Below are 72,089 nucleotides of genomic sequence, written 5' to 3' on the forward strand. Positions count from 1 at the left end.
TTGAGTCAATTTTTTACTTTTTAAAGACTCTTTTGAGAAAAAAAGTTAATAAATGGATCTAATAGAAAAAAACCAACATGGATTACTGAAGGGTTTAACCTAAACAATAAAGCACAGTACGAAACGCTAGGCACACACGACAGATCAAATCCTTTAACTTACCCCACGCGGTTTAAAAAACAAAATCAACTTACACAGTAATAAATAACTAATATTTAAAAGAAAATAATAATAAAAGATTAAAACTTCCAAATCCATTTTCATTCACTCAAGCTTCATCTCCCTCGTCGTCATCATCATCTTCTTCGTCTTTCATTCCCTGACAAAACGGTATCGTATCGATCGCGTTCGGTTGGTTTGGTTAATATCGCGCTCCAAATTCTCCGTAGCACGCTGCTCACCGAAAGAAACCAAATTTCCATCAATTGGCTTCTCTTTCGCTGGCCCCTCGCCGCCACGGTGGCTCTTCCGCATTCCGCCTCCACCGCCGCCGGGAAACTCTAAGAGGTGATGGATGATTCCGTATTCAAGCGAGACGGTCACTTTAACCGAACTTACTCCTACCAATCTTGCTCCTCACAAAGAGATGTCCGTTATAGGTTCGCTTTCTAACTCGTCGTCATCGCACTTTCCTTAAATTCGTTAATTCTCTTTTTAGGGTAAATTTTCTTTTTGGTGAATCGCAATCGAATTGTTCGGGAAATAGTTCTGCACCGTCGATCGTGATATGTATTTTATTTGTTATTATATTATTTTAATTTGTAAAATTTCATTGTTAATTTTTAGCCCATGTAGTGTTCATTAAAGTAACTTGATTTTAAGGAACATTTTCATTCTATTAATTTCAAGAGGAGAATTCAGATTGGTGATAGATGATTAAATTGGGTACTCTCAGTCACTTTCACGAGTAGGATTTACATGATCACTGTAGAGAGATTGAGAGTTACTCAGTCTTTTTCCTCTTCTCAAGAAAAAAGACATTTCTATTTGTTTTCTTCCATATTAAGCAAAGTTTTAAAAACGGTATGTGATTGCAAGGTTTTGAGGCTTCTGGGAACGCGATTTTGGCTACATTTGGTGCAATTGTCTATTATCTTTTATAATATTAAGGATTGCGACCATACTGAAACTATAATTTTAAATCTGAATTGTTAGATTTTCTGCATCTACTAAGAAATTCAGCTTGAATAGTAGTGTTCATGACATATTACTCTTGAAAGTGGTTGGAATTAGAGTTGTTTGCTTGTGTCTCTATTATCAAGTTTTGCTATCTTGTGGAGTGTTTTGATAATTGGATATGTTAAGCGTTTAAGATCGTATTTGATTGAAATGATGATCTGCTTTACGTGGGAAAGGAAAGGCTTGCTTACTCTCAATCTCATGAAATATTGATTAGCTTTTGTAAAGTTGTGAGTTATAAATTAACATTGAGCACTTTGAAAAGAAAAGGGTATATTTTGTATGCTTTTTTATATTATATGGATACTACTAACATGTATGTAGCATATGCTTGATTCCTCTTCAAACAAGTTCTTTTATATGGAAAAAATCCTTGTTCTGAGAGTTAAATTTATCATGCTGTGAATTTTTCTAGCTCAAAAAAGATTGGTTTCTGAGCATACAAAAATAATGAAGTTTGAATGATGAAAAATGATTGTAATGTGATTTTTTGTGGAATATATGTTTATAAAGAGTTATAAGAACTTGGATGTTTAAAACATGATTATATTTCCACGTTCGGCTTACTCAAGTTCTGGTAAACACTTAGATTGCCAATCACTGCAATGGAACACCTTAAATAGAAAAGGAGTTGGTTAGCTTCCATTTTGTAAGTTCTAAGTATTTTTAGTCGTTTGTTAAATTTCTTTACAATTTTTCCAAGGCTTGATTGATGGGTGTCTTTTGGATTGTTTAGATGGCATGTAAGAGCTGTAGTTTGAGCTTGCAAAAGTTCCAGTCCCGTTTCCTTTAGTTGTAAGCAAAAATGGTAGTCTTATTAGATGCAAATACGTATATTTTTAACATGATTAGTTGTGATGACAATCTTGTATTCTTCGAAATGTATTCTTAACTTGTTCATTATAATTGTTGAAGTCACATTAAAGACCAAGCTTAATATTGCCGATGATTTACCTGCTATTAATCTGGGTTGTTTATTTTTGTTGTTAAAATTACAATACCTTTTCGTTATATATTTTGCAGCTGTGGTACTTGTGGTTATGAATTGAATCTATCCTCCTCTAACCGAAACACCTCATCCATCGGATCAAAATATGGGAAGTCCATAAAGCGAGGTATTATATCATTCTTCAATATTGATCTTAGCAGATTTACCCAGGTTGATGAAATTCAGTGTGTGCCGCATTTTGATAAGCACTCATGGGGTTTGTTTCGCCGAAGAACCAAGCTTCTTTGTCGCAAGTGTGGCAACCATATTGGAAACGCATACAATGGCTACACTACATCCTTTCCTCTTGTGTCAGACGGAGCAGAATCATCTCCTAGCTCCAAAGTGGACAGTCATACAAAATATGACATTCGCATTCGAGCCTTGCAGCCCTCATCTTCTGAAGGAACTGGAACCCCTGTGTTTGCTTGAAATACCTGGTATAAAATAACAGTACTTCCTACTCAATCTAATCCGGTGGAAGGGAGGTTAGAATTTCATTAATTAATACATGCAGATGGTGTGGCAAAGTGTTTGTGCTTTCCCTGATGAAAATGGGACTAATAACCTTATGAAAGAGTGAGTTGTAAGAATTAAATTAAATTAAATTATTACATGTGTGAGATTTTATGAAGTTCAATAAACTGTCAAAACTTACAAGGTAAAAAATATTATATTTCTGGGGGGAAAAACAGAAAGTACGGGGAAAATTAAATAAAAAATATAATTTTACATCAATTGTTTGGTTAAGCGATGCTTCTTAACATCAGATTTGCCTTTTGTGATATTGATTTAATTGACAATAAATAATAGTTAGTTATGAATGTTGATAGTACATGCACTCTTTTAGACTGGGGAATACGAATAGAAGTTAAGTGTCGATATACATTACTTGTAACAAGAGTTACAGATAAACTAGTAGAGTCTTAAAATGTTAGTCTAGCACGGATAAGAACAATCTTATGCGCATGTTTTGTTCGAATCTTTAGCTTTAGTTTTTGCCTTTTGTTTTTGTTCTTTTTGGGAAAAAGAGGTGTCAAGTGGGGTTGTTTTGAAATCTCATACCCCAATATGTCAAGCAATGTTCAATTTTCGTTTGACCAAACGCTTATATTTGTACCTTCTAATACAATTTTAATTAAGAATTCAAATAATCTGACGTTGATATTTAAGAATCACTAATGTCACTATGGTCAGTCCTTTTTAGTGATTATAATGTTTTGTTCTTGATAACGTTTATCATTATCATTTGTGATTCTTAAGCAGCAATGATTTGGCTTTGATATTGTGAGATTAACTAAGGTCCTGGGTTTTCCCTTTTTCAACTTCATTTGTAAATTAGTCTCCTTTTTGTTTGTTCTTGATAATATGGACTCTTAATCAAATCATTATCTTAAGTATGATCTTACGTATATGTTTTAAATTATCATAAATAAAAAAATAGTAAACTAAAAAAGCCTAAAACATGCTACTACTTGCACTTGGTTGTCTTTCTCCTAATTATCCCTCACACTCGACCTTGAGCACTACCTAGAATTAACCAAACCTTAGCTAAATTAAATAGCAACCTTATTGTCTTGTGTTCATGAATGGTTTAAGAAAATGATGGTCCCATTAGTTTTCTCATAAAGAGTTTAGGTATACCGATGGAATTTGTTCTTCGTGTCAAGTTTGCTTAGCAAAAATGAATGTTTCCATGGATAAGTTAAAATTACCATGTGATCAGGATTATATCACACTTTGTTTGCGTGTATGAAAAAAAAAAGTAGGAGAGAAATGAAAATTCGACAAGTAAACTTTTTAAGGTTTGCTACTTTGAGAAAAACAACATAGAACTAGAAATTAGTTTAGTAGAAAGAATACGGAAACATTTTATCTTAATATAATAATAAATAATGTATACTTATGATGCATGTCATTGTTAGCCCTATACCTATGGGATGATCAACGACGGAAATAGGAAAATGATAGTTGGGTCAAAAATTCAATATATATCTATAAAAAAAATCCAAATTAATGAACATAGACATCGAAATTATTCAACATTTTTTAAGGATTAAAAATTATATACCGTAATCACCAACTTTACATGTCACTTGAAATTTTAATGATTCACAATAAAATGGTACATGTGTTAATTATTTAGCTTTAAAAATAAAATATTGTTATTATCTTCTAAAACTAAAAAGAATTAAATAAATTATGTTATTCTCTAAATTATCTTTTAGGAAAATAGTATTCAATATTAATCGAACAATAATTTGTTTCTATATCAATAAATGCTACCAATCATAATCATAAAAGAATGTAATATCTAAAATTTAGAATCTCACAAATAAATATAAAGCAACATTAATAAAATAATTTATTGCAAAATATTTTCATTTATATATTTGAGATATCAATAGTATATGGTAAAAGAAAAAATATTAGAAAATAAAATTGATTTTACCGGAATCTTGAGTGTGGATTTATAAATAGGTAGCGAAATCCTATAAGTGACTTAAATGTTTTTGAAAGTCGGAATGAAATTCCTTTTTTCACGAAGCGGAAAAAATGACATGCAAAGACTCTTCAAGAAGTTAATAAGAAAGTTTAAGATCTATGAATATGAGAATGAGATATTGCGTGAGTATGAAGTGAGTATTCCTTGGAGAATATTAATTGTTTTTATAGGATCAACATGACTTGTGGACCTATGTTTCTATTGGAATAATAGTTAACTCAAGTACATAATAACATAGTAGTAGTTAATACTAGCAAAATGATACCTCATCATGATTAATAACCATAATATCAAACTATTGAGATTAGTTATGATATGTGAATATTGCCCAATAGAAGTATGTTTGGGTTGTTCCAAAGTTGAAAGGCTTAATGGGCCTTGTTGGGTCGTGTTCTTTAGTATGTCTATTGGGTTAGATAGGAACATAAGTCCTCTAGTCTTGGGAGTTTGGTTTGGCATACATGATCATGTTTGATCTCTTGGTCAAGCATTGGCCGATTTGTATAGTTTATTGTTGGATTGACCATTCAACCAAGCTTGTTGTGCATTGGTCCTTTGGTCGAGCTTTGCAAGGGAATTGCCCTCTAGGCAAGCTTATTTTTGGATTGGCCTTTCGGTTGAGTTTGTATGTGAATTGGCCCTTTGGTAAAGCTTCATAAGTAGATTGGCCCTTTGGTTGAGCTTCTCAGGTGGATTAGTCCTTCGATCAAGCTTTATAAGTGGATTAGTCCCCAATCGATCTCGTTAGAAAGTCGTTGTGTAAGAATAGTCCTTCCGACTTGTGTTGCAAACTTTAGGAAAGCTTTATGCAAAGCAGTCATCTTGGGAAGCTTTGTTAAGTAGTGTCAACTTTAGGTAGCCTTTGCTTAATGCTGCCAACTTTAGGTATTCTCTACTTAGTGTTGTTGACTTTAGGCAAGCTTTGTTTTGATGTTGTCGGCTTTAGACGAGCTTCGCTTTGATGTTGTCGACTTCAGGCAGGCTCCACTTTGGCATTGCCGACTTTGGGTAGGTTTCACTTTGATGTTAGCGTCTTCGAGCTGGTTTCATTTTGATGTTGTCGTCTTTGGAAAGGCTTCACTTTGGCGCTACTGACTTTGGGCAAGTTTCACTTCGATGTTGCTATCTTTGGGAAGGTTTCGCTTTGATATTGTCGACTTCAAGTAGGCTTCGCTTTGGCACTGCTGACTTTGGGCAGGTTTCACTTTGATTTTTCCTTCTTTGACCTGGTTTCATTTTGATGCTCTCGTCTTTGGGAAAGCTTCATTTTGGAACTGCCTACTTTAGGTAGATTTCACTTCGATGCTGTCGTCTTCGGACAGACTTCGCTTTGATATTGCTGACTTCATTCTTCCTCCTCTTTGTCATCCCTTGAGTCTTCTTAGTGCTATTCTTCAACCATTTTTTGCACTATTCATTCTTCCTCCTCTTTGTCATCCCTTGAGTCTTCTTAGTGCTATTCTTCAACCATTTTTTGCACTATTCTTCGAGTTTTATCCTCGTGTTTCTTGTTTTCTCTTTTGAGGCTCTTCGAATGAAGGCGGTTAAGGTGAAAATGGCAATCTAGTCAACTTGTGTACTAAATTTGATCGAGATTTGTGTCTTCTCTTTTTAGGCTCTATGAATGAAGGAGGTGTAGATATTAACATGGTTGACTTATGTATTGAAGTCAATCGAGAGCTATCAAACAGAGACCTGGAATTGTTACAAAATTCCGATTGTGTTGTTCAAATTTGCTAGCCTTGAGGTTGATATTGCTTGTTTGGGTTGAAGAGAGTGTCAACTTCCTGACTAGCGGGCTGGCGGTGAATGGTGAGAGTTTGGAGAAAGAGGCAGGCCGCCTTCTTTAGTCCTAGTTTGGACTTAGAGCAACAAACAACTCCTCCACTTTGGTATTGGATTGTTCATTTGCTCTTACTTTTGCATTTGGGCAGTGTCATGCCAAGTTGTTATTTGTTCTTGTACTTTTATTGAGTTACCTATATACTAGAGGGTCAAGTTGCTCCTATACTTGGTCACTGGAAATCCTGAAATGCTTTTTGTGCTCGGGCATTGCGATGCTGAGTTGTTCCTATAATCGGGCGCTAAATGGCTTTTTTGTGCTCGAACACTGGGATTCCAAGTTATTCCTATACTAGGGCACTAGAATACAGAGCTTCTCTCGTACTCATGTATTGGGAGGCCAAGCTTATTTTCTACGCGGTATAATGCTTTTAGTTGTTTGGTTTTACTCGAATAGCTCGGTGTTTCTTCTATTTTATTTGAGTGACTTAATGCCTGGCCTTGTTTGGAGGGCCTTTATATTATTGGACTACAACCAACATCTAGCTTCATCCTATCTTGTTAACAAATTATCCTTTTCTTTATCAATAAGTCTTTCATAAACTTGGATAGGTAGGAATTTGATCCATAATTTTTGTGAATGGAATGTTGATCTGTAGCTTGTAATTTGTATATCACCAATTAACTTAAATAAAACATAAACTCTGATACCATCACATAGCAATGAAATTTAACAAAACCTTATTTTTTTTAGCATAAAGTAATGTTAAAACCAAACCAAAACCCAAAGTTAGAAATATTTTCACTTATTACAACTTAAAAACATTTTTCCAAAAGTTTTCCAAAATCTTCCAAAAGTTCCCCAACGTATCTCTTCACCGTCATGTGTCTCCAATAATATCTATATCAACATCTACTTCCATATAACAACAAGAGTTATACAATCATCACAATATACACAAACAAGTAAGAGTGAGCTAATTAGAAACAACCCATGATAATACACCAATCATATTAGTCACTTATAGAATTCAAACCAACAATTTCAATCCATAAACCATAACCACAGTCATGAGAATAACCAATTTACATTACCATAATGTAATAACCAATCAGTATGTCTTTTCCATGTAACTTACAGTCACCTTGCCTACTCACCAAAACCTTACAGTCATATTCGTTTCCCATACTTTCCAAAAGAATTACAAGTAAAAAAATTGTCTGCTAACCAAAGCCTTAACGTTAGAGCATTATACTTAGCTCAAGCCAAAGCCTTATGAGTGAAACAAAGCTTTTTCTTTCCCTTGCTTTTCAAAATTTATGAGTAAAAACTTTGTCTGCTCACTAAAGCCTTATGGTCAAAGCATTGTACTTAACTCAAGCCGAAGCCTTATGGGCAAACAAAGTTTCCCCATTTTTTCGTGCTCACCAAAGCCTTATGGGCGAAAATGAAACAACTTCAACTTACAGTTACAAGAGAAGACATACACACAACCACATCATCCAATACTCAACATTTAATACATTAAATAATACAACATCCAATATCTGCACCAAATACTATAAAAACCAGAAAATACTCTGATGCACAAAGCAACACAACAAACGAAAACTGAAAACTACACCAATAATATAGTAATCAAAAACAAGAAATTGCACCAATAATAAAATATCTAGCAAATAGAACTGCTACAACTCAAGCAAAGACAAAAATAGTTCGACCAATGATGAAAACAGGTCAGCCAACAACGAGAACAACTCAGCCAACAACAAAAATAGTTCAGCCAACAACGAAAACAACTCGACCAAAGACGAAAACAACTCCACCAACAAGCTAACCCAACTCGGTCAAAATTAACATAGCTCAGCAAAAGACTAACAACAAGAAAAAGACTAACATAGTTTGGTTCAAATTAGAACAACTTAATTTTGACTTAAAATAGCTCGATTTCAACTACAACTCGGTTCAACCTAAAAAAGATCATTTTAACTTAAAACAGCTCGGTCCAAAATCCTAAACAACTCAACCCAAATTATTTTTGTTTAAATAACAATTATCTTGTCCATATTTTAGAATTTTTCCATACCTATGTAAACCCATAAATCAATGACTAGGGATATCAAGAGTGGTGAAAATCAACTAGTCAAGGTGACAAGGGTTATTAGTTTAATAGGGATACCAGGAGTAGTGAGAATACTCAGTTGTAATCTTGTTGAAGATTATAGTGGAATCCTCTAAGGTGTTAGAGGAGTCTGGACGTAGCTCGATGGTGTGAACCAGTATAAAATTGACTGCGTGCTTATTGCTTTGTTCTCTTCAATGCTTCTCTTACAAAATGTGCAGTTGCACTTACTTTTAATATAAATACTTCCTCCATTAAAAAATTAGTTATTGAAAAGGAAGTTTTATTAAAAACGCTGCAATATAAATATTTTAACAACTGAGAAGCACTTGAAAAGATTTTACTGTTCCCAAAGTCGAGCAACTAACTATTTGCGTAAAGTCTTTCAATTCTCGACTAAAGTCCTATTACATTGTTTGTGAAAAGTTTTACATTAACACTATTCAACCCCCCCCCCCCCCCCCCCCCCCCCCCCCCCCCCCGTCCTCTAGTGTTTTCCAGGTAATTTATAATAAACAACTCTTGTATGATTATTGGAACCATATAACAAACATTTTTCCGGAGATCATTCAATGTACTTTAATATACGGATGGATGACTGCATTCCAATTGAGAAATATACTTTATATACGATCTTCACATGGGGAATTGAAAAATTGGCTCAGCGTACTTATTGCAAAGGAAATGTAAGGATGTAAGGATGAGTAACTGAAAGATGATTCAATTTTCTAAATAATCTTAAATATTGCTCAATATATGAAATAGCCTTCACCTGATTTAGTATGATTTTAATATTAGGATCCATAGGTGTATCAACAAATTTTGAATTCATAAACCCAGTTTTCTCCAAAATATTCAATGCATACTTTCTTTGAGATATAATAATACCGTTGTTGGATTATGTTACCTCAATAACCAAGAAATATTTGAGTTTGCCAATATCTTTGGTTTGAAAATGGTTAAAAAGATGTTTCATCTAGGAGATGTGATGGTGGTCATTGCCTTTAAGAACAATGTCATCAACATACTCTATCAAATAGATGTATCCAGCACTTGAGTGATAGTAAAAGACTGAATGATCTGCCTTACTTCAAGTCATTCCAAATTGTTGAACAATGTTTCTAAATTTTCTAAACTAGGTCCTAAGAGACTATTTTAGGCCATATAAAGATTTGGGAAGATGACATACTAATCCAGAAGACTCCGCTTGTGATGGAATATTGCCTGACAAACATTCCTCTATGTCCTCTTTTTGTAATTTTTTGTTTTATTGTATACGTTTCTTAGCTTGCAAGGATCATGGGTTACTATAAATACACAGCTCCACTATTGTAAGAGACACTTTTTAGATTAATGAGAATTGAGTTTTCTAAATGTGGCTGCTGAGGAGTGGTGCAGCGTGGAGGAGAGAGAAGCATAGAGGACATTAATGGAGAAAAATGAAAAATGAAGGAGGTGTGTTGGAAGGTGGCTAGAGGAGGTCCTTGGACTTTCTAGCCTTGACTCTCAAGCGAGAATTGTTTCTAGTTTCATAAATTCTCATTGATCTCAAAAGTGTCTCTTAGAAAAGTGGAGCTAGTTATTAATAGTAACTCATGCTCCTTGCAAGCTAAGAAACATATACAATAAAAGGTAAAAATAGAAAAAGAGAACACAGAAGAATGTTTGTTGGGCAGTATTCCATCACCTTGAGAAAAAAATCCAAAAGATTGCTCCAAATAAATCTCTTCCTACAAATCTTCAATGAAGAAAATATTTTTGACATCCAGTTGATAAAGAGGTTGAAGAACAGTTATGGCTATAAATAAATAAACCAAAGTCATTTGTACCACTGGAGAAAAACTATCACCATAATCCAACCCAATATTTATATGTATCTAATGAGAAACACCCTAGCCATGGTCAAGTGCATAGATGAGGATGAGCTTCATATGTGGAAGGTAGGCCTAAGCCCTATCTTTTGGGCCTATCTTTGTTCTTAGTAGAGTATGTTTATTTTGGGCCTTGTATTATGGGTCAAGTAGTCTAGGATTTTTTTGGGGCTTTGTATTTGGGTCTTGGGGTTGTAGTGTAGTGGCCTAAAGAAGACGGGCCTTAAGGAGACGCATGAGTTTAAGGATTTTACCCTAACTTGGTGCGTAAGGTTGCTCCCACAAGGAAAATCTTTCTAAAAGCTTGTGGGGCCCTTAGGAAGAGTGGTCTATAAGTTTCTCTTTCTTCTCTTTTTGTGAGATGCATGCTTTTGCCACTTGGCAAGACATCATTGGCAGATGTATAGCTTTTATGGGTGCAACCTTCTAATTTACAGCAAGTTAGGTAAATATGGTGAGAGCATCAATCTTACTCTCTAACTTTTTCATTTTTCTCTTATTCTTCTACATCATGAACTCCTCTAACAATTATGGCATCACTTCTCACACTGAGTTGTTGGGAGTTAGAAGCCATCTTCTCAATCAAATGTCCAGTCTCTACAGGAGTCATGTCACCTAGTGCACCAGCACTTGCAACATCAATCATGCTCCTCTCCATGTTGCGTAAGCCTTCATCAAAATATTAAAGGGGTAGTTATTTAGAAATCTGATGATGGGACAACTTGCACATAATTTGTTGAATCTCTCCTAGTATTCATAGAAACTCTCCCCAACTAATTGCTTAATTCCTGAGATATCATTTCTTATGGTAGTTTTCCTAGAGGCAAGAAAGAAGTTATCTAGAAACATCTTCTTCATATCATCCCAATTCGTTATGGACTTGGGGGCTAAGTCATACAACCAATCTTTGAAATTCAAAATGCTCATAATGCTCAAGGTTAGGACTATTAGGGAATGTAACAGAATACTCAGATTTTAAAGATGGAATTCTACCATGTCTAACTAATTTATGGAATGTCTTATCTATTTCATGATCAAATGGTTGTAAATTGCCTGGACTTCACCTAGTCATGCACCATATACAACAAAATGTTGTAATTCATGTAGTATCCAAATAAATTGGGATAAAACTACAAGTGCAGTTAAAGGAACTCCAAATGACCTTTAACATTTTGGGAAGCACCCTAAAATCATGAAAAACTACCAGACAAAATTTGAGCTCTAAATTCAAAGTCTAACTATATGAACTACCTATGTAAAGTTTGGAAAAAAAAAAGAAACAAAATAAAAATATAAAGAAAAAATAAAAAATAGCTTTTTTTTCTTCTTCAAAATATAAAAAACATAGCTAGAAGAGTGGGCTAGAAGAGTGGGCTAGAAGAGTGGGCTAGAAGAGTGGGCTGCTAGGGCATATAATTTTTTTTCTATCCCAAATGCATATATAATGTTTAATTTTGATGGTTGTTTGACATTTTACTGAAAATGAATTCCAATTTTTTTTTGTAACTTTCAATCAAAATCAAACTAAGTGCTTTAGGGAATTTTCACACAAAATATGGCATGAAAGAAGTGAGCACACAAAATTTGAAGTAAAAATAACAAGTCTAGCTATAAAAACCAAAAATTCAAATTAATTAGACAAAAATTAACAATATTTATGCAACTAGAACACTCTCACACTACAATACTATGAATTACACTTAAACAACAAACTAACTACACATAAACATACTAACACATTGAATAACCATAGAACAACAAAGAACAATAAACAATAAATAATAATAATAATAATAATAATAATAATAATAATAATAATAATAATGCCTTTGTCGAAAATCAATGGTCCCTGATAATGACACCAAATTGGATTGGTATAGTAGCCAAACAAAAAAACAATTTAAATGCATTACTAGGAAGTGATCCTAGGTTGTCTCTAAATGGCCATTCCTTTCTATTAAAGATTCCAACACATAAAGGTGGGGTTTGAAAAATTTTGAAAAAACGTGATTGGAACCATGATTAAAGAAATGTATCTCTCAATTTGAATGCAAATCACTTATCATAGGTTGTGAAATAATGTTTTACTTATTCTCATCCCACAAAAATTAACCAATTAAGTGAATATTAAAACGAGTTTTAACCATTTATCAATTTTCTGTCATGAGTGGTGCTTAGTGTCGAGAATAGTGCTCAGCACGAGCGTATGCATCTTATATGTCCTACACACATTAATTGTGGTTAGTATAAAATCTTGATGCAATGAATTCATGTGTGATAAATGTGGGGGGTTATAGAATTAATCATTGTTTTGGTCAAGAAATATAAAGTAACGCAAGTATGTTAAATTTAAGTGATTACTTTTAAATTTTAAATTTCATGTTATGACATGGAGTTTAAATTATCATGTTTTTATATTAATCCTTTCATAATGCTCATCATTAAAAAAATTCAACTCACCCTAACGAATCAAATGATTTTTTCAAGGTTATTAAAATTCATATTCTTTACTACTTTTCTTATTAAAATTCTTCCGTAATAATTTATGATAAAAAAAAAGTAACTTTTTTTAATATTGTTGTGTGAAAATAACTCTGTCGAATTTATGAATGATGATGACATTGACTAGTTTATAGATTTTTTTAGGAATTATAAGGTTAGAGATAGAGCTTTTCTCCCTACAGCTCACCTATATCATCCTGCACCTCCGACTTTTTTGAAATTTCCATCTTTGCCCCTGTCAAAAGCTCATCTTTGAACAGAAGACGATATTCGTTTGTCTTGTACGTGGTATCCATTAAGAAAACAATATTAAAGGAATCAACAAGTGCATTGAATCGAGATGTGTCCATAACAGGTCACTTACTGCGTTAGAATCGTCCAAACATCTACTCCATTGGATGTATTTAGCTTTATCTAACATCATCATCAACTGTTGCATTTCAGTTCTCGACCCTCTCGAGATCGTTTGTATGTGTACCTCGCATTATATATTTGCTTTATAGAGGTCACATAGCTTCATTATGTTCTTTGAGAATCAAAAGAATATTTAAGGGCTTTACTTGACTCTTAGTCATTCAACAAGAATTGACTTTTCAACAGCATTTAACCTCCCCACGAAAGGATGACCAACCAAAGTTTGTATTAATTCATGGTTGTGATAGTCGCACATAAACTTTAACACCCAACCTTGTCCTTTAGGTTTACCTCTCAACCTAAACGGACACTCACATTTTCTTGTGCCAGGTACACTAGGTTGAACATCTGGCTTATACTTCCTATACTTTTCACTCCTTTCACAGCCTAACAAAATGAATGTCTTTCTTCCCGCTTCACCAGTTGTTATGTTAGATCTTATAATCATGACAGCAAATCCAAGGTCGAATGCAATTTATGGAACCCATTCAATTAAATCGTCGCGTGAGGGAAAGATTTGATCAATGAAAAACTTATCTGTGTAATCACCTTCGGTCACTTCATTTACAAAAGAAGAAAATTCAAACACCAAACTCGAATTTACTTGAGAATCAACTCATTCAAATAGATAGTTATTTATCCTTCAATTTTAAATACAATCTACAATAAACATTAACAAATTAAAATTTAACTACTAAAATAACAACATAACATATTAAACTTTATATAATAAATCCAAAAACATATATTATAAACATTACGAAAAATTAAAAATTAAATAAAAAAAACAAAAATTAAGATCAATGATATTATAATTACAAAAATTCAACACATTATCAATTAAATTAAATTCTAAAAATATTATTACATATTACAAATTAAGTAATAATTAACAAATAATAAAATATTTCAAAATTTAAATAAAAATTACCAAATATAAACATATTATAAATTAAATTAAAATTTAAAAAAATTAACTCATAAAAAATTATATAATAAATATAAAATAACAAAAAATATTATAAACTAAATACTAAATAAAAAAACAAAAACCTATTCAAAATTAAATAAAACTTAAAATTATTAACACGTATAAAACATTAAAAACTTAATAACAAATAAAAAAATTAATAACAAAAAACTAACTACTACATAAAAAATAACACCTACAAAATTAACTAATACAACATAAATAACAAAAAATATTAAAAACGAAATAATAAAAAAAAATAACAACACATATTGATTAATACATAAATATTACAATTTAAATAATGTATATTGTAAGAACCTGAAAAATAGAGTAATAGAGTAGATAAGTGGATTAAAATAATGAGACGAGCTTCTTAGTTTTAAAATAATCGTATAATATAGATATAACTTACTAAAGCTGAGTTCATTATCTAAATCACTTCATCTCTCTAAAACCTCCGTTCTGTACTCGTTCTCTGCCTTCTCTCTAAAGGTGTTGGATTGACGATCAGGAGGTGTCCAGACGTCCACGGCGTAGAGGGCTTCATAACTGACCGATCAATTTCCCGATTCCAGCGGGTAAGCTGTTCTTCTCTTTCTCTCCGCTGTTTTCAAACTTGGACCAGGCAATCTCTACTGATTGCATGTGTTTTGGGTGTTCTCCTGTCCATTCTCTGTCAAATTTTAGCTCTAAGAGTTGTTCTTGGTCACCAATTGGTGATTTGTAGGGTCCTGTTGAGTTCCCTTGCAGTGCAAGGTACTGTAGAGGTAATCCGGCGAGCTGAGATGTGAATCTCTGAGGTAAGGGGAGTTAGATTTCTAATTGAATTGATGGTTTGATAGGTGTGTGTATTGATTTCAGCATATAGTTGTTGTTTGAGCTTAAATGTGGTAATTGTGTAAGTTGAATCCTGTAGGTTTGGAGTGATTAATGTGAATCTGATAAATGTGGTTTGTGAGCTGATTGGGATGAATTGTGCATCTGTAATTTGATACATTATAAAGTGGTATTCTGTGATAGTAGCTGCTGGATAGAAAGTTGGGGAATTCAAAGTGTTTTAGGGTATTCTAGAGGAAGTGAGATGGTGAAATTGGGAATTAGAGGTCAATGGCTCTTTTGGTCTGTTTAGGCATTATAGGTGAGTCATTTGTAACTTGTATGAGTCTTCTAAATGGTCAAAAACATGTGCAATGTGATAGATTTTGATTTGGATCCTTAAGTGGTGAAATTGAGTGTTTTAGAGTAGAAATTGGTTCATAATCTCTTTAGATTGGTGGTAGGCATGTTTATAATCACTTAGACAAGTCTAATTAGGTGTATAATACAATCTAGGAGTGTTAGAAGTTGAGGATAATAGTTAGAATAGGTATTTGGTGTTTGAGTTGCATAAATCTGTAGAATTACGTTCTGCAGATTATGCAGACTCGCTGTGCGAGTAGTTTCGCATAGTGAGTCGCTATGATAAGGTGCTCTCTACCAAGGGCATTCGCACAACGAGTTGGTGCGCTGTGCGGGTGACGTGAGAGATTGATCTCTGTTTGTTTATTCGAATAGCGAATTTGGGTGCTGTGCGAATGGTTGGAGTGGGTTGCTCTTTGTCTAGTGATTCGCATGGCGAATCAAGGCGCTATGCGCCTGGTAGTGGTCTGGGGTTAATTCTAATTTTATTCGAATGGCGAACAGGATAGCACAGCGAGTGGTTTGGGAAGGTTGGTCTCTGTTTGGGGTTCTCGCATAGTGACCTGGGTCCACTATGCAAGAGGTTGAGGTCTGGTACCTCTGCGAGTTAATTCGCTTAGGGAGACAAATCGCTATGCGAGTGACTCCTGGTCTCGCCTTGCGAATTGGATGCATAGAGCGAATGGTGGTAAGCAGATTTCTCTCTTTTACTATTATATGGGATGAAATTTTATTAAATGTTGATATATCTTGTGAAGTGTGTTTAAGGTGTATGGCAGTATATAAATATGTATGATTATGATTGAAATTTCAAGTAAAAGTATGTGATTCAAGAGGATGAATGTAAGATCAGTATAGAATCTCTTGGTGAGATTCCAGGTTGTTTAGAATAATTGTAGGGAGCTCAGTCTTGGGGATTTTCCTAAAACTCCAATGGTTTTTCATTCTCAAGTAGAGAGGATTGAACCATGTAGTGAGGAGTAGTAGGAGGTCTTAGTCATGAGGGCTTCCAGTATGCCTCAAGGCTTGGAACAGACTAACCTCGTGAGGGTGGCAGGGTGAAACCCCTTGGCAATGGCTTTGCAAAGCAATAGAGGCCACCATGAGTGTATAACCCGCCATAGCTTGGCAATTATTCTAAGTTCGGACGAGTCAAGTTTAGAATTTAACATGTTAGGATGTGTGACCAGTATAATGTGTTTGATTGAGCTCTACATGTCTTATGTTATTATAATTATATGATCTTTGTTTACCTAGCCCACCCTTACACTTGTGTTTGTATGTTGTACGTGTGATGTTTTCCTTTTGCAATGATCATCCATTTGGATGTGAGCAGAGGTGGATGAGGTTCCTCTGGAGCAGGCATTGGTGGGCGATGACGTTGCTGTCTAGTTTTAGATATAATCTTTTAGTTGCCTGTTATCTTTTTGGAATACTCTATTATAGATAAAGTTTTAAATTTTATAGCCATTTTGGATGATTGTAAGATTAACTCCTTATCTGCAAGTCTTTAACTGTTCTATCATATTATGATGTTGACTACTATTTATATAGTTTATACTATATATTTTGGGTTGTTACATATATAAAACATTAATATATTATAAATTAAATAAAAAATACTTAAAACATATTTTTTTCATTTAAAAACAATAACATAAAAATCATATAATAAATAAAACATAAAAAATGAAATATAACAAAAGTTATTACAAATTAAATAATGTACTTAAAACATTAACATATTATAATTTAAATACAAAATATTTTAAACATATTTATATATATATATATATATATATATATATATATATAAAAGTAAAACAACATAATATATATAAAAAATACATAAGAAGTACGAAACAAATAAAAAAACATTACCGAAACTCGAAATACGCTAAAAAAACATAACAAATATTAAATAAATAAAAAAACATATAAAATCATATAACCAGATTTTGAAGTGCGTTCACTCTTAATCAGTGTTAGAACTGCAATAAAGGGCGTGCCAGTGAATTTCAGTTGAGGTTTGTCGAATTTCGAATTGCTGTAAGCCTTAACCGGCATTCAAAGGGTGCGTCATTAATCGCAGTTCGAACGGTTAAGCATGTTTACATAATCACTACTAACCTCGAATGTTTTTCACCACCTTCAATGTCTTTCACTACCTTTCTCCTCCACGAACCACACCACAAAACATGGCCACCATCAACCTCCGGATCACTACCAATATAATGGCCACCACTATAACACTGTACCACCATGACCACAACTTCTGAAGCCAAGCTCACACACAAACAAAGAAGAATTGAACAACAAAAAAATATCAAGGAAGAGGGTACACAATTTATAGAAACAACATTTATTACTGGTTGTTGGTTGTTGGAATTAAACCAACATCATTAAACCATGATGACAGTTGCATGAGTTTAATAAATTAAGGATATAAAAATCCAATGAAAAGTGCTGGATGACATTGGTGAGGTGCAGAGAGAAAAACTCTTACGCTGCGTTCACATGAACGGATTTCACTATTCATGCGAATTGCGAGCGATGATTTGAAAACGGTGTGTTGTTCATATGAGAGGATTACGAGGGATAAGCGAAGATGGATTTGCAGGATTGATGCATTTTTGTTCACCCGCATATGGGAGGAGATTTGCGCGGATTGTAAGCGAAATGTCCTGTGTGCCCTCGCCTTATTTGTTAAATTCCAGAAGAGTATCAGTATTTACCATTTAAAACCGATTCTCTAGCACAGTGCAACACAGAACCGATTCGAAGGGGTATATATTAAAAAATTTGACAACAATGAAGCTTTTACTTTACTACTATGCATACACGAGAGTGCTTAGGTTGGTGTGGTGGCGTGGTTACTGAAATATTCCTGAGCTTTTTCTTAGCTGATGATACGGTGCTTGATACAGCCATTGAACAGCAAAAGATTCCTGCATCCACACACAGTGAAAGTGCAATAAGGATATTAAAGCGCCATTGACCGAAAACGGACTTCATATGTGGTTGGTAGTGGGTAGGTCATGTTATTTATTGAGTGATCAGAAGCTAAATAAAAGGGTTGGTAGTGTTGAAAGGTGTGTGCAAAGGGAGAGTTGTCCGGTGTTTTGCTGAGACGAAGAAGACAAAGTGTTTTGCTGAGACGAAGAAGACAAAGTGGTTAGGTTAGTAACATAGTCTGATGTATATCCAAGCACATGTTGTTGGTTTTCATTTGCAGGGTTGTAGAGGAGGAGGAAGAAGGATGTTGTGCGTGTTGATGGAATGAAGAAGTTGCAGGTTGAAGATGAAGAAGCATCTACGGGTTTGACAGGCGAAGAAGATGATCAACAGTGCCAAAGTGGGTGGCGTAATCGGTTACACGCATTGGGTATGCGATTACATTGGTCTGAATTATTGTGTGCATATGTGCATTCGGTTCCCTCAAAGGGGTAACCAGTTACAGACGAATGAAAACCATTATTTTTTGGTTACGGGGAGGGGTATTGGGTTGAAACGTGAGCAGCCCGGTGGAAGCAGAAAAAGCATCGATGCAGTGAAAGATGATAAAGTGGTGAAAAATGGTGAATCCATTGTACCCGAGCTGTTGCAAGCCATTGAAGACTCTGGAGTTTTCATAGTTTGAAAAATGGTGAATACAGATTCAGAGAAATGAAAGGCAATATGGAGGAAGGTAAGAAATGGAGAGAAGCTGTGACGGAAGTGGCCAATCTCTATGGTTGGGATATTGGAAATAAGTGAGTTCTCCTCTCTCGTTTCAAGATCGATGACATATAATTATACAGTGAGTTATATAGCTTTGAATTTATTTAATACTTTGTAGTTCCTGTTGTTTTCTGAAATTCAGTATCCCTTTCTAAACTAGAGTTGAGAGATGTTAAGAATTTAGGAAATTTTAACAGAGTGGTTGATGTGTTGTTATTGGTATGACTTTCGAAGAGAGGTTTAACAATGTCAGTATGACTTATATAAGGTAATGTATGTTTGAGAAATATTAGTAAGCTACAGAAGTTTTGGATGATAGAAAATAAGTCCAAATGTATACTTGTTTGATGAAAATAGTTTGAAATTTAAAAAAGTATTACGTTTACTTTGTGTTGTATATACTCTATTTTGTTGTGTTGTGTGCTGTTTTTCCTTCATTTCATTTAAATTTTCAGGCCACAATATGCGTAGATAGAAGAAATTGTTCAAAACATAACAAATTAATTGGGTCCAGACTAGATAAATTGTTGAGCTGGTTGGAAGCCTTCGGCCAAGGTTGCAATTGCAATTTCACTTCTTCTGAGTTTGGTTTATTTTCGTTTTGATAACTCATTTTTTTTATTACATTTTTAAGTTCTTAAAGGTATGTTATTCTTTCTATTGGGTGTGGTAGTGTTGTAGGAATAAATCCAATTATAGATTCGGTAGTATCAATTATAATAATTAGTTTTAAATTATAATAATTAGTCTTTATTAGCAAATTGTTGTATATCTATTTTTCCTTTATTTAGGTTAATTGTTAGAGCTAAATTGATAGAGTTTGTCCCCTTTACTCTTTCCAATTAGGTTATCAATTTTGTAATTTATAACACAATAATCAAATGATGAAATCAATTCATTCAAATACTTTTGTATATAATTAAAACTAATTATTATAATTGATAAGCAGTTCCAAAAATTGATGTTCTAATAGATGTTGTTTGCAAATTACTTCTGAGCATTATAATTTTTTTACTTTACTAAATTCATTTTACTTCTAAAAATTATAATTTTTTAATAAATTCATTTTACTAAATTATAATTTTTTTACTTTTAAAAAATTAATTTTAATTATTATTTTTAATTTTTTACTCTTTATAAACATTTTTACAATTAAATATAACATTAACAAATAACATTTTATATTACTAGGGACATTTTGGTAATCTTTAATTTATACTAATTAAACAATTTTTTTAAATTTATCACATCAATCAAATCCTACACTAATTCTCACAAACTTTACTTTCAAATCCACTCTCAATTACCCACAAATCCACTCAAAAAAACAACAAAAAAATTACCTTCAAATCCACTCAAATCCATTCAAATCATCTCTCCCAAATCATCTCCCCCAAATCACTCCAAAAGAACAAAACCTTAGAGATATTGTTTCCATTTCTCAATCAAAAAGATATTAATATGTCGAAAAATAAAATTAAGAAGACTAAAATTATATTATATTAATAAGTTTTAAAATATCATATTTTAAAGTTTTAAATCATAATATTTTCTTAAAATATCTTAATATAATTTATTCTTTCAACTTCCTTTCTGAGTTACACTATTAAGTGTAACACATTTTCTGAGTTAATTTCTAAATGTATCACGTGATGTTTATTATTTAATGTGACGTGTAACTATCATAATGTTACTATGAATTTATATAAAAAGATCATATTTATTTGTTATTTGAAAAACAAGATAAATTAATAAAGTAAAAAAATAATAGACGAAATTAAAAAAAAAATCCTAAATAATCAAATGAAAATCCTATTAAATAAATAAACATTTAAATTGATCATTTTTCCTTGATTTTCTGTCTGATTGAAAGTTAAACTAAACTTATATTTAAAAATAACATGGGTTCATTTATTTTTACAAATTCTTCTATTTTACTTCTTCTTCCATTAATTTAAAGTAAATAGAGTAAAATATTATATTTCCTTTCTCTATTTCCATTTCTGTTTATTTGAGGTGTAGAGTGCAACCACGGACTGAAGTAAAATATGTGTGGAAAATTAAAAATGCCTATAATTAATTAATTAATTTCTCTTATTAAAGACATGTTTGGATGGAAACTTAGTGTGTGTGTGTCTATATATATATATATATATATATATATATATATATATATGTATATATATATATATATATATATGTATATATATATATATATATATATATATATATATATATTTCTGATAACAAAATCTCTTAAGTCTCTTCTAAGATGTTCTAACTCCATTTCTTAAGATTTTTGTTGAAGCATTCAATAATGAGTGAAACTGTAAAGTAATGATGCTAAAAACAAAACGTTTGCCCCCTCTTGCTGAAATTTGAGGTGTATGAGCCAAACAAAGAACTTTTCACTTTATTTATTGAAGAAGTTATACCTCACAAATGAGAAGAGGATATTCACGAAGTTCAATCTCGCAGGGAAATCATACCAACCAAAAAGGAATGGTTTCGTTTCTAAGAAAACTCAACATCTCAACTATTCACTATAAAACGAGACCAATCATCAACAAATATTCATTCTTCCATTGCATTTGCTACTCAATTTGCTGAAATTGAAGGCAAACAAAATATAAAGAGAAATTGAACCAAAGAGAAAGGGTTAGAACATGTCCATCTACCAAGATGTGGAAGCCAAATCTGATACAGAGGAAACGCAGGAATCAATCATCCTGCGCGTTCATCTTCCTGATGGTTCGTTTCCTTTATTAATTCTAATATATAGTTCCTTTGCTTCATTTACTAAATTTATCAATTATTGATTTTTCTGTTAAATTAATCATTTAAAAAGGAATCAATTAATGCATAAGAATAGTATATTTATGTTTTAGTCATCATTTACTATTTATGTGCATAAAATATTTATTCTTGTCTACTATTTTAAGGAAAAAAAATATATATATATATATATATATAGTTGCATAGAGAAATGTAATCTTGTGTTTTAAAAAAGTTTCGGAGTGAGTAAAATGAATAATATATAAATATAAACAAAAAAGTTATAAACGAATAGATTTAAGATTTTCGGATATTTTAGTCTTTTTATGTGTATTAGTTTATATAGTTCATTAGAGTTGGATTTCTATGGTGCTTATCAAGGAATTGCTATTTTGTTAAAGCAGTAGAAAAAAAAATTATTTATGTGGCAGATCATTTATTATATCTATATATAATTTTGATTTTTTTTCTCTTCATTGTTGGAGTTTGAGTTGAAGATTTTCCATTTTTGTAACCTTGTGCATGTGGTGTCCCATGATACAGGTTTTGCACGTGAGCATGTGGGTGCTAAGGTTGAATACGGTTTTGCAAGGGTTAGAGTTCACGGTGAACGATCTCTTGGGAACAATATAAGGGTCCGCTTCAATACATTGTATCAAGTTCCAGAATATTGTGACATGAACAAGATTAAGGGAAAGGTTGATGGAAAAACTGTCATCATAACAATACCAACTATTCCAGATAAAGTCCCTAAAAAGGAGAGAGAAGAACCTCCTAAAGAACCACCACAAGAAACAGAAGCAAACAACACTGTGGATGAAAACCAAGATGCTTCTACTCCTGCAGATGATAACCAGGAGAAAACCAAATCAACAAATGAGAATGAAGAAGAGGTTGATCATGAGACTTCAACTCCACCAAATGCCACACAAGAAGAGGCTATGCATCAAAAGGGTCAAGGGGAAGTTGAAGAAAAATCTGCAACAACCCAAGTTAAAAGTGAAAAACCAGTTGATCAAGAGAAATCAACCCCAACAAAGGACACAGAAGAGTCTAAATCTCAAGAGGGTCAAGAAGAAACCCCCCCAAAAGATGATAGTACAAAAGTTGATCATGATGGATCAAGTTCAACCCCAGAAGAACATACAAAGGAATCTATGCCTCAAAAGGGTCAAGAGGAAACTCCCCAAGAAGCTACCTGTTCAACCAATGACAAGCTTCAGGGAGAGGAAAAGCAAAAGGCTATTGGAAAGGAAGAAAGTGAAGAAGAGCATTCCAGGAAGGGATTGGAATCAGGAAAGGCACATGAAAAGGATGAGGAAATCAAAGAAGAAAGAAAAGGGTTGAGAACATTTGAAGGAGAGAAAATGAATGGTAAAATTGGCAATGATGTTGGAGACAAGGGTGATGAAAAGAACATGCCTGAATCAACAAGGTCTAGAATTAAGGAAGTGGCTGCTTCTGCTTCTCAAGCTGTGACTGGTCTAGCTAAGAGGTTCAATGAAGAGGATAAACAAAAGATGATATACATGGGTGCAGCAGTTCTTGTGGTGGCCCTAGGAGTTTATGCTACCTACAAGCTTCGCTTACGTAGACAGTAGAGAAATCAATGGCATCATATTAATTTCCTTTCACATGGTTTCTTGTTAAAAAAACTTTCCTCTATAAATAAGGACTTGCAAAGGAACATTACCATATAATTAATTTGTGTATACTGTTAACTGCTGTATGGGGTGTCTGCTCAAAACATATGCTTAGCAGTGATAATTGTTTGTGCTACTTGTAATAATATAAAGAAATTCAGTAACCCCACAATTTTAACTCATCTCCGTGCGTATGCATGAAAATAACCGATATTTAATTTGTAAATCCTATAATAAATAGTACACATCAAAACACACAACTAATAGTCTTTTAAAAGTTACATAACATTTAACCATTTATGTATATTATATGGTATTAGTATAAAAGAAGCATGCCATGATTTTAAATTTTTTATATGTTTTCTTACTTTTAAAGAAAATAAATTAATAATGCTGGTTCCCACAAAAATAAAGTAATAAGTTACTCATAGTATATTATGTTTTTGAAATATACAAATAAGTAATAGTTATTTTTAGTATTTGAATAGTTTATCTCTATTTTTTAATTTTAACATAAAACTAAAGATAAAATAAAAATATTAATGGAAGTCCTTATAGAGGTATAAATGACAGCTATTTTACAGTGCCTATAAAACTTTTTAATATCAATGTTATTTTGCATAAACCCTCAAAAGACCTCAATTTCAATGTAATATAGAATCTTGTTACACAATATCTTGTACGAGAACACCAACCTTTACGCATCAAAGGAATCATTGAACCACTAAAATAAACTCCAAAGTAGTTATAATCAAAATCCTTCTAAAAAAGAGAAAAAAATTACAAACATAATTTAAATACTTGGTGGATTGCACGGTTTATCATTCTAGTATTTGTAACACAAATGTTAAATTCTTCACTAAAATATAAAATTGGATGTAAACGCAGTAGTTCAAATAACTTTAAAATGTCTTCCAACATATCTATGTAAACAATGAAAATGCATAAAAGCTCACATACAAATTGAAAGACTCATTCTAATAAATTAAGCTAAAATTACAAGTGTTATAGCTAGTAAAAAGTACTAAAAACAAAAACAAACTATCCAACTCTAGATCATTACTATAATAAGATAAAATAATAATAATAATAATAATAATAATAATAGCCTTCCACACTATCTTTGTTCCCTTCATTATACTTGGCACCTCTCCATCTTCTTTCTATGTATTCTTTATCTATAATCCAATTATCATCTAACTGCATAGAATTAAAGTTATACACAAGTTCTCCTAGGCTGCTTCTTGGTTAATTCATAACAAAACCAAATCATCAATACACTTTTGTTTCAAATGGGTTCATTTCTTTGTATGGACCTAAAAAGATACAAATACAAAAAATCAATTGCATATATATGAAAGAAAAAAATGAAATATGGTTTATTATTATTAAACTTTCCAATCTAAAATGCACTCAAAATATACTTACATCCATATGGATTGCATGTCAACTTTATATTTGAAAAGAAAACTTCTAGAATTCCATATTCACACATGATTCACGCCATTATGGTGACTGAATACAAAACTAAAAGTATATTTTCAGAACTTCTCTATTAAAAAAAATATATGCATATTTCAAGTAGTGAAAGATTTCAAAAATACTTCTAACTTATATTCAAATAAACTCAACATAGTTTTAGTATTAACTACAATTGTTGCCATCAAAACACCTTCTTCAAGCCTTCAATCTAAGCATCAATCTTAGTTATTTTTACAATACTTACGACAATTTCTTTTATTATCAACTTTTAACTTCAAAATTAACTTTAAATCTACAACTAGCTATTATAACTGAGATAAGATAGTTTGGTCAAAAAGTACAATGGCAATCAGAATGGATTTGTTTATTTAATGCTTCATTAATGAAATACTTAAGATGCATATATCTGAAAACTGGAATTACATTTTAAACAAAGACTTAACAAAAATTAAACTGAATTGGTAACTTGTTTACCTTTCATAGACACCCTTCAAGGCATTTTGCATTATCTCGTTATCAATCCATTTCCTCATACATCATGGTTTCCCTCTCTAATCCAAATCAACCAAAAAAGCCCCTTCGTTTGGATAAGTCCCCTCAAATAAATCAGAATGTTTTCTTAAAACTAAGGTTATGTTAAAAAGCTAAACTTATACCAAACTAAACTACATTTGAAAAAACTCATGTTTTGAAAAAGAAAAAAAATTAAACGCCCCTATACTAAATTGTGTAAACTGCATTGAATTCTAACTAATGAAATTGAAAAATATGATTTAAGATCATGCACATATTGAGAATAGTTCAAACATTTTAAATAATTTAAATCATTCAGTTTAGTCTATTTGCTTTGTTTCACATTATGCAATTCTATACAAGATAAATCATTTCAATTCAGTCACACTACTTATAAAAGTTTAGTTCAATTATATACTAGATAAGTTCAATTTATGCAATTTGTCCACCTCAAAATCAACCAAACATTTTCATTCAGATAATATATACTGTGTTTATAAACACGTTGGACTTTTAAGTGTAGTAAACTGTCCTTCTAAAGTCAGCCTAACTATTTTTTTTTTAAACAAAGTTTTTAAGAAAACAAAAACTTAACCTTTTTGATAAATAGATCAAGCTCCTTGACTTATTTCCACCAACTATTTCAAATGTGATAACCATCAATGAAGGTTAAAAAATTGTTCTATCACTAACAATAGACTTAGTTGAAACCAAAGAGTGGTAAGGGAGAATTTTCTTTGTTCTAATTTTATCTCGTTAGCTCAAACATTCAGCGAAGAGAGAATATGGAAAATAAGGACGCTAAAATCTCTCCCTAATAACATTAGAGGGATTTTGTATTTTAAGGGAAGTGAAAATAGGTTATGATTTTAAGAGGTACTAACAAAGTTATTCTTGAAATTTTATTTTCCTTTAGTAATACTTAAGAGTAAAATAATACATTACAAATATTCTTCAATACCCTCCATAATCATACATCACCCCTAACCACATGAATTACGTGGCATCCAAGCCTTGGTAAGCTAAAGAACCTGATTCATAATTAAAACATCTGACCTATTTCCTCGTCGAAGGCAATCTGTTCGAAAAGCTAACCTAGCCTGAACCTGGTTCAGAAAAACTTATAAACAAGCTAATAGGCCTTCAAAAATTATTAATAGTTATATTTTTAAGTTATCATTAGATGTAAATTGTAATATATGTATTGCGTATTATATATTATTTACATAAATATAATATACAATTTTATATATTTAAACAGACGTGTCCATCAAGCATAAAAGACATGTCTACCAAGGGAAGATGAAGACAAATCACAAACCAGAACAGAAAAAGGAGAAGTGGAGGTGTTAGGTTTCTTGGTGAAGAGGAACCTATATTCTATCTCAAAATAAACAATCTCAACAGATAAATGAATCCTCACAGTGAGGAAAACAGTTTTATTGAAGGGAAAACACTGAAAACAATCAACTGCAGTCAAGGGAAAACATTCCCTTTCACAGGACAGACCCTGTTTTTCTAATAAAACACTCAACAACCAGCCAAATATATACCCCCCTTCTTAAAAGACATAAACAAAACAAAAATGAAACAAAGCATCAAAGGAAACCGTCAACAACCAATGGAAACTACCCCTAACTGCTATTAAACTCCTCCTAACTCCCCTAACCACCACTTACTAACTTCTATGTTTATTTTTCCTAACATAAACCTTCCAAGACCAATCAATACTATCGGGTCTGAACAACCTTGTCTGCAAGGTTGAAGTCAGGAAATTGATCCCTAATCAGTTCTTCTTCCCATGTTGCACCGTCAGGACCCCCTTCCTTCCATTCAATGAGTACTTGTCATTGAGACCATGCAAAGAGTGTAGTCTGTGATCTAAAACCTTGAGAGGGACACAACTTGGTTTCTTGTAATGTAGCTCAACCGGGCCAATCCTTCTCCACCTACAGATGGTGATTCCCCACTGCTGGCTTAAGTTGTGAAACATGAAAAACTGGATGTATCCTTGCAGATTCTGGCAATTGCAAACGAAAAGCGACTTGGCCAACCTGCTTGAGGACTAGAAAAGGTCCATAATACCTGGATGCAAGTTTAGGATGTAATCTGGTCAGCATTGACATCTGTTTGTGTGGTCTAATCTTTAAAAATACACAATCTTCGTCAATTTCATCCCTTTTTCCCACTTTGTCTCCATACACAGACCCTCTTTCTATATTTTTCATTCTTCGCGACAAATCCTCCATCATGTCACTAAGCCTCTAAAAATTGGCTCAGTACTCCTCTCTCGGTTCTTTCGTTGAACGAGCATTTTCAATGACCAATCTCTCCACTACACTCATGCGACTCTCCATATCTCATGTTTCTATGATCTAGTAGGTCAGACCAATTGTTAGGTTTCTTGGTGACAAGGAACCTATATTCTATCTCAAAATAAACAATCTCAACAGATAAATGAATCCTCACAGTGAGGAAAACAATTTTATTGAAGGCAAAACACTGAAAACAATCAACTGCAGTCAAGGGAAAACATTCCCTTTCACAGGACAGACCCTGTTTTTCTAATAAAACACTCAACAACCAGCCAAATACATGCCCCCCTCCTTAAAAGACATAAACAAAACAAAGCATCAAAGGAAACCATCAACAACCAATGGAAACTACCACTAACTGCTATTAAACTCCTCCTAACTCCCCTAACCACCACTTACTAACTTCTAAGTTTATTTTTCCTAACGTAAAAATTGCAAGACCCATCAGGAGGGAAGAGGCAGGACAAATAAGTTTGAAAATCTTGACTAAATGGAAAAAGGGTGGTCTCAAATAATTGATGTTCTGGATGGCAGGATCAGTGTACTAGAGATTTTATGCTCAATACCACGTGATCCGACCAATCATCATCCCAAAACACATTTAAAGAGCAGTGTAAGATTGTTGGGTGCTAGAAAAATCATTGGATCATGCCACTTCCATAACTGTATATTAAACAAAATAGGGGGCAGAACATTAGACCACAGACAATTTAAACAATGTGGCACACATCATAAAAAAAAGGCAGAATGCAATTTATAAATGATACAAAAGCAGATCATAAAGCAAAACATTGCACATGACAAAAGGGGCGTGGATTTTGCTTTAACCTCAAAAAACTGCTCCCCGAACTAGTTAAATATTGCTAGAAAAATTACATTGTGCTAGAAAAATCAAACTAGTTGAGAAATTTATTTAGTATAGCTATCCCAAAGGTTCAACAAGTTAACATTGGTCATTCAAACAAGTTCATATAAACTCAAACCTATACGAAAAAAATTGTTACCAATGAGGATGGCCACAAAAAAAGATGAACTAAAGGAAGCACCAGCCTTTCACTAGCCACCATAGGTCAAGAAAGAGAAGGAGGGAAGTTTAAATAAAGCTATGCAAACGTAAAAATTTTAAGAAATGAAAACCAAACAAAAAAAAAATTGATAAAAGAATTGTGCTTTTGTAAACAAGAATTTCGTAACCTACAATCATTCATCAGAAATCCCATCACCATGAAAACTGTTACCATTATCTTGATCAACCAAAGATTTGCTCTTGGGTTTTGCCAATTTGCTTGATTTTGAAGATTTCTTAACTTTTTCTGCTTGCAATTCCAACACCTTCTCTGAAGGTTTTCTCTTTCTTTTAAAGCGCCCAGCATCGTCTTCATAAAATTGAAAAATAAAACACTATTATTGAAGGCAGCATTAGAGTCAAAAGGTACATACCAGAAAAATGCATACACAATACATTGGCATTTCAACCACACCAGGAATAAAAAGGGAAATTTCTGAGCCAGTACACTGGAAAAAGTTTGGGGACCTTGAAATTTATTAGAACCATAATCACCAAGCTAATTGGTCCTATTCTAATTAACATGTTAAACCTACCATTATACTTGACTAAGAAGAAATAGAGCAAAAGAAAGCGAAAGAACACAAACAGTCATGCATTTTCCTTCTATTTGATTGAACAGAAATGTTGACTAAAAGAAAAAAAAAATTAGAATCTTTTTCTCCTCAATTCTCTTCAACTCAAATTTCAGTTTTTTCACCCGTCATCATGTCTCCATTGTAGTAAACATAGACATGTAATTATCCAATTTCTTCAAGTAATAGACTTAATCAAGTGAAGTTTCAAACTGCAAAGTTAAGCCTACGAGATAAATTTACTGGCAAAGTTACAAGATCATGATTCTATAACTTTTATTTTTTGGATTGGGGATTAGAATTAGAATTTGTGAGTTTTAAGAATCAAAATATTTTGCTACAATCATATAATGCAAAGCATGTTATTACCTTCAAGAAGACTGGATGCGTGATTCATCATAAGTCCATTTGGTCCAGCTTCTTCTGAAGGGGATCCAGTGTTATTGCTGTCCAACAACTTTGAAGAACTTTCTGCACACTTGTCTTGCTGTTCCAGAGGATCACGACTAGGGGTTGCTGGCAAGAAACATAGCTCTTCTTGAGACATATCAGAATCACTGAAAGTGGCATCTTTCTCCACTGATACGATGTCAACTTCCTCATCTTCATTTACATCAGGACCTTTCACCTGTGCAAGCATATTACACAAAAATAAATGGGCAAAAAGAAATAAAGATATCCATGACCAATCCAACAAAATAACATTTACCTTCTCAGTGTCAGGAATCAGATCAAATTCATCTTCACGCTCTACATACTCTTCATTTTCCTCAAGCTCCTTGAAGTCAGGAGCAAATGCACTCCAATTCTCGGTATAATCTTTTGCCCATATATAAACAAAGCCATTCAAGGAAACAGATACAACAAAAGGATGTACAGGATGCCATGCTAGATCGATAAGAGCTTCCTTTGGTCCTTCAAGGATTTTCACAAGATGCCCAGCTCTATCCCATATGTAAATCTTGTGCTCACCTTTGCAAGCAGAACCACCGACTACCCACTCACCATCACCACTGAAACAAGGGGCTTTCCAGTGTACCTTTGTGATGGCATCTTGAAATTCACGGAACAAAATTAAACATTTTGACCCAATGGCCTTCAACTTCTCACTGTTATTTACATCACCACAGTTCTCATTCAGTTCATCAAGGGTTCTGACCTCGTCTTTCAGGGGCAGAAGGTTTTCATAGATCCTTATTACTCGATCATTGGAGTTCGTGAGTAGATACTGCCCATTCCTGCTGAACACAATGTTCTTTACAACAGAACCACCAGTGATTGGGACTACAGCACGCACTTCACCATTTTTGTAATCAATAACAAGAATTTCACCTTTTGAGTTTCCCAAATAAACCAGAGTCCCGTACTTGTTAAAACAAGCAGCGGTTGGTGTAAAGGAGGTGATTCCATCAGAAGACTTATTGCGTGAGGGAGGGATTAGTCCATTGCTTGTCTCTGACACAGAAACCTTAAGCAAAGTTGTGTTTCCTGTATTCAGGTCAACAATCATAGGAGCACATGAAAGAGGACATGCTAAGCAAAGAGATGGTGTTGAAGATCCTGGATGAAGACGCGCTTGTAGAGGGGTTTGTTGCAAAACTATTCGTGTTATCTTCTTACCACTCATAACATCCCACAAAATTAATGATTTGTCAGCAGCAGATACCAGAATTCGATGACCATACTTTGACCAACAGATGCTGGTTATGGGGGAAGAACATTCATTATCATGAAGAATCTTAGAGATGCCTCTTGTTTCGAAATCCCAAATAACACAACTTCCATCATTGCACCCAGCTAGTTCAATTGTGCAAATCATGATCAAAATGAGAAAATTGATATCATACAATAACTCCAATAACTTTTGAACAAATAGCACACATCATGGAAATAAGTCTATGCTTCAGAAAATGAAGTACCACAATTTTCAAAGAAAATCTACCAATAATTTTTCTTGAAATTTAATCAGAAAAATAGAAATATGTCAATCAAATCAAATCAGAATGCTTTTTCAAAATTCTTGAACTTAACGAGATTGTCCATGCTCCATTATGATAAACTAAATATAAAATTAGAATAACTATCAGATTGGCATAATCCATAACAGGAATGGATACTTTAAAATATAAAGCCACAAAAGTTGCTCCACAGGGAGAAAAAATTCAGATGAAAGACAAATCAGAGATGGTTCAGAAAGCGTTTGACACAACTGTCCGATCAACATAAACTGAGACTCAAAGTAACTGATGAATAGCTATTTCTCGCCTGCAATCATATTGCCTTTGGTTCATTGATCTTAAATTGTTCATACCATTAACTTTAAAGTGCATGCAATAATTACAAATGTTTAATAGTCAACTCTGTTGGTAGATTGAGTGGTTCATGAGTTAAATGCTAAAATGCATGTATAGTTCATCAGTATCAATGTGTAGCAGTAGACTTTAAACTCAATTGGTTTGTAAGGTGAGACCCTCTCGCGATGATAGAAAGGGTATTTATGGGTGATTTGATATATGATAGGTCCAATAAACCTAGTTAGGGTAGACTAAGAAAACCTGGCAAGGATAGGATCTTAGAGAGTATACTTCAAATTTAACTTGAGGGTAAGGTCCTTATGCCATGGTGGGAATAGTATAAGTATATATTGTGGTGATTTGATAAACATAGGTTCAACAGCCCTAGTTAGATTAGACTAAAAAACCATAATTAGAGTAGGATCTGATAGTAACTTAGGAAATGAATTTTTTAGTTCAACTCAATTTTACAGAATCGATTTGCAAAGAGAAGTTTGCACCTACTTATGTATTATCATTTGACCCTATCTATTTCAGATAATAAAAAAATAAAAACACTTCTATTAGTTCTCTCAACAACTTTCGATTCAGTCATGTTCTGTTTTTCTCTTTCTTCCCCTCTAAATTCAATAAATCATACAGTGAACAGGACTTGCATATAAATTTAGCATATTTTTCTATAGAAGACTAAGCTTAGAAATTAACATGAATAAACAAACAACCACATCATGCATATCATGTTTATACCGTGCATTGACATCAATTGCATGATTACTACATCAGGCGAAGATGTATGAGTAGATATTAATATTTCTCCATCAACAGGCCAAGGCAAAAAAAAAAAAAATTAAACATAGAACTCCACCCTGAGCTTAATGCTAAAATCTCAAATTCAACATAATCCCATAAGCAAAACTATCAAACAAAAAACACCTGAACAAAAATAATGTTCTTGTCTTACTTGGGTCATCAGGGAAAATAAATATACTAAGCAAAGTTGGTTACTTTAACCTTGAAATCGCCATTTAAAACATAAAAAAGAATTTTAACCACAATCCATCTTTAAAATCAAAAGACAAAAACATTGTTCATGAATACATCAAAGATAATACCCAAAAACAAAACCATATCATAAAACACTGAAGAGAAAGGGAAAGAGACATAGAGGAAAGAATAGAGAGGCTACCTGCGAGAAGGGTACCACGGCGATTAAAGGCAATGCATTTCATACAGCCATGTTCCAAATACTCCTCTATGACTTCTGGGAAATCACCCTGCAACGGATCTACAACATGGTGCACACACAGACAATGAAAAAAATAAGAGGCAAAAAAAAAACATAAAGTGACATGGAGTAAAAACGAAAAGAGAAAGCCGAACCAATGATGGAGGCGTTCATCATAGAGACGGTCAAGGTGTGCCTAAGCGGGTACAGGAGAAGCAAAATTGAAATAGAGAAATAGAGAGGTTTTTATTGCATAGTATATTGGTAAAAGGTAAATTAACAAAAGATATAATAAAATAGAAATTATTTGATTAAAGAAAAATATAAAAAAAGGGAAAAAAAAGGAATAATTTTATTTATATATAATTTGTGCGATAATATGTTAAATATCATGTTATTTTGTTTTAGTCGTATTTATCATTAACTATCTCTTATAATTATCATTTCTTTTATAATTACTTTCTATAAATATCTTTTAATAAAATGTAGATTATTTATTTTCACAACTAAAGAATATATAGAGATTATTAATTTAAAATTTTCACAATAAACTATATATTATATTACTAAATTATATATATATATATATATATATATATATATATATATATATATATATATATAAACGATGATGAATAATTTTGTAATTAGAAGAGAAAAGATTGGAAAGAGTGAATTTTTTTTTATTATTTAAATTAGCCTTAAACTTTAATATGTTACTATACGTTTTTCGAGTATTTTTTTTATGTCAAGTAAATTTGTATTATAATAAAAGAGATTTATAACTTGTTTAAGGAAATTAAAAAATGAGGTGGTTTGACCGTTTAGTTTAGTACGGGGTTTAGAATTTAAATGAAATTTTTAAATTCACATTTTAGTTGTTTCACAGTTTTTACGAAGATCATTTATTATAAGTTTATTTGATGTTAAAGACTCAAATTGTTTCTTGAAACGTGTCTTACAAGATCACTACAGTAAAAGGAGGGAATATATCTTTTTATAAGGACACTTTTAAGATCATTTCGATATTGAACTTAGAGAACATTGTTGATTCTTCCCTCTCTTTTTAGGGATGTCCACCAATATATGGTATACCCTTGAAAGCTTAGGATAGTCAAAGGTGTTGCAAGTGTCATTAATTGTTCCTTGAAGAGGCCAACTACGTCGAATCACAATCAAATTGTGGCGCTTAAGTTGTTACACTCTTAAGTTGAAAGTGTTATACCTTGCCTAATAGCTATAACTTTTGGCATAATGGTAAGCGCTTAATCCAACAATTAGTATCTGATCCAAGGTCACGAGTTTGATTCCAGTGGACAATTGTTCAGGGGGAGATTGTTGCAGGTTTCACAATTATCCAATGACGTAGGTCAAGTGGGTCGAGTCACAATCGAAGAGTGTGATTCCCAGTGGGACAATTGTTGAGGGAGAAAATGTTGCAGGTGACATCAATTGTCCCGTAATAGAGGCTAAGTGGGTCGAGTCATAATTGAATCGTGGTGTTCGAGTTATCACGCTCTTAAGTAAAAAGAGTTGTGCTCTGATTAATAATGATAGCTTTTGACCTAGTACTAAGCACTCAATGTAACAAAAGGTATCTTCCTCTCCTCACTTACTTGGTGGCAAGCAAAGAAGTTGTCCACATTCATCTCCCAATCAACATATGTTTACATATCATCCTTCTCATGGAAGTTAGGGTGATCTACACTTGTCTCTCTTAAGATATGTTCCCTTTTATGTCTCTTAGGTGAAGGTGGAAAAGGTTGATAAAATTGATTCACTATTTTACTATCCACCTCATAATGTGTGATGAGTGTTGGAGCTTGGAGCTTATTGAGTTGCTTCCACTTTCTATTTTCCCTTGCAACCTTTCATCCTTTTTCCCTTAAAATTATAAGTTTTTCCCTTAGAATGACAAGTTTGGCCTTTCTTTCAAATTTATCCTTTTCTCTTTGAATGACCTTTTACTTTCTTCAAATTTATGGTAACTTTAGCTCTTGAGAAAATTCTTGTCAAACTTTATGAAGCTTCTTCACTATATTCACTACCAATTTGGTAAGAAAGATCCCTAAACAAGCTTATGATTTTGGTTTTAGATTTTTACTTTTGTTTTTCAAAGAAATTTCAAAGTAGATAACAAGTTTCTTAAGTTTACTTCCAAAAAAGAGAGGTGGATTACTTAGATTGCTTAAGTACCAAGTATTTCCTATTAGAAGTTTACCTTGATATTTCTTACACAAAACTTCTTAACTGGAGTTAAGTGAAAGATAAAGTTGACACACATTAAACTATAACGCAAAAGCAAACAAGCAATTCAAATAATTAAAGCACCTAATTTGTGAACCTTCAAAACACACTCATTGTCTAAGCATTTTTATTACTTGAATAAAGTTCTAATTACGAAATGAGAACACCAAAGATTCTCACAAGATACCTAGACAGGCCGAATTACACATGGTTTCAAACTAGATGCTCAACTTCCTAAGATGCCACCTTAGAAAAGTTAGTTCACCTCAAAGTAGGAAATAACACTAATATAGGATAGTCCAACCAAGAGGTCAAGGAAATAAAGCAAGAAAGGCACAAATTAAAACATGTTAAACTCAAATAGAAAGAAGTCGATACATACTCAAAACATTTTAATCAAGACAAGCAAAAAATTAAAGGTTAGAATAAAAAGGAAACACACAAAGGAAATTAACCTAGGAATGGTAATATAATGGATTCAAAAACCAAAGGCAACTAGAACGAAATGTATACTACTAAATATCATCAAAGGCCAAATCAAACAAGCTCTGTGTAGCATGAAATGAAGTAAATGTTAGGAGCATAAGGTGCTGAAAATTCAATGATACAAAGCTTAAATGATAAAGATTTTAAAACACAAACTCAATTAGATGTAGTGGTTATCACACATGATTTTCAATCCTTTTCTTTTTAATTATATTTTTTCTCTTTTCTCAATCTTTTGTATCTCTTTTTTAAACACTTCTTTTCACTATTTTTCTTCAAATTATTTGGCCAACCACTACACCACACATATTTTCACCAAAGAGTTTTTCATTCAACCAAGACAACCCTAGTATCAAAATGTCTAATGAAATTACCTAAGGAATCAACAACTTGATGCACAAACTCAAACAAGACACAATGGAAACCTAACTCTAAAAACTTACTAATGATCTACTAGCAAATATGAACTTAAATTTGAAAAACAAAAAACACTCAAAAGAACATATATAATGTGATTTTCACTATAAATACAAAACATCATGTTTCTACAAAATCAATTTGTCAAACTAAGAAGTAATGACAAAATAAAGACTACACATGACTCTAAACAAAATATATGAATCTCAAAATGAAAATGACTCAAAAATAAACCAAATACACAAAAACAAAATTACAAAAACTCAAGAAAATGCACAAACATACACGGCCATACTTGTAAGAACCGAGAGGATTCAAGAAGCTTGGAGCAGACAGGTGTAAGCAAAGGATGAGACCGAGCGGTTTAGATTAAAATAAGAATGATATATAAATGAAAAGTTTCAAAAGTCTCGTCCCATTCTCTGATTACAACTATATCTCTCCAAATTCTTCTACTTTCTTCTCTCCTCCTCCTTCTCTTTAGATTCTTTCAATCTCACTTCATCTGTTTAACAATCAGACCTTGTCTAAGCAATCTGGGAGCCAAGATCTTTCTATTTCACCGATCGGTTTTGTGTGTAGAGCTGGTAAGTTTCGTTTCCTTGAGTCTTGTGCAATTCTGAAACTCTTTGGCACATGCAAGCAACAATTTGGGTTGCATGTGTTTATCAGTTTTCTTTTCTCAATTCTGACTTCGTTCTTGGTCCTTTGGTTGGTCTCTTCTCACAAATCAGTAAGTTATAGGTGTTCTTAAGATTTTCTAGAGGTGTGAGCAAATTTCTGGAAGGGTAGAAGCTTTTTATTCGGTTAAGAGGTAAGCGAAGCTAGTTAATTTAATTGAATGGTTGATGATGTATGAAAATTGTGTTTGATGGTTTTGCATGTATATGAAATTGGATTTTTGTGTGATCGGTATTGTCTGTATGGACTATCAAAATTCTATGATCATGTTGATTTCTTCTACAAAGTTTTTTGTTACGGTGTCGAGTGAATTGTGAGGAAGTGGAGTAGTGAAATGGGAATTTGGGGTGAGAAGTTAAACTGGACGGTCGGGATAAGAGAAAAATGATGACTGTTCGGCCTTACTCTTATGTCCGGTCTTAGTTGTGTTCAGCTTTTGCGGAACATTACAGTTAAGGAACGTTCGGTCTTAACAACGTTCGGTTTTGTATTAGTGTTCGGTCTTAGCAGTGTTTGGTTTTGTATTAGCATTCGGTCTTAGCAACGTTCGCTTTTGTATTAGCATTCGGTCTTAGCAACATTCGATTTTGTATTAGCATTTGGTCTTAGAAATGTTCGATTTTGTATTAGGGTTCGGTCTTAGTAGTGTCTGGTTTTGTATTAGTATTTGGTCTTAGCAACGTTCGATTTTATACTAGTGTTCAGTCTTAGTATTGCTCGGTTTCGAATTAGCGTTCGGCTTTATTAGTACTTGATTTCGTATTAACATTCGGTTTAGTAGTGTTTGGTTTTGTACTAGGGTTCGGTCTTAATATTATTCGGTTAGCATTGGTGTTCAGTCTTAACTACGTTCGGCCTCCTATGGGTCTTATCAGTTAATGACCATTCAGTTGTACTTTAGTGATCGGTCTTACCAGAGTATTCAGTCTAAGTTCTTAAGTTTCTGGTCTAAGTTACAAGTGTTCAGTTTAGCTCTGGTAATTCGGTTATTCTAGTGTTCAGTCTCACCATAGTATTCGGCCTTACAATAGAGTTAGATCCTTAATGGTGTTCCGTCCCTTCTTCAACCTTACCTATTATGGACCGTTCGGTCCTGTTCTTTGGATAGTGAGAAATCGTTCGGTATCCAAGGTCCGCAACGTGTTCGGTATCCAAGGTCCGCAACGTGTTCGGTATTGCGTGTGGTTTTCTATTGTTGTTTGATCACTTGTTTAAATTCAATTATATGAGCATGTACGAATAATGGAGTGAATGTTGTTATAAGATATGATGTTCCAACTGGTATGAAAGAGAATTCCAAGGAAGAATGTCTCAATGATTGGTTATCAATGTGGTGGTAAAGTATGAATATGGACAGCGAAATCCACGACGTTCATCCTCACATTCTAATGATTACCAAGTCTCAAGTAGAGATGGATAAGTCATGTCGTGAGAATAGCAGGAGGCCCTAGCCGGGGGGGGTTGTACGGTGAGTGATAACGGGTTAACCTCGTGTGGCAGCTGATGGGTTTCCAGTTACTACACCCACGAGTGCACGAACGGCCAAAGCTACATATTCATACTAGTCCGGACAGTCGAGTTAAAGTGGTCGGCCATTATGTGTTTATGTTATACATGTGTATGATTATCTGATCTGTTTGTTTGAATCGTATGCTCACATGACTATTAAATTACACTAGCTTACCCTTCTTTTTTGTCTTGTATATGTTGTCCGTTCGATATTTCTTCCTTGCAATGATTATCTTGTGGGTGTGACTAGAGGATGACGAGTGTTCGGTGGAGCAGGCACTAGATGGAGAGGACCCAACTGCTTAGACTAGGACCGATCGGTTACATGGATAATTTTGTAGGGACCGATTGGTCATGTCTATAGTTTTGTATTAGGGTAGAATTTTTGTAAAGTTTAAAATTTATGATTATTTTAGGATAATTGTAAGTTAACTTTATTCTCAGTATCTGTTCTGTCATATTATTTTGTGACTACTATAATATGGTTTATGACTATATTTTGGGGATGTTATAATACTCATATAACACCTAAAGCATATATAGATGGTTCAAAATGAAGCAAATGAGTTTGAACCAAAGCAATAAAACATAAAACAAAAATTCAATCGATGGAAACACATCAAAACAAGTAAAACATCATGTAAACAACATAGAAACACAAAAACTAAAAGGATAAGACTTATTTCTTAAAGAAACGGTAAGCAACCTTGGCTTTAGATACTTATGGCCTTCCTCCTAGCTCTTTCAAGACCTGCATGAAGATGGATGCCTTCATGGAGATGTAATGGTGCATAAGCTATGGTTTGTGAAAGGTAAGGTGTATGGTTCGATTATGGAGAGTTTATAAAGAGGCGAGACTAACTCACAAGGAAGGAAGCCTAAAGTAGTTTAGAATAGGCAGTTACTCTAGAAAGAACTCAAAGTTTAGTGAATGACATGATTTGGGAGGATCTCATTACCAAACTCAAGTTAAATTTACAAGAGGTGAGCCCCCTTTATCGATAGGCCAAGAAACCCTAGAGTGGTCTTTATAAAGCAAAGCCAAAATTCAAAATTCAAATGTTTAAAAATTAGAGCTAAAGAATACATGCATTTAATGTGACTTGTTATGTGGCAAGGTCATGCTTTCTATGCTTATGGAGAAGCTTGCTCTACAAGCTAGCACACATCTAGGATAGAAAACTCTAATTCTATGTGTCTCACACAAGGTCCATCTCTTGGCCCAAAACTACACTATTAAGCCCAAGACCAAATCAAGGCCCAAATATAAGTCCAAGAAAATTCTATATTATTTGGTCTAAAATATTAGGCCCAAAAGAAACCTATTTTACTTATTTACCGTCAACATTGACCTAAGAAAATAAGAGTTTAAGGTCATCCCTTGCAGATGAGACCCACCTTTCTTGTAAGCGCTTGTCCATAACTTTTGTAGTTGGTCCATTGACTAAGATTTTTCCATTAATGCCACAAGAAAAAAGGAGCCTATGTTATCCCAAACTTCATGTGTGTATCCAATTTGCTCCTCTTAGGAGCTCCTAGGCTATTCAGTATAATTTTGGTCTTACTCCCGCAATAGACAACACCAATTGTTGTGGTCTATGGTTAGGCTAAACAGAGAACTGAGTTTTAGGGTATAATGTTCATGTTTGTGCTTACCTTTTCCTCATGTTAAGGAGATTCTCCCAATTGTTCACTGTAAAGTTAAGTATTAGAAAACAACTGTCAAAACCTCAAAATAACAGAAAACTAATTTCTATTTATGAGTATGTCAATCACTGTATCAAGGTAATTGATGACGGCACACCAATAGCCCAACTATTATTCTTAACCTTATATCCACAAAAGCATAAAGTTGGAGAATCCAACTGACAACTTTTTGCCACCAACTTCCATGTTAGCCAGGAAATCCTATTGGGTTTTTCACACTTAACCACCCCACCTAACCCCTTCTTACTATTCGTCTCTCTTACTCTGCATATCTTGTCTTCAAATTGGACTCCCCATCAAGATAGTAATTTGGACATATGTAACCTCGATTGGGTTCAATTGACTTGATGCTTATCATCTCACCAACTCTAAAATCCCTTAACCTCTTCTCCACAAAGTTTCCGTCAACCAAAACTGATGTCAACCTATTGTTCTCAAATTTACCACTCATGTGCCTTCTTCAATCCTCATACGCTCCTTCACAACTGTGACAAACAACGCAAAGGACAGTAGCAAGATGGAAACAACTCTTCCAAACACTACAAGCTGAGGAAGCTGATTGAGAATGAAAATTATGAGAAAGTACATGTAAGCAATCTTGTGGAACAGTTCAAAAGGTTCCTGGGAATGAAACTGAGTGGGTATTTGCTTCTACGGATAGAGTTTCCAGCAAACACAAAGGTCTCATTAGTTTTCATAGGGTCGTTTTTGTACACTAACCTTTGCATCCTCATCTAAGTTCCATCAAAGGCACTATTAGGTTCCTTTACTCAAGGAACCAAAACAAATCACGTTATTCTCACACTACTACTCAAATAACAGAATATGATAGTATATGTATGTATTTTATTAACACTGTAATGTATCGAAAGAAGAAAATACATGTAAGTATCCCCTTCCCAAGGAAGCCTCCCTTCCTCAACTGGAACAATATGTCCAGTCTATACTCAACAGAGAAAATATCTGACATCCCCTCTCCCTCTATTATGTTTCTTATTTATACTCTCTCTACTAACAAACTAACTTCCTTTCCCGCCTTTAATTTCCTCCCCCTTTATTCCTTCTCACGTGTACCTTTACTTCCTAACATTACACCCTCCTACAAAACAACCTTGTCCTAAAGGTTGGAACCGTGAAACTTGATTTTCTGGCTTCTCTTCATCATCGTGTTATCATATGAAGGGAACCCACTGGCTACTGCCCTCCGATTCAGGTCTGCAGGCTTGGTGGTGGCAAATCCTCCTCCAATGTCTTCCATTCTTCCTGGATTCTATTAACTTCCAGCATTTCATGAATGGACTTAACAAGGGAAGATTCAGATAATGCCTTGCTAAAGAAAGCTATTGGCTTCTTGCTTTGCAACAAAACCACCCCTACTCTAGTGTTAGAAGGCTCACACTCCATGTAGAAGGTTTGGCCAAAATCGGGTAGAGCTAGTAATGGGGCTTCAGTAACAATTCCTTGAGTTTTTGCATAACTTCCACTCCCATTAGGTACCACTTGAGCATTCCCTTTAACAAAGCTTCCCGAGTTAAAATTTTAGCACCCTCTAAAGAGTTCTTGCACATTATGTTAGAAAGTTCTACTACATCCAATCTCTTTATTATATCCCTCACTTCATCCTTTCAGTGTCTAATTGTCCTCGTGCATCTTCCAGTGCTTCTACCTCAACAATATAATCCTTTCTAGTGCTCAAAACGTCAATTATGCTAAGTTGCCTCCAATCTCCTTTAATTCCTCCTAGGGGTGCCAACCAGGTAACTCCTAGAATCACATCCACACCTCCCAACTCACAAAGTAAAGTTTATCTCTGATTCCTAGCCCCTCCAACCCCACGGGAACTCCTATACAACATCCCCTATTCAATTTTTTTTGCCCATATCTTAAACATACATTATAAGGGCACGTATCCCCACTTTTCAACATCAATTCCTCCGCTAATCTGGTGGCAATAAGGCTATGACTCGCCCCACTGTCAATCAACACCAATACCTTTCTCCTTGCACCCTACCTCACAGTTTCATTGTTTTAAACTGTGTTACACCACCTGCAGAGGATACAGATAACTCCCTAGTCTTTTGTTCGATTTCGGGACCCTCATCTACTTCTTCTTCTTCTTCTTCCTGCCCTCCGTCGGCGATGACAAATCCCTCCGACGATCCCCGATATGTCTCTGTCCGCGTGACTGTCCTCGAACTTCAGTTACATCTTCCCCAGGTCGTACCTCCTCTCCCCACCCTTCTGCCACTTCCATGTTACATAAACCCAACTTGTTCCCCATCTCAGGCTCGTTCCATCACCGTCAACAGATCACGTGAGTCATGCGGCCTTATCAAGTTACGCAGCCCCTCTTGCAGCCCATCGAAAAAATATCCCAGCAGCTGCTCCTCATTCATTCCCGATGCTTGCGCCACCAGACTTTCAAACTCCTGGATGTACTCGTCGACGCTCCCCTTATGTCGCACCGTTGCTGACTTCTCACAAACAGTGCCTTGATTTAGCCCGCGAAACCTCTGCGTCAGAGCGTCAATGAACATCTTCCAAGTCGGATGTCTGGTTTTCTTTCGCCAAAAGCGGAACCAATAACTCGCGAAACCTTCCTCCATGCATCCATAGATAAGCTTTATCTTCTCCTTCTCTGTCACGCTCTGGAGGTCGAAAAGTTTTTGTGCCTGTGCGATCCAGCCCATGGGATCCGCACCTTCAAATGTAGGTAGTTCAACGCATTTCCTCCAACTGCGTCGAACTTCTCTTTTGTCTTCCGATTCCTCCTCCGAGTTTCCGACGGTCATCGTTCGCATCCAGCATTGACAAAATCATGACTTCCTTCGGAGCTTCGATGCTTATTCTTGGTTCGTCGTCCACGAGCTCGTTGGAACTCGAGAGTCAAAGCTTGAACCTTCGCCTTCAATTCCTCCATTGTCGACTCCATCGCCGTCATTCGTCCCTCCATTCTTCCTTCTAGTCGTTTAATTCTCCCTCCATTCTATTTTGCTACCGTTTCTCCTCGCTCACTCTCTTCTTCTCTCCGAAACAGATCCGGCTGGTCAGACTAAAGATGTTAGGTTCCTTTACTCAAGGAACCAAAACAGATCACGCTATTCTCACACTACTACTCAAATAACAGAATATGATAATATATGTATGTATTTTATTAACACTGTAATGTATCGAAAGAAGAAAATACATGTAAGTATCCCCCTTCCAAGGAAGCCTCCCTTCCTCCACTGGAACAATATGTCCCGTCTATACTTAAAAGAGAAAATATCTAACATCCCATCTCCCTTTATTATGTTTCTTATTTATACTCTCTCTCTCTACTAACAAACTAACCTCTTTTCCCGCCTTTAAATTCCCCCTCCTTTATTCCTTCTCATGTGTACCTTTACTTCCTAACAGACACCCATAGTCCTTTTCAGCCATACCAAACAAATATGAATTTGGATCCTGAAGCTCTCCAAGTCCTTTCATGGATAGAGTTTCCAGCAAACACAAAAAGTCTTATTTATTTCCAAAAGGTCATTTATGCACACTAACCTTGCATCTTCATCTGTGAGTTCCCTCTCAGACACACCATCCTTCAGATTCTACACCCTTTGAGCCGTACCTAACACGTACAGATTTTAGATCAAGCACCGCTTAAGCTCACTTAATGGATTGAGTTGTTGCACTATGGACATGGAACTTCTGCGTGATGAGTTAACAAGAGAAGAATGTTCTCATATGGGTTGAAGGTTTTGGTGGAACTTGAATTTGATGCTGGATGTTTATGAATAATAACGGAGGAAACGTCTTGTTGGTAGATACCACGAGGTGTTGTTGATGGTGTCATGATCACAAGTGGTCTCTTAGAACCCATGATTCATAAGTCAGTGACAATGAAAGCATGTGAAGTATGCGAGAAACTGCAACATTCAAAAATTTAAGGAACTATGTAACTAGGAGCATATCAATTGCAAGGGTCATATACGGGGTCATAAGACTTGAGTTTCATAAAACCTCTCCATTAGACTATGCTGACATGACATAAAAATAGGACTCAGTCTTAAATAAGACCTAAGTCGTAAGAATAAAACATTATTTTTCTGTCATGGAAATATATATTTTTGCCAACAGCTAAATAAAATACTGAGTGTGGCTCTTATAAGACTCTTGTATTGGAACATAAAAGTGATCTGTCACATTTGAACCTACGAAAATTGAATTAAGATCTTATAGAATGACTCCTGCAACATATATGCTCTATGACGTTGTGGTTGTGCATCACTACTGCTTCCTTTATTTCTCTTCTATTCTTTTTACTATTTTCTTATTTCCAGCACAAGCATCCCATCCATAACTTGAACAAAATCTAATGATGATTATGACAGATAATAATAATATTGATAGTGGTCAAGGGAAAGTACATCTAATAATGAGTACAAGACAAGCATTGAACCAGACAACAGGACTAACATATGTTCTCTTTGCTTCCGGTTAGAGATATTGATACCAGCACATGAAACTTCTCATTCCGTATCGACCCCAACATTAATAAGAGCTCGTCATAGTATGGCCATAGACGGGACCTATATTTTTCTGGTAAAACCATTAAAAAAAGGCACAAGAACAAGCGTAAAAGAGACATCAACAATTCCACTACAGAACCCTTAAGGTGTATCATTCAATCAAGGTAGTACAGAAATTTATTACATTCCAACCATAGAATTTCATATGCCTCAAATCACCAAAAGACTAGCCATGAATTTTAGTACCAGATATTGAAATTTGACCTCCGACAAAGAAAAAGCTCTAACAAAATATCGATTCGTCCGTACTACAATATGACTCACAATCATTATCCACAATTCAGACTGCCAATCAGGTTGCATTACAAAAAGAAAATTAGAACATTCGCAAATTAGGAATGAAGATTACACCAAACAGAAAGTTACAGATGCAGATCCTTATAAAGCAATGAAGGAAGAATAACATTTAATCAAAACACTATAGATTACATGTAGTACTACATATCCACGAAGGAGCTCAACAAAATACAACTCTTAAGAACAGTTTATGATAGCACTATACGGCTAATAAGCAAAAAATAGTGTAGATCAAAAATTGAAGAAGCTATCAAGAAAATTGACCATCTAAAATCAGGAGAAGTGTATTCCAGCTTTGTTAAACAGAGAAAGCAGGTATAGGAATTCCTGCAATGTGAGCTTGGACGACCTCTTTTCTTCAAAATCTCCTTCTTTAAGAACACCCAAAACCTTGTCTTTGAATTCAGATTGCACCTCATCAGCTTCCCCATCCTCAACTTCCATTTCGTCATCTTCTCCTCCATCATCATCCATCTCCATACCTTCTTCATCACCAAAACTAGCAAAGTCCACTTTGGTATCTGCTTGCTTCAGTGAATCTTCTTGCCCAAGTTCCAGCGCCCGCACAGTTCTGTAGTTCTTTTCAAGCAAGGAGATCACACTCTTCTGCCTAAATATTGAACCAAGTGTTTTGTTCTTCCTGTTGAAACAAATTCGCAAAAACCCATCCCATTCCTTTTGCTTAACTTCAATACGGGGTTTCCTGGGCTCAATTCGCACTACAGAGGAATCGACCTTGGGAGGGGGCCTGAAGTTGTTTCTTCCAACTTTGAGGAGGTGGAAGATTCGGGCATGAAGTTGAGTGTTCACGGTAAGACGACAATATAGTTTGTCACCAGGCTGCGCTACCAGTCTCATGGCAAATTCTCTCTGGAACATTATGATTGCAGCACGAAATACAGGCTGGTGATTGAGTAACTTGAATGTGAGAGGAGAAGATATTTGGTAGGGAATGTTTGCAACACATATGTCAAAATAAGGAAGTTCGGTCCGCAGCACATCACATTGGATAACCTGTAACCATGAAAAAAATAATAGATAATACAATAACATGTTAGGAAAAACAGGTGCCAGTACGCTCTTATAGTAACCATCCAAGTCATAATAAAATAAGTTCAAATAAATTGTAAACATGCCCTTCCAAACATTTACACAATTATCCAAGTAATAAAACAAATAAGTTGATAATAAGCTCTTCCAAACAGATAATGTGTTCATCATGCATCACTTAATGCGTGATTCACTGAAATAAGTGCTTGAAATATTAGTTGTAAACTGTTCTCATAGGCTACCCTTAAAAGATCTCATTGAAACTGGCAAACCCAGATTTTAAAAAACTTTCTCACCAACTATTTTGAGAAAGAAGGTCCAGGCTTTTTGGGATCATTATGACCGCAATGGTCACATTTGTTGGCAATTGTCCACAGTACCAAGAATCATAACAAAATCGCAACTGTGACCACAATTTGAATCCTTAAGTAACCTCTTCAAATGTACTCTTGAGTGTTTCTCACACTACTTCACTGAGTTCTAAACAAAAGAATTAATTCCTTCATACGTTTCAAAAGAACGAACAGTGTCGTTCCGCTCCCCTTTCCCAGTCCCTTGCCCCCCAGTAACGTGTTTGTAGTTATTTTAAATTTTTACAGAAAAAATTGGCAATTCTCACTATTAATGATTTCCCTTAAAATAAGAGTGGGAGAAAACTAAAAATGAAAACAGAAAAAGAGAGTGAAATTTCCTTTTTGTTTTCATACCGTAAGGCGATTGGAGTGAGGAGTGCCCTGGAACCGTCGCTGGAGCTCGAGAACCATGCGGGGATCAATTTCGACAGCGATGACCTTCTTGGCGGCTTCTAGAAGCTTCTTGGTGAGGTTTCCAGTGCCGGGACCGATCTCGAGGACGACGTCGGTAGGTTTGACGCCGGATTTCTGCACGATGGAGTCGACGAGCAAAGGATTTTTGAGAATGTGCTGGCCCTTCGATTTGTGGAAGGAGATTCCTCCCTGATACGGCATGTGCTGCTGCGCCTTCGTCTTCTCCTTCTTCGCTTTCCCTCCCGCCATTGAAACGCGCTGCACTGTTTCGGTTCAAAGAGCTCACACTAGCGCGCGCAGGAACACGAAGTCAGCTAGAGAATTAGGGTTTCTCTCTAAAAAAATTTACAAATATTTTTGTCCATTCTCCTCAGAAGAGTTAACCTAAAATGTCTGTTTAAAATGATTAAATGTTTATAATATTATGAAAAAATTGTACTTACTTTTCTTAAACTTAGTTTAAATTTCGTTTAGATTATGGTTTCAAACACACTAACTTTTTATATATTTTAATATGAATATCCTCAAATCTACCCAATTTTTGTAATAACTGTTAATCTTTTTAAAGTTTTAGTAATCACATTTAATTCTCTTATATAAGATCCTAGAAAAATTATAATAATTCTTATTTGTTTTTTTTATGTTTGTATTAAAATCTTTATTATCATTATTACTATTTTAAAATGAATAATTTATTTAAATAATTATATTTTGTGTTATAATTATGTATAGTTAAAAATATAATATTTAAATAAATAATTTAATAATTTTAAAAAATTACATAACAAGGGTATTTTATAAACAAATTACTTTATAATAATAATATTAATAATAATAAAAATAATAATAATAATAATAATAATAATCATAAAAATAATAGTAATCATGATAATAATAATAATAATAATCATAATAATAATAATAATCATAATAATAAGAATAATAATCATAATAATTAAAATGATAAGAATAATAATTATAATAATAATAAAAATAATTACAAGAATAAGAATAAATAATAATAATAATTATTATTATTATTTTATTATTATAATAAGAATAATTATAATAATAACAATCATAATAATAGTAATAATAATTATTTTTATAATAAAAATAATAATAAAAATAATAATAATAATAAAATAATAATAAATATAATAATAAGGGTTAAATATGTTTTTAGTCCCTAAACTATTGGTCGTTTCTGGTTTTCGTCCCTCTTTCAAAGTAAGGTACAATTTGGTCCTTATTCTTTTCAAAACGTTCGTTTTAGTCCTCGGAATTTTGGTTTTAGTCCTTATTTGCTGCTAAATGAGGACCAAATTTTTAAACAGTGTTTAGTTTTCGAGGACTACAACAAACGTTTCGAAAAAAATGAGGACTAAATTGTACCTTACTTTGAAAGAGAGACGAAAACCAGAAACGGCCAATAGTTTAGGGACTAAAAACATATTTAACCTTAATAATAAAATAATAAAAAAATATTAATAATAATAATAATAATAAATATAATAATAATAATTATTATTATTATAATTGTAATAATTGTAACGTCCCTAATAACAAATTAAACATCTGGTAAATAATAATTCAAGTTCTATAAACGTCCTACAAAACTTTAGATAGTTTACAACCATAATAAAACATTAGATCTTTTCACAATAAAATAAAAGTCAACTGTATTAGAAAATAACACAAAAATAAAAATACCCGAATCTCTAATCATCCATAGAATTATTTTAAACATCATTTGCTCTCATATAACAACACAAGTCATACGATCATTGTAAGTAAAAATCACAACTAATAAAGAAAACGTAAGGATGAGCTAAAAAGAAATAATATCAATCACTAATATAATAGTTATATCACAATTATTAAGTCCTTATTACAATTTTCAACCACTAGTGCAAAAATAATGAATAATGTCACGCGTTTAATGTCTAACCAATGTAAAAAATGACAGATAACAACTTTTGTAAACAAAATGGGGTTTAATCATTCTGATAGTCCATATTTTCGATAATTTTTCTTAAATAGATCCCTCACTTTTTTTTGTCTCAATTGGGTCCCTATTTTTGAAAAATTGAAGGTGACAAGTGTTAACACCGTTAAAGGTGACACGTGTCAATTCGTGATTTTTTTGAAATTTTTAAATATTTTTTGAATCATTTTTATTTTCATTTTTATTTTGAAAAATAAAAAAAATTGCCATGTGTCAAGCTAACATTGAGCACGTGGCAATGATAGTGTGAGGTGGCACTACGTGTCACTGTCAGGTCACATGTCATTCTATTTGTCTCAATTTGGTCCCTATATTTTTATGTTGTCTCAATTTGGTTCTTGTAATATGACACATTTTTATTTATATAATACTAAAGAAAATAACTTAGTTGTATTAAAGTTTTTAAAACAAAAATTAAATTGAGACAAATAAAAATAAAGAAACTCATTTAAAAATTTTCCACAAAATTAAACAACAAATGAAATCATTTAACCTAAATAATATGAATGAGCAAACTGTACAAGTTAACATTTCTTTAATAAATATTTTTGTGAAAGTGATCTTTTGAAAAATAGTCTCAATACTTCCTCAACAATTCATAAAAAGTTTCTTAAGTTAAATATTTCGATTTGGAATACATCATTACTAATAATTCACTTAACATAAACATATTTAAAGACAAAAATTTGAAAAACGTACATATTGTATTTTATTTTGGAAGGAACAATTTTTTTTAATTTTTGAAAAAAATTAGGATTAAATTGAGACAAAATAAAAATATAGGAATCAAATTGAAACAAAATAAAAATACAAGAACCAAATTGAGACAAATGCAATGACACACGGTTTGACAATGACACGTGGAACTGGTAGTGTCACGTCACACTGTCATTGTCACGTGACATAATGTCAACTTGACACGTGGCAATTTAAAACAAATGAAAATAAAAATAATTCAAAAAAATCACGAGCTAACATGTGACACCTCTTTAACGGTGTTAGTACGAAACTAACGACAAGGACCTAATTGCTTCAATTTTTAAAAATAGGGACCCAATTGAGACAAAAAAAAGTGAAGAACCTATTTGAGAAAAATAATAAAAAATAGGGACTATCAGAATGATTAAACCAAAAAATGCCATTATAGACGTTGGTTATAAGGGCCCCCGACGTCACATATGTTTTAGACGTCTCTACTAGGAGAATTGAAAAGTCAGTATTTTATTGACTTTAGACATCAGCTACAGGGGGCCTGATGTCTAATGTTTATTTGACATCCAATCCCATTCCACAAACTTCAATAAGCTGGGAAAATACACCTAAAGTGGTGCAAATATTTATTTTTTTTACGAATAAGACATCAGCTGGGGAGGGGCCTTGATGTCTTATAGCATTTAAATGTCGAGGGGTGAGCGGCCCAACATCAAATGTCCTATTTTACAACAAATCTAGAACGTGATCATCACTTACGCATTTTCTTGCTGCTTCGTCTTCTTCCTTTTGTGTTCGCCATAGTCATTGATGTTGCAGGTTTCTTCCACTTTGCACTATTTAAAATTATTTTGTACCGATTAAATTTTGTTTCCACCTACTATATTTTATTTGCACCGATTAAATTTCGTTTTCATTGGCTTATGGTGCAGTTTTTTGTACGCGAGTTAACGGACCTCAGCAATAGCATACAAAACGCTTTCCCTGCATCAGATATAACATATATAACTCAACAACAATTACTTTTAGGTTAAATCCCTTTAGTTGTCCCTATTTTTGTTGGGTTTTCCCAGTTTGATCCCCTTCTTATTAGAATCCCCAATTAAGTCCTAATAAATGCTAATTTGAATCAATTGAACCCCTGCCGTTAAATTTAGTTAACGGGGTTAAGTTTTTACACAAGTGGAAGGTTAATGTGTCAATTTTTTAAAACGTGGCATACTTAGAGTTGAATACGTGGAATTTAGCAACTTTTTAAATTTTAATAATATGGATTTCTGAAATGGGATTTAGGGTTCAAAGAAGAGGAAGAAGAAGCTACAAGTGGCAAAGAAGATAAAAGTAAATCTGTCATTAAATGGACAAAGGATGACCAAAAGAACCTCATGGATCTGGGAAATTTAGAGCTGGAAAGGAACACGCGGTTGGAGAATCTTATTGCCAGAAGAAGACAAAGGAGATTGATATCTGAGAAGAATCTAATAGACTTAGACTTTGCTAATATTCCCAGTAATGTTGCACCTATTGCTACAACCAGGCATAATCCATTTGATTTCCCTGATGACTCCTTTGCTGCCATGGGATTACCACCCATTCCTGGATCTTCTCCTTCTATTCTACAACCTAGACGAAACCCTTTTGATATTCCCTATGACTCAAATGAAGAGAAACCTGATCTTAAGAGGGATAGTTTTCAACAAGTGTTTAGAGTGTTTCATCAAAAAGATTCCTTTTTTCGGAGGCATGAAAGTTTCAACGTAGGACCTTCAAAAAGATTCCCTTTTTCATGAACAATTTAATGTAGGGGAAACGTCTCATGAACAACCGGGGGATGGCCAAGTGCACCGGACGGACCATAGGCATGGGGTTACTGCTTCGTGAGAGAACGGAACCCAAGCGATTACTGCTCCCCAACTCCCCAGTTCCCCTGCGCTTCTGGACAACAATACTATGGCAGGAGTCCCATCCAGATATCCTGAAACTACAACTACGGTCAGTGCGGAAATGCAATTAGGGTGGATTTGATCAACAACCCTGATCTCGTCGCCACTGACGTCGTCGTCTCCTTCAAGTCCGCCATCTGGTTCTGGATGACCCCACAGTCCCTCAAGCCTTCCTTCCACAACAACCTTGACTGCTACTCCCAAACCCCATTCGAAAATTCACTGCTTAATCTCCATCCCTTCGTCTGATCTACAACCACCTCTCAGATTTTTAATCCCATTCAATTTGATTGAACCCTAAATCCCATGAAATTCCTAATATTATATTATTACATTTTACCAAATTCCGGCCTAAACCATGTCACGTTTCAACTCTCACCATGCCACGTCTTAAAAAATTAGACACATCAACCTCCCACCTATGCACAAACTTAATCCCGTTAAATAAATTTAACGGCATGGACTCAATCAATTCAAATTTGCACTTTTAAGGACTCAATTGGGGATTCTAATAAGAAGGAGATCAAACTGGGAAAAACCCACATAAATAGGGACAACTAAAGGGTTTAAACCTTACTTTTATGCACCACAATAACACTATTAACACTAAAAGGTCATGCAAATAAATAATTAATATTTATTACAATAATTTTGAAAGACCAAAAAAATTATCTAGTATGTTTTTTTTGTAGGTCTTACATTCTCCCTAACTCCACAAATTTTTGTCCTCGAAAATTGCCTTATTCCCAAAAAAGTTGCGGATACTCCTTCTTCATGTACTTTTCTAACTCTCACGACATTTCTTGAGTTTTTTTCATTCCAAAGTACCTTCCCTGTATACACGTCCTTCCCTCTAAATTTCTTAGCTTGCACATCTAACACCCCCACCGATCTTGCAACCAACGTTAAATCTTTTTTAACTTGAATGTCATCAACTTCTAACACATGAAACACATTATACAAGTTTACCAACCGAGGTTGTAAAGCAAACTCATATGCCACCAGTCCAATCCTCTTGAGAATCTCGTAAGGTTCGAGTAATTTTGGTGTCAATTTCTTAGTCTTGATAGCTCTCCTAACCCCCGTGGTTGGGGTTACTCATAGAAACACACAATCTCCTTCCTCGAACTATAGTGGTCTCCTCCTTTTATTCGTATAGGACTTCTATCGACTCTCAGTGGCCTGCATACGAAGCTGTATCAGCTTCACCTTTTCAGTGGTCTTTCATATCAACTCGGGACCCACTCTCACTGCTTCCCCGTCCTGATACCAACACAGAGATGTTCAACATCTCCTTCCATACAAAGCTTCAAAAGGAGTCATCCCAATACTCAATGGTAATTTCTATTGAACGTAAATTCTACCAATGGTAATATCTCACTTCAACCCCCTAAATGATCAAGCACACAGGTTCTCAACAGATCTTCCAAGGACTAAATAGTTCTATCCGATTGCCCATCAGTTTGAGGATGATAAGCATAACTCATCCTCAACTATATACCCAAAGCTCATTGCAATGTCTACCAAAACCTCGACGCAAACATTGGATCTCAGTTTGAATACTCGTTGGTACTCCATGCAACCTTATTATCTCCCTTACATATAAATCAACCAACTTTTCCATCTCTCAAATGAATCATGTCCTTTTGATGTGGTAAATGAGATACAAAATTCATCGCGATACTGCCCACTTCCATTAAGGATTCTCCAATTGTTGTAACATCCCTCCCAGGCTTTGATGCTCAATCTTAGCCTTTTGACACATTAAGCAAGAAGCGACAAACTCAGCCACATCACATTTCATCCTATTCCACCAAAACAATTCCTTCAAGTCTTTGTACATCTTAGTTGTACTTGGGTGAATATTAAGACAACTCTTGTGTCCTTCTTCCATAATCATTCTTTTCAACTCCGACTTCTCAGGCACACATACCCTACTCTTGAAACGTAGAATACCGTCAATACCCAAAGGCAAATCCTTGGCTTGATTTGTTCCTAGCATCTTTACCGTACTTTGGAGACCCTAGTCGGTCAACTATTCCACTCTCATTTTCTCCAGGAAGTTACTAATAATAACCAAATGGCTACAAATAATCTGACCATGTTCTAGCTGAAATCTCAAGTTCATATCTCGCAACTTCTCTATTAGTTCAATCTCTTTAAACATTAAAGCCACCACTTGTACCCGCTTCCTACTCAAAGCATCTACGACCATGTTTGCTTTTCTGGGTGATACAACAGCACAAAATCATAATCTTTCATAATATTTCAAAATGATGTTGATCGTGAACACATTGCATGGGTGTTAACTTGGGTAAATTCTTGTGTATGGGTAATTAGTTTGAGTTTTGTTGAATGGTATTGATTTATATACGTAGTAGGGGGAGATTACATTCTTGACTTTTGTTATTCTTGGTTTTTATATTCTTAATTTATTTTCATGTGTAAATTGTGTATATGTGTGTTGTCGTTTGAATGTATGCATATGACAATATAACATGTTGTTATGGGGTCATCTTACCGTACCTAATAAATCTATATATGACTATTTCGGTAGTGGATGTGGGAAAAAGGTTATCTTTGGTCATGGATAACTGATTAACAAGGGCAAATAGCTGTGTAATAATCGATTACATAAGTTGTATAATCGATTAAAACACGTTGCTATGCCAACATATGTTTCATTAGTGTATTGATCTGTTTAAAATGAAAATTGATTTGAAAATTTGCTTAAGTGTTGACATAACCGATTACATAAGTTCCATAATCGATTAAATATGTTTCATATGTCAAAATAAATTTCATTTAAAGCCTTAATTGTTTTTGACGATCAAATAAATTTATTACTGGCTTATGGGAATTGAATAATCGATTGCATGCGCTATATAATGATTTAAATCAAAACAAAATAAAATATGTTAAAGTAGGAAAAACTTAACAGATTACATAAATTTCGTAATCGATTAAAATGCTTCAAGATTCAAAAAAATCTTATAAATGACTGTCTTGCACGCTGTTTCAAACCAATTTATTGCAATCAATTTCATAACTAACTGTTTCATTGAGTTCTGATTATAGGAGTGTCTAAGAAGAGTCTTGAAGAATCAAGTATCAAATTTAGATTTTACAAATCAAGATTCTATCAAGAAACTAGGTTGAATTGTTCTAATTGGATATGCACTACTAAAGTGTATTTAGAAGATTAGTTTTATCATTCACAATCTGAGGATTGCGTTCTTGTGCAGGTGTGCCAAGGGAGAGAGTTGTGTGTGTTTTCATTGAGAGCTGTGATTGTTCTCAAGGTGTTGAGAAAGCTGTGATTGTTCTCTGTTTGGTAAGAGTGTGGGAGTCTTCACCTCTTGTTTGCTATAGTGATTTTGAGTGGGGTGAGAAGTACATTGAGAGGGGATATCTTTGTATTCTTGTAACTCTATCATTATAGTGGAATCCCTTCAACTCAGGTTGTTGAAGAAAGACTGAGTGTAGGCTTGGCCGAACCAGTATAAAAACCTTGTGCTTTCTTTCTCTATGCTTTTCTTTTTTATTGTTGATTCATCATTTTTGTTTTATTGATTTCAAGAAAACCAAAGATTTTACAAAGCTTTTGAAATGATCAATTTTTTAAAGCAAAATGCAGTTCACCCTCCCTCTTGGTTTGAAATATAAGGCATCTCTTTTCGAACAAGTTACAAAATCCATCATGATACTATCCCACTTCCACTAAGGGATCTCCAATTGTTATAACATCCCTCCTGTAAGACTCAGGAAATTCAAATGTAATAAGAAAATGATGTTGATATTGCTAAATGTTTTATTTTTATGAGAAAACATGTTTTTGCAAGATGTTGTGTAACTCAATTGGTAAAAGCTTTCTGTGGGGAGTTGGTGGTTTTGTATTCAAACCTTGCTAGGTGCATATTTGCTTGTGTTTTATTTTTCGGTGTGGCTGTTATGTTTTGCCATGTCACATTTTATGGTTAATTTTAAAATAAAGATAAGAGGGTAACCAGAGAATTCTTTTTTTACACCGAGTAGGGGATGTTACGTATGCTTCAAATGCATGACAGTGACGCGAGAATGGGAAGACGACTTGGGTTATTTAAAGCTTTTGTGCTATAAATTTTAGAAACAATGTAATGGGGGTTTACTTTATTTCATTTTGATTTTATTAATCTCGGTATTATATAAGTGGATTTCTGCAATGATTTATGATTTTAAAAATTTTAATTTTTACTCGTAATTGGAACATCCAAAAAAAAATCGGGATGTTACATTTAGTATCAGAATCAGGTTTTCGAAAATATTTTGAGGCCTTGGGGAGTGAACTCGTCTAGTTTTTGCTGTGTATTTCTATGATTGTGTTAGGTATGATTATATTGTGGTTTTGTTTTGTATGAATTGATTTGTTTGTGGTAACGTAAAGGGAGTTAGACCTCAATGCATGTGCAGAAGTGATACACTGGTATATGTTTGAATGTGAGATATGATTAACGTTGGAAATGGTTATACGTAAAACCTATTCTCTGGATCGTAGTTGGTTGTTGACTATGGCTTGATAATTGTTTGTCTTAGCTTTCAACGATCTGTTGACTGGAAATGAAATTCTGTGAAAGTATGGAAATAATTTGTTGGTTGGTAATGTGATTTTGTGAAGCATGGAATTTACTTGTATGCAGGGAAAGCAATTTCAAGTAGGTAAATTGGGTGATTGGTTTTAGATATTATAATCCTAATTCTTCTTGCAATTGAATGGTTGTGCTAATGGATGAAAATTTGAGACTTGAAATGCTTGATAGGAGGGTTAATAGAAATATGCGTATGTTGTAAGGTGTAGAAGTTGGTTTAGAAATGCTTGTCGTTGTTGTTTCAGTAATTAAGCATATATGTTTTTATTATTATAAAAAAAAATGGGTTAATAAAAGTTTTGGGTCTGTGTTTCTGCTGAACGGGACCGAGGAAAACTTCTGCTACCTCCGTTCGGAAACACTCCTCCTCCTCCAGTCGGTCTTCCTCCTCTGCTCTCCTCTGCGCTCCTTCTCAGTATGAAGGGATTGACCTGCAGCAAACACTCCGACGCTCAAGTCAGAATATGCTATAACAAGTCTATCTGTATGTAAAATGAATCGAACCCTTACCTTCCCCTTTGACTTCTATTTATACAATCTCAGGGAATATTATTCATTAATTTACCTTTTAATGACTTTCAATGCTTACTTTAATCCCTCGAAGATGACCGTTACCTCATTAACCATGCATTCATGAGCATTTAACAGCTGTCTGCAGTCTACTCTCCTTGCGTTCGCCCGATCGGCTGTGTTATGGCCCTCTGACCGGTTACCTATCTTCGGTACAGGCATACGACATTGTCATCTGCCTGCTCTCGGTAATAACAAACCCCGCGGTCGGCTACCTACCCTCGTTAGAACACTCTCTGCGGTCGGTTGCCTACCCTCGGTAGTAACAGTCTGTTATATGCTGTATTCTACCCATGGAATTATTGATTAGAATTAATCCTGAAATGGGGAATTGCTTAAAGGAGGTTGGATTTGAATCTAACACCTGATTTTGGATAAGTGAGGTCTGGTTTTGAAACCAGCGCATTGTGTTGCTCTAAAACTTAAAGCCTAGAATGAGTTTTGAGTGAAGTAACAATGTTTATTTTTTTCAGTTGTCATATCTTAATTAAAGTTCATAGTAGTGCAACTCTTTTAGTTAAATTTTCCTCCTAGCTTCTGGTTACTGTCAAGCGATGCAGTTAGTTACTTCAGCTGCTGTCATGTGTGCATGTATGTATGTAGTGTTCTGCGTTAATTATATATATGAAGTTAGGTCCTGATTCTTATTTACAAAAGGAACTGATTTGTCTATGTTAAAATAGATGTATAATGGTGGTGTGTTTCTGTTTGGGTATAAGAATTAATTTGGGTTTAAGTATTGTTTTGTAGAATGGTAGTACTAAGTATTAGAAGGTGAACATGATTTAATCATAAACTGGAAGAAAGCCATAAATGGGAAAGGAAGCCGATATTCTAACAACGCTAATTTGACAAAAATTTGACAACGCCACGTGTCAAGTTTTTAGTGGTCCAATTTCAAAATTTTTTGTGAATTTAAAATGTCATTTAGAATGGGCTGAAGTTTGGATTCTGAAACTGCCCTCTTCGTTTTCGAAGTCTATCTTCTCTGCTTATCAGTGTCTTCTCTCTCCATTTTAGGGATTGGAATTTCATTTGAACATCTGTGTTCATAGCATTGTTGTTCGTCCTCCATTTTATCCTTAAGGGTTTCGTTTGTTTTCAACATCTGTGTGTCCCGCTTCCCTGTGACGATTGTTATCGTTTCAATCTCTGTGTCGTTCGGTGTGGATTCAGTGGAAGTTGTTACCTTTTTTGTGCAATGGGTTCGTCCGGTGACAATGGTTGTTCGAACAAGGTATGAACTTTTTGCTGTCTCGTATTCGTATTTTGGGGAGGGGATTTTGGTGTTGCATGTGTTGGAAATATTTTTGGTGTTTTTTGGTTAATGGGTTGCGACGTACGCTGGTTATTTTGACGAAAAAACTAATTTTTTTGCAGTTGTTTGTTCGTCACTCATTGAAAACGAAACGTATTGCTTCTTTGAATGACATTTTGAGTGAGGAACAGAAGTCCATAATCTCCAAGACTCACTTTCGATGGTTTTTAGAATTACATGATAATATTAAGATTGGAAGGAATATTCTGAGCGATTTACTGATTAGATGGGATGATGATAGAGGTGGTTTTAGTTTTGGAGATAAATTTGTTGAATTCAAGGAAATAGATGTGAGCTTAAGCCTAGGGTTGGGTTTGGTTGGTGAGCAAATTAAATTGAATGAAAACAAACTCAGTGAAAGTCATTGTCGGAAGTACTTTGCTGATGGAAAATATGAATTGGATTTGGTATATGAATTTATTTTGAAGCAACACAAAAATTTGCCTTCAATAGATGTTTGTAGGTTGTACATTTTGGTAGCAATTAGTGAGGTACTGTTTCCTAATCGCAGCAGAACAATATTCCCAATTTTGTTTGAAATTGTTGATAGAATCAGTGATCTGGGAACTTTTTGTTGGGCTCGCATAGTGTACCATTATCTACTTAGCAGTCTGTGCAAAGCTTGTACAGCGTGGAATAGAGGAAAAGGTGCAACCACTTTTTATGTGGATGGTTGTGTATACGTGTTCTAGGTAAATTTGTTCCATGGATTGTTTGCTGTTTGTTAATTGAGATGACTAATTATGACGTATATGATGTATTTCAGGTATGGTTTTGTGATCGTTTCATTCCTTCGAATGTTTGTGTACATAAATATCCAAGATTTTTGCATTGGATGAATATAAATGTAGGTGACAAGTTCATTAAACGTGCAATGGAGACGGGTGTGGTATGTAGTTTATTGTTTTATTACATTTCTTTGAATGAATGTTTGATTTAATGGTAATTGTGATGAAATTGCAGATGCTTGATGATTATGGTGCATCAAGGACAGAACATAGTGAAACATGTGTCAAAGCATCAGTTAATTCAAATGGAGAGGAATTGAATAAACAAGACAAATCAACAATCAATATGAAACTGATAAAAGGTATTAATGATGCTTTAGAGGAACAAGATGGTGTAATTGAAGAACTTGAAGAAGAGTTATCTAGATTGCAGGCTGAGCTGCTTGAAGGAAATAATAAAGATGAAGGTGATGACAGTACACCGTGTAACCAACATGATTTTTACAATAACTTTGACTGTGAGGGAGGAGTTTACAGCCATGAAACTGTTATGAAGGAAAGAGTACGTAGAAAACGTTACAAAAGCCAAGTTTGTAGAACTCCGTACACCGGATATAGTCCGAAACTTGATTGATTAATGTAATTTCTGATTATTCCAGTATTAGGATGATGTTTACTTATGGATAGTTGTATTTGGAACAATTTTCTTTAGTATTGTTGATAAAGAAAGTGGTTGTTTCAGTTTTCAATGTTATATTAATTCCATTTGTTTTTTGGTCGTAGTGGGAAGTTGAAATTGTGGTACTTATATGAAATGTCCAGGTATGAGGAAGCTGTAATCGATTACAGGGGAGTTATAATCGATTACTAGTACAGAAATCGGAATTTTTACGAAAAATATGTCCGCGGTACCCAGAAATGGGTAAATAACTCCCCAGTAGTGTTTGCTGGTGTTTTTTCAGTGTTCTCAATAGGGGCGCACCCTCTTGGTCATTGTGCAAGCTTTTGTGAACCATATTTGAAACCGTCCGAGATGTATACGTTTGGAAGACGAAATGAAGGTGTTCCCAGGTTCAGTGTTGGTGGCAGGGAAACCTGGGACAAATTAAGGGTGGTGTAATCGATTAAATGAGACTCGTAATCGATTAATACTACAACAATCTCATTGTGTACCAAAAGTATGCCTGGTCTACCCACATAAGGTTGAATAACTCCCCAGTAGTTTTGTTTAGTGTTTGCCAGGGTCAGAGTTGGTGGCAGGGAAACCTTGGACAAATTAAGGTTGGTGTAATCGATTAATAAGGACTCGTAATCGATTAATACTACAACAATCTCATTCTGTACCAAAAGTATGCCTGGTCTACCCACATAAGGTTGAATAACTCCTCAATAGTTTTGTTTAGTGTTTGCCAGGGTCAGAGTTGGTGGCAGGGAAACCTGGGACAAATTAAGGGTGGTGTAATCGATTAAAAACCAAGTATCTCCTTACAAAGTACATCTTACTCACCCAATCAGCAGACAATAAGGCCTGAAGTCGAACCAGATCGTATCGAAAATATGGCTGGTAGTCAAGAAGTTGCCACACATGTTGATTCACTGGTCGTTTCCTATAGTCGTGCAGGACATGGGTCTTCAATTTCACATTAAAACATCATTAAACAACCATGTCAATGTTAAATTCTAGCCTACCAAAAAACAACAACAGCTACTTAAACCATTTACCCCAAACATAGGACTGAATACAATCCTCTTTATGACTCCAGTCAACCTTTTTTCAAAGTACATGAACATTGTTGCTGCAAAAATTAAAGCCTACACAACAATTAAGAACTTCAACATCAAATTTATGAACTTTCTAAATAGAATGACAGCAGTAATTAAAGTCAACTGTATAATTACCATGTTGTCTACACATTGCCTTGGCCCTAAAGAGCTACATTCACTTGTGCTCAACAGTTGATACATAATTTCAGAGACGTACCTGAAAAAACATCATTAAATCAGCTACCAATATCATTGACCACAAATTCAACTACCGATAACAACAACTTATAAAAAATTATTATTGACAAACCTCCGTGGAATGTCTCTTCGCGTAACTGCGTGGTACAACATATCCAAATCCACCACTGTTTTTGGATCACCAACAAAAGAACACAAAGGCAGTACATTCAAGGGTTCTACATCCACTTTTCCTTCACCATCATCAACACCATCGCCAACGTCAATGACAACTATTGGATGATCACCGGCTACTCCTTCTTCTTGTACAACCATTGTAGAAGCTGGTTCTTCATCTGCAGGTTCTTCATTTTCTTCATCTCCAGCTTCTTCATTTTCTTCATGTCCAGGTTCTTCATTTTCTTCATCTACATGTGCACCTCCTTCATTACCCTCACCTTCAACATGACCAACACCTTCAGGACCTGAACAAAATGGTTGTACAACGACATCTCCTTCGCCATGATGAACACCATCGCCAATGTCAGTCAAAAGTTCTGCATGGTGAAGGGGTACTCGTTCTTCTTCTTCAACAGTTGTAGAAGCAGGTTTGTCATCTGCAGCTTGTTCATCTTCTTCATCTGCAGGTTCTTCATCTTTTTCATCTGCAGGTTGTTCATGAAATGAAGGAGATTGTTCCACCTTTCGATACTTTAGACGATCACCAAGTACCTTCCTAACAGCCGCAATTTCATCTCTGACTTTTCTTATCCTGGCGTTGTTTGTTCTCAATTTTTCCAAAGTGGCTAATAGCTAATTTTCATCATATTCATTTTCAGCTGGTTTTTCTTCACGCTTGGAACCTTCACGCCTCAATCCCTCATCCAAATTGAAAGCACGACGTATGATGGGATTTAAACAATCATTCTCACTGAGGTACCAATCAAATTGTACCTTTGACAATGACAATAAATATACAACAATCACATAAGAACAACAAAAATCATAAAAAATAACAACATAAGTTCATAACAAAGTTACTTACCTCGGCAGTCCTAAACATAACATCTATTTTTGTTGTTGTATAATTTAACGAAGAAAATCGCCTAACGCGCGGAAATTCCTTGGCAGAACAATCATCATGCAAACCAAGCCGTTCATACGCCCAAAGCTACAGTTAAAACAATCAAACTAATCACAACAGTTATTACTATGGATTGACTTAATACAACAAACAACCAATATAAATCATACCTGCAAAACAACAGCATTCCCACTTATGCTCAATGAATCAGCAATCCATCCAGAAAGTAGTTTCTTATTACATCTATTTAGACTATCTACAAGATATTTATGTACAGCACTACTCCAATCATAACTAGACAAACTGTCTAAGTCATCTAAGACTAAACAAGGCATGTTCGACACATATCTTGCCTTCCTAGGAAAAAAGAACACCACAAAACAAACTAATACATACAAGCGACACACCACATCTACCTCACTATCATCATTACCTACAAGCACATTGAACATATCTATGAGGTCTTTCAATTTCGTACATTTTGAATTAAAGGATTCACCAACTTTACCCACAACTGATTCATCAAAAGGAACATCCAAACCCCCTACTCCTAACCCTAAAGTCATGAACACATCCTGCACATTGAAAGGCACCAGATGTTGGCTAACTCTAAACGATTGATGGTGGGGAACCCATCGACGAACCATCTTTTTCAACAATTTTAGGTTCACCTCTAAAGGATCTACAATTTCTAAACACCACTTAAACGGAGTTTGTAAAATGCGCATCTTATGTGTCGCTGCCAGTAACGAGTTCATGTTGGCAATGTACGATGTATCTATCCAAGCTCGAAGGCGCCACTATAAAACAGTTTCCAAATCATAACAATCAATTCACTTCACAAAAACAACAAAGAAAGCATTCATGTTTACGGTCTACTTACATTGTTACATTGTTATTAGAGGATTCCATTTTGAACTCTAATAATAGCGTCTGTAAAATATTCACCTACAATAGCAAAGGCTGATAAACTTACTATTACTCAAACTCCTTCGAAAACGCAAGTAGCCATACCATGGAGTCACCAATCCTGAACTCAGCCATCAAACATACCATACACAATCTAACTCACAATAAAAAAGGGAAAACCAAACAACCACATACATAAATGGCGAAAGCGAACAAGGGCATACAAAATACCTTCCCATTAATAGTGAACACAACCAAATTTGTACATTACTGCCACACCCAAAAAACCACTCCTTTCGACAAAATCTGACAACGCTTGCCCGTTCAATACACTTCCAACCAACACTTCAATGGCCGACGGAGACAAACCACTTCAATGTCGGACTTCAATAGTTGCAAAGACGATTGCGAAGGACTCACTTTCCAAGGTTTTCCTAAAGACCGTCTTTTTTGCCCTGCCCAGAGTTTAGAATGGTGGACGCACAGTTTCGGGAAAGTGAATGGCTCTCTTAGGCGCCAACTGCACCAAACTGCTTATTCCGAAACTGCCCTCCAAATCAGATTTTCTCCTTTTCAAATTCCCAATTACAACAGCAAATCAGAGAACGCCGCGTGTCGTTGTTAATTCGTTGTCAAATTGGCGTTGTCGAAGAAACCTTTTCTAATGGGAAACTGATGCTACAGTGATTTTTTTTTCTTATGCGTATAATTTACCATGCCATATGGCTTAGATTTTTCTTTGAATTAATAGATGCAGTATCTTTGTTTCAAATCTGATTTGACATGTCAATAATATATTTATTCTTCACAATTAGGGATTAATATATTTCACTCCTTTTATTTCATTGGTTATTTTTCATAACTTCTGCATACAGTAATTTTGTATGTGCTAATTAACTTTTCCTTTAAGTTATAATGAGATGCATGTACCGTGGGACCCGCTTGAGAGTTTGAATGCTACATGTATAAGTTATGTATATGCAATTACGTGTATATGTGCTTATAAATAATATACTATAGTATATTATATATTATGTGTACATGTCATTTTATTTATATATATATATATATATATATATATATGAATATAATAATATATAAGATTGTAGAGATATGTGAATTTATTTGTGTAAGATATAATTTTCTTTGATTATAAGCATTGTTAATTGGCGTTTTGTTATTATATTTTGGGGAGTGAAAGAAGAATTGACAGATGATGTTTTAGGAATGTGGGCGATGTAAAGGCAGCCTTTGATTTTATAAATAGAATCAGGACTTGTTTTTTTTTTGTCAACCCAGGTGAAGTTTTTGTTCTATAAAAATACTAGCAGTTTGTTTTCTCTAATGTTATTAGAAACGGAAGTAGAAGGTTTTAGGTTCAGTGAATTGGCGTGATAGTAATCAGTACAATTTTCGTTTTTAGTATGCCATGGACAGATCAACGTGGTGCATAGGGTATATTCAATGAGATAATGTATGTTGCATAAGTCTATTGTTATAACTTATATGTGTATTGGATGTGTTTATGAATAGCACGTTAGGTTGAGATGCTTTGGATTTTTGATGGAGACTTTGGGTTTGTTTGCTATAGAGGTCACAGGAAGGCCTATGTTTTTATAAATGATATCTAATATTATATTACGTGTGAAGTGTATTGGTAGTGGGCATTTGATACTGTGAATGCCTGTACAGTCTTTCGTATGCAATGGGTTATTTAAAAATTGTCGCACTATGGCTAATGGTTTTGTTGTTATGGGTGGTTGCGATCAGGCGTTAAGATATCAATTTTTAAATATTCTCTATGGTGATGAGGATAACCATGGTATTGAATTGCGATCACAATATTTCATGTATCATCTTTCTATATTCTGGTGGTGTACTCATAGAACTCCTGCTTTGGTAAGTGGACCCTATTTTAATAAATAAGAGAGTCTGATTGGGTGAACAAACCCTGATTTGGTAAACAGTTTAAGAGGCCATAGTACAATGGAAATATAGTGGTTAATGGTGATAGCCTTAGTATTTTATATATTGCCGTGATATTTTATAGAAAGTTTGATACAAGAAGGCCTAGCACTATTGGACCTATCACAAGAGGGATGATCAAGAAAATACAAGATGAGTACTCTCCCAAAGGTCAAACCCTCTTTGCTATTTTTGGATGGAAAATTGGAGAACAAGAAGATGCTACCAATTTGCCAAAACATGGAGAAGGGTAAAGTGGACATTGCCACACAAGAAGGGGTGTGCTTATCCTTCTAGGGGGTAGCATTAGTAATTGTTTTCTCCACATGTTAAAATTCATTTAGCACGCTTACTGGAAGCTACTCATTTAGCACATGGTTAGTAATAACATTTCACAATTAAAACGTGTAAAAGGCTTGCTCAAGCTGGGAGATTGATCTATAAAATCTCATGGGCAAAGCTTGTATCTCACTTTTGAATACATTGAGTTTTACTATGCTGATGCATTTTTCCAGCAACCAGAACTCTGCCAAAAGTCACCTCTTATTGAGCTTTCCTTCTCCTTCTAGCTTCCTTCCAGTGAAGGCTTTCTGAGTTAGATAATCCACTCACCATAGAGCTCTACATCCATCTCTACATCCATCTCTGCATCCAGATATGTTTCCACTGCATTAACTATACTGCAGCCACTAAATTCACTTCTGCCACTGCTGTTAAACCTCACTTCTTTCCGCTGCCACTGCCTCTCGTGATCTAAATGCAACTCTGCTTATGATTCCATTCATCATTCTACTACCTACAAACCACAACTCTGCTGGATCAACATCATCAAGTGGTATCAGAGCCAGGTTCTGCATCACGCTCCAGCTAAGTGTTCTTTCCATTCCATATATACTGTCATCAACATTCCCTTCGTGTATTCATTCTGTGTACACTGTTTCATTGAAATTTTAATTCCAGTAGATTCCAATGTTGGCTTTCGTTGTTCCAGCTTTTAATTGCTTTATTGTTAATCATTTTAATCGGTTCATTCCATTGCTTTGAGTCTTTTAATTTGGAAATCCAATTCTGTCATGTCTAGTACTGTGTTGTGGTTTATTTTGTCAAATTTCTGAGTTGAAACTGGTTTGGGATAAATCTGCTGTGTTGATTGGATTTTCAATAGAAGCACATGAGATGAGCAATGATGAATGAGCTTGTGCATCTTGAATTCCATCACAGTGCAGTTCCCGTTAATGCAGAATTTAAATCTGGTTTGAATCTGATTTAAAATGTATTTTCTGAACTACACCGTGTGAAAATTTGCTTTCTGGTTGTGTTTGAATTCTTGGACTGCGTTGTGTGCATACAATATGAACATTGTATTGTCTAAGACAATAAAAACTAGTTGCATCAGTCAGCAGAATCCAGAATTCATTGCTAGAGCAGTTGGACCGAGCTGCATACACTTTGATTGAGTCTTTTTCCTGTTTTTGAATCTGTCCAGATTAGAACTCACTTCTGGACATCTCTTAATGAATTTCTAGAGTCTTTTTCAAGTTTAATTTACTGTATTGGAGTCATAAAAGTTGCTTACAGTTTCGTTTGAATCCTCTGCTGAAGTTTGATTGGTGATTTGGTTTAATTTTGGTGTTAAATAGCAACTGAAGTTGTGAAAATCAGAATTCCAAGTTTTTAGCCTCTGCTGGCAGTTTGAACAAGTCACATTTGGTTAAACAAAGTTGCTCAAATCATAAAATTAAGTGTGCAAACGTGTTTGTGTAAAATTGCCATTCAAACCACCAAATTTTCAACACTCTTTCTGATATAAGTTGCAGATTTCGAAATTCAGAGTTTGGTATGATTAATGCATCATATTCAGTGTTAGATTGGTAGCAAAAGCTTGGTTCAATTGAATTAAAAGAAGTGCACAATTCAAATCTTACCAACTGCATTGTAAAAAGCTGTGTGAACCAGTGCCAAGCAAAATTTAAAATCTGATGCACAATTTGTTTTTTCAGCTTTCTTCTAGGCATTTTATCAAACACTTTGCCTAGTTTTACATTTGATTTCGAAATTGATCAAAGCTGCAACTTATCTTTGTTTCTTGCTTTTCAAATCTACTCTAGAGCCTTTCCTAAGTTCATTTTGAGTGCCACCAGTCATTGGAAACCAATTAATTGATTGATTTAAGTTGTTTGAAAATCCTGCACATAAGCTGTTTGATAAAACTACAGTTGTGCATTCTGGTTTAACAGTTTTTGGCAGCAGCAGTGTTGATTTTTTTTGGCTTAACAATTGATCATTGGTGGTCTGTATGAGCTCTTTGCTGGGTGCAGAATCATCTCAGGTGGTCCTACAACACTGGTAGCATCTTAGGGAGTGGATTGGAGCAAGGAAAGATCAACATTGAGGCTGAAATTTTTGGTGCAGCAGAACCAAATTCTTCACTGGTCTGCATCAAACTGGTTGCTGCAACAGCAGCATAATTCACTTGCAGCTGAGAGAATTGCATGAATCCAAGCTTATTCATTACTTGTTTGAGAGCAACCAAAGCTGCCACATTCAAACCACATCCTTGTTTTACCAAATTTTGTGTTGCCCTTGTATTTTTGGTGTTTACTTTCTTTTTTTCAATTCTGTAAGTTGGCCATTTCAAGCAAGTGAAGTGGAAGAGCTCATAAGTGTTCTTCTCTCATTTGCTAACTTGACTAAAAGTCTCATCACTTTAAAATTGGTAGACGGTGAGTGTGTCTTAGATCCAAAGTCTAAGCCTCACCTAGGAGACCTCACTTTAATTGCTTGTTCCATTCTCGACTAGATAGCCTATATCTTGTGCGAATAGGAAGCTCTCTTAGGGGTCCGAATTTAGAGTTAGGTTGTGCCTTTTCTTTACTTTGTGTTTTCTTTGTTGTCTTTAAGACTTAAGTGGATTTAAGAGTGATTTTGATCTAAGGACTCTAGTAAGTAGCAAGAAGCATATTTGGCAAGGAAAAGGCTTGGTACTTAAGCATTCCTAGTGAATCACCTCCCTTACCTGGAATATTGCTTCAAGTGAAAATCTCTAGTCTTTACTTCAAGAACAACATTTAAATCCATCATAATGTCTAGAAGGCATTCTCCTAGGATTAGTGATAGTGAAAAAGAACATTTTTCTCTTCAAACTTTAGTTAATGAATTCAAAGAAATGAGAAGAGAAATGAATGAAGAGAAAGTCAATAGAGAGCTTCAAAATGCTGTTATTCAAGATGAGTTGAGAATGATAAGGAAAAGTAAGTCTAGGGGAAGTCAGAGTGAAAACTCTCAAGAGGGAGGGATGTCTATGAGTCTGGGTGATTATTACCCTCATCAGCCTTCTACTTCTAGAAGGCATAGGAGAAATTCACATGCACCTCCACTCCCTAAAGAAGTCAATATTGTGTTGCCTCACTTCCATGGGAAGGACAATGTAGAGGCTTATCTTGATTGGGAGATGAAGGTAGAACAATTGTTTGAATGCCACCAAGTGAGTGAAGAGAGGAAGGTATCTCTAGCTACCCTAAGCTTTCAAGGGTATGCAATGTACTGGTGGACTGCTTTAGTCAAAGAGAGGCTTAGACATCAAGCCCCTCCCATCCACTATTGGAATGATCTCAAGTCTGCCCTTAGGAGGAGACACATTCCCTCCTACTACAATAGGGAACTCATGGACAAACTCCAAAGGTTACAACAAAGGTCTATGACAGTTGAGGAATATAGACAAAAGATGGAGTTGTATATGATGAGGGCAGGCATAGTGGAGGGTCCAGAAATTACTTTAGCTAGATTTTTAAGTGAGCTCAATTTTGACATAAGAGATAAGGTTGAACTTCTACCTTATAGAGATTTGAATGATCTTGTTCAAATGTGTATAAAGGTAGAACAACAAAACTTGAGAAAATCTTCTTCTAAAAGAATTCAAGTTCAACCTACTTTTGAAAAGAAAATTTTTAAAGAAAAAGAGCCATTTAAACCTCTAGCCAAAATAGAAGAGAGACCCAAGAAAGAGACACCCTCACACACAAGAACAAGTGAAATCAAATGCTTCAAATGTCTAGGAAGGGGTCATGTAGCTACTCAATGTCCTACAAAAAGAAACATTATTTTGAAAGGCAAGGACATTTATAGTAGTGAAAGTGACACCCCAACTAGTACAAGTGAGAGTGAGGAAGAAGAGAGGGAAGAGGAAATATATGCTGATGATGGGCAACTTCTCATGGTGAGAAGGATACTTAGCAACCAACCAAGTCTTGAACACATATCACAAAGAGAGAACATCTTTCACACAAGATGTAAAATTCAAGAAAATCATTGTTCTCTCATTGTTGATAGTGGGTCTTGTTGCAATTGTTGTAGCACAAGGTTGGTTGAGAAGTTGAAACTTGATATTATACCCCATCCAAAACCTTATAAACTTCATTGGCTAAATGAAGATGGGGATATAATAGTCAAGAATCAAGTGAAGTTGGCATTTTCCATTGGGAACTTCAAAGATGAAGTTTTATGTGATATAGTTCCCATGGAAGCATGTCATGTGTTATTGGGGAGACCATGGCAATTTGATCATCAAACTATCCATCATGGTCTAACCAATACCATCACTATCCATCAAAAGGACAAGAAGTTTGTGCTTCATCCTTTGACTCCTACCCAAGTGGCTAAGGATCAAGCACAAATGAAGTCTTTAAGAAAGCAAGAACATGCTCAAAAGAAAAAGTCAAAAAGAAAGGAGGGTATAGAAACAAGTGTGCCACCTAAGGTCACTCAACATGAAGTCCTTTTAAACAAAAAGACTTTAATAAATACACTTCAAGTTGAGCAACCTTCATATCTTCTTCTTTGTCAAGGGACACTTACATGCACATCTAGTGATTCAAAGATTTCAACTCCTTCTCCATCCATTCAAAAACTTTTGAAAGAATTTGATGATTTATTCCCACAAGAAATTCCTAAAGGGCTTCCACCCATAAGAGGAATTGAACATCAAATTGATTTCATTCCAGGGGCAGTTCTTCCTAATAGGCCAGCCTATAGGACAAACCCCCAAGAAACTAAGGAGATTGAGACACAAGTCCAAGAGTTGCTAGATAAAGGCTTAGTTGAAAAGAGTCTAAGTCCATGTGCTGTACCAGTGTTGCTTGTTCCAAAAAAAGATGGGAAGTGGCGCATGTGCTGTGATTGTAGAGCTATCAACAACATCACAATCAAGTATAGACATCCCATTCCTAGGCTTGATGATATGTTGGATGAATTGCATGGAGCACAAATATTTTCAAAGGTAGATTTAAAAAGTGGCTATCACCAAATAAGAATTAAGGAAGGTGATGAATGGAAAACTGCCTTTAAGACCAAGTTTGGATTATATGAATGGGTAGTTATGCCTTTTGGTCTTACAAATGCTCCAAGCACATTCATGAGACTTATGAATCATGTCCTTAGGGATTGCATTGGGAAGTTTGTAGTTGTTTACTTTGATGACATCTTGGTATATAGTCAAAATTTGCAAACTCATGAAAAACATTTGAGAATTATTTTAACAATTCTTAGAACACACAAATTATTTGCAAACTTTGACAAGTGTACCTTTTGTGTTGATAGTGTCATATTTCTTGGATTTGTGGTCACCAAAAATGGGGTTCATGTGGACCCAGAAAAAATAAAGGCCATCCAAGATTGGCCTCCTCCAAAGAATGTAGGAGAAGTAAGGAGCTTCCATGGGTTGGCAAGCTTTTACAGAAGATTTGTTCCTAACTTCTCTAGTCTTGCTTCACCCCTCAATGAGTTGGTGAAAAAAGATGTTACATTCCATTGGGGGGATAAACAACAAAAAGCTTTTGAGCTACTCAAAGAGAAGCTCACACAAGCACCCATTCTAGCTTTGCCAAATTTTTCCAAAACTTTTGAGCTAGAATGTGATGCTTCAGGATTTGGCATAGGTGCAGTATTATTACAAGAAGGACACCCAATTGCATACTTTAGTGAAAAACTTCATGGTGCCTCTTGTAATTATCCCACCTATGACAAAGAACTCTATGCACTTGTGAGGGCTCTTCAAACTTGGGAACATTACCTTGTTGCCAAGGAGTTTATCATTCATAGTGATCATGAATCACTTAAGTATTTGAAGAGTCAACACAAGTTACAAAAGAGGCATGCTAAGTGGTTGGAATTCATTGAACAATTCACCTATGTTATTAAATACAAGAAAGGAAAATCCAATGTGGTGGCTGATGCTTTGTCAAGAAAAATTAATCTATTAGCCACATTGGGAGCTCAAATTCTTGGATTTAATAACATTCTTGAATTATATTCACAAGATCTTGATTTTGCTCATATCTATGAGGAATGTCTCAATAAGCCTCAAGGAGGATTCTATGTGAAAGAGGGGTATCTTTTTAAAGAAGGAAAAATTTGCATTCCCCAAGGTTCACATAGAAAACTCCTTGTTCAAGAGACACATGAGGGAGGATTAATGGGACATTTTGGGGTAGAAAAGACCCTTGGCATGTTGAAAGAAAAATTCTTTTGGCCTCACATGAGAAGGGATGTTCAAAGGCATTGCTTTAAGTGTATAACTTGTTTAGAAGCTAAATCTAAAGCAATGCCTCATGGACTGTATACTCCTTTGAATGTTGCTTCCACCCCTTGGGAAGAGATAAGTATGGATTTTGTGTTAGGTCTTCCCAAAACTTCAAGGGGTTTTGATTCTATCTTTGTGGTGGTAGATAGATTTAGCAAAATGGCTCATTTTATACCTTGCCACAAAGTAGATGATGCAAGCAACATTGCAAAGTTATTCTTCAGAGATGTGGTTAAACTTCATGGGTTACCTAAGGTAATAGTTTCGGATAGAGATACAAAATTTCTTAGTCACTTTTGGCGGACCTTATGGTCTAGATTAGGGACTAAGTTATCTTTTTCTACTACTTGCCATCCTCAAACAGATGGTCAAACTGAAGTAGTCAATAGATCTCTTTCCACTTTACTAAGGGTAGTTCTAAAAGGCAATCATAAATCTTGGGATGAGTATCTTCCTCATGTTGAGTTTGCATACAATAGAGTAGTTCATGGAACTACTAAATTGTCTCCTTTTGAAGTTGTTTATGGTTTTAATCCTTTGACACCCATGGATTTAATACCCCTTCCAAATGCTATTGATTTTGTTCATCAAGATGGGGTATCTAAATCCAAGTTTATCAAAGAATTACATCATAAGGTTAAAAATCAAATTCAACAACAAAATGAGAAATATGCCAAGCAACACAACAAGGGCAAGAAAGAGTTAATCTTCAATGAAGGTGATCTAGTTTGGGTTCATCTTAGAAAGGAAAGATTTCCTCAACTAAGAAAATCCAAACTCAATCCTAGAGGAGATTGACCTTTTAGAGTAATAAGGAGGATAAATAACAATGCCTATCAAATTGATCTTCCTCCCG

General features: G+C 34.5%; 4 protein-coding genes and 1 non-coding gene across 10 annotated transcripts; 3 read left to right on the top strand and 2 right to left on the bottom strand.

Moving 5' to 3' along the window:
* The first annotated feature begins 229 nt into the window (after window positions 1-229).
* On the top strand, window positions 230-2,811 carry LOC108337363 (uncharacterized protein At4g08330, chloroplastic). The gene is made up of 2 exons (XM_017573880.2): window positions 230-599; window positions 2,203-2,811. Exons 1-2 carry the CDS (start codon window positions 511-513, stop codon window positions 2,597-2,599), a joined length of 486 nt encoding a protein of 161 aa, XP_017429369.1. The 5' UTR covers window positions 230-510; the 3' UTR covers window positions 2,600-2,811.
* An 8,342-nt stretch (window positions 2,812-11,153) lies between these two features.
* LOC128193414 (small nucleolar RNA R71) lies at window positions 11,154-11,259 on the top strand. Its single transcript, XR_008244635.1, has one exon. It is a non-coding gene; the product is annotated as a small nucleolar RNA R71 (small nucleolar RNA).
* Window positions 11,260-21,765: 10,506 nt separating this feature from the next.
* On the top strand, window positions 21,766-23,733 carry LOC108337719 (uncharacterized). The gene is made up of 2 exons (XM_017574294.2): window positions 21,766-21,988; window positions 22,556-23,733. Exons 1-2 carry the CDS (start codon window positions 21,904-21,906, stop codon window positions 23,611-23,613), a joined length of 1,143 nt encoding a protein of 380 aa, XP_017429783.1. The 5' UTR covers window positions 21,766-21,903; the 3' UTR covers window positions 23,614-23,733.
* Window positions 23,734-24,622: 889 nt separating this feature from the next.
* Window positions 24,623-33,386, bottom strand: LOC108338732 (protein RBL-like). 6 transcript variants are annotated; one of them, XR_008250452.1, is made up of 7 exons: window positions 33,281-33,386; window positions 33,087-33,185; window positions 30,316-31,403; window positions 29,976-30,234; window positions 29,204-29,341; window positions 25,084-26,756; window positions 24,623-24,971 (listed from the first exon to the last, which is right to left on the bottom strand). XR_008250452.1 is itself a non-coding variant. In XM_052880251.1 (6 exons), the coding sequence occupies exons 1-6, from the start codon at window positions 33,300-33,302 to the stop codon at window positions 24,928-24,930; spliced, it is 1,650 nt and encodes a 549-aa protein (XP_052736211.1). In that variant the 5' UTR covers window positions 33,303-33,386; the 3' UTR covers window positions 24,643-24,927. The 6 variants fall into 6 exon arrangements, 5 of the variants coding, with proteins under 5 accessions (XP_052736211.1, XP_052736215.1, XP_052736213.1 ...); XM_052880251.1 differs by lacking the exon at window positions 25,084-26,756 and having other exon boundaries at window positions 24,643-24,971; XM_052880255.1 differs by lacking the exon at window positions 24,623-24,971 and having other exon boundaries at window positions 24,991-26,756.
* An 11,732-nt stretch (window positions 33,387-45,118) lies between these two features.
* LOC108337131 (ribosomal RNA small subunit methyltransferase-like) lies at window positions 45,119-47,230 on the bottom strand. Its single transcript, XM_017573588.2, has 2 exons — window positions 46,795-47,230; window positions 45,119-46,051 (listed from the first exon to the last, which is right to left on the bottom strand). The coding sequence occupies exons 1-2, from the start codon at window positions 47,101-47,103 to the stop codon at window positions 45,311-45,313; spliced, it is 1,050 nt and encodes a 349-aa protein (XP_017429077.1). The 5' UTR covers window positions 47,104-47,230; the 3' UTR covers window positions 45,119-45,310.
* Between the last annotated feature and the right edge of the window lie 24,859 nt (window positions 47,231-72,089).

Source organism: Vigna angularis, chromosome 7 (assembly GCF_016808095.1).
Source record: "Vigna angularis cultivar LongXiaoDou No.4 chromosome 7, ASM1680809v1, whole genome shotgun sequence".
Taxonomy (NCBI): Eukaryota; Viridiplantae; Streptophyta; class Magnoliopsida; order Fabales; family Fabaceae; genus Vigna; species Vigna angularis.

Excerpts from the sequence above, each read along its gene's own strand:
- LOC108337363 (XM_017573880.2), top strand. The coding sequence starts at position 511 with ATGGATGATTCCGTATTCAAGCGAGACGGTCACTTTAACCGAACTTAC. Across the intron at positions 600-2,202 it reads CAAAGAGATGTCCGTTATAG|CTGTGGTACTTGTGGTTATG; the intron begins GTTCGCTTTCTA and ends TATATTTTGCAG.
- LOC108337719 (XM_017574294.2), top strand. The coding sequence starts at position 21,904 with ATGTCCATCTACCAAGATGTGGAAGCCAAATCTGATACAGAGGAAACG. Across the intron at positions 21,989-22,555 it reads GCGCGTTCATCTTCCTGATG|GTTTTGCACGTGAGCATGTG; the intron begins GTTCGTTTCCTT and ends CCCATGATACAG.
- LOC108338732 (XM_052880251.1), bottom strand. The coding sequence starts at position 33,302 with ATGATGAACGCCTCCATCATTG. Across the intron at positions 33,186-33,280 it reads GATGAACGCCTCCATCATTG|ATCCGTTGCAGGGTGATTTC; the intron begins GTTCGGCTTTCT and ends ACCATGTTGTAG. Across the intron at positions 31,404-33,086 it reads CCGTGGTACCCTTCTCGCAG|CTGGGTGCAATGATGGAAGT; the intron begins GTAGCCTCTCTA and ends CAATTGAACTAG.
- LOC108337131 (XM_017573588.2), bottom strand. The coding sequence starts at position 47,103 with ATGGCGGGAGGGAAAGCGAAGAAGGAGAAGACGAAGGCGCAGCAGCAC. Across the intron at positions 46,052-46,794 it reads CTCACTCCAATCGCCTTACG|GTTATCCAATGTGATGTGCT; the intron begins GTATGAAAACAA and ends TCATGGTTACAG.